Source organism: Simochromis diagramma, unplaced genomic scaffold, assembly GCF_900408965.1.
Source record: "Simochromis diagramma unplaced genomic scaffold, fSimDia1.1 OVJJ01000466.1, whole genome shotgun sequence".
Classification (NCBI taxonomy): domain Eukaryota; kingdom Metazoa; phylum Chordata; class Actinopteri; order Cichliformes; family Cichlidae; genus Simochromis; species Simochromis diagramma.
This window is the reverse complement of record NW_024387287.1, coordinates 1,353,301-1,423,316: the sequence shown is the minus strand read 5'-3', so window position 1 is coordinate 1,423,316 and position 70,016 is coordinate 1,353,301. Positions and strand designations below refer to the sequence as shown.

At 40.8% G+C, this 70,016-nt stretch overlaps 4 protein-coding genes across 5 annotated transcripts in view; 1 reads left to right on the top strand and 3 right to left on the bottom strand.

Annotated features, from left to right (window-relative positions):
* Positions 1–9,735: 9,735 nt before the first annotated feature.
* Positions 9,736–12,472, bottom strand: LOC120716311 (E3 SUMO-protein ligase ZBED1-like). Its single transcript, XM_040003791.1, has 3 exons — positions 11,120–12,472; positions 10,691–10,943; positions 9,736–10,512 (listed from the first exon to the last, which is right to left on the bottom strand). Exons 1-3 carry the CDS (start codon positions 12,235–12,237, stop codon positions 10,096–10,098), a joined length of 1,788 nt encoding a protein of 595 aa, XP_039859725.1. The 5' UTR covers positions 12,238–12,472; the 3' UTR covers positions 9,736–10,095.
* Positions 12,473–19,666: 7,194 nt separating this feature from the next.
* ccdc22 (coiled-coil domain containing 22) lies at positions 19,667–46,207 on the bottom strand. Its single transcript, XM_040003693.1, has 16 exons — positions 45,735–46,207; positions 45,320–45,497; positions 42,486–42,618; positions 32,526–32,632; positions 32,158–32,242; positions 31,831–32,000; positions 31,228–31,443; positions 28,573–28,743; positions 26,321–26,440; positions 26,126–26,242; positions 25,947–26,048; positions 25,474–25,581; positions 21,951–22,046; positions 21,601–21,660; positions 21,435–21,509; positions 19,667–20,299 (listed from the first exon to the last, which is right to left on the bottom strand). Exons 1-16 carry the CDS (start codon positions 45,782–45,784, stop codon positions 20,186–20,188), a joined length of 1,902 nt encoding a protein of 633 aa, XP_039859627.1. The 5' UTR covers positions 45,785–46,207; the 3' UTR covers positions 19,667–20,185.
* A 1,849-nt stretch (positions 46,208–48,056) lies between these two features.
* Positions 48,057–58,831, top strand: dedd (death effector domain containing). Of its 2 annotated transcripts, none has more exons than XM_040003695.1 (5): positions 48,057–48,203; positions 51,573–52,204; positions 54,703–54,807; positions 54,911–55,048; positions 56,187–58,831. In XM_040003695.1, exons 2-5 carry the CDS (start codon positions 51,640–51,642, stop codon positions 56,591–56,593), a joined length of 1,215 nt encoding a protein of 404 aa, XP_039859629.1. In that variant the 5' UTR covers positions 48,057–48,203; positions 51,573–51,639; the 3' UTR covers positions 56,594–58,831. The 2 variants fall into 2 exon arrangements, with proteins under 2 accessions (XP_039859629.1, XP_039859628.1); XM_040003694.1 differs by lacking the exon at positions 48,057–48,203 and adding an exon at positions 48,625–48,986.
* An 11,135-nt stretch (positions 58,832–69,966) lies between these two features.
* efhd2 (EF-hand domain family, member D2) overlaps positions 69,967–70,016 on the bottom strand; it is a 10,004-nt gene continuing 9,954 nt past the window's right edge. Inside the window, exon 4 of the mRNA XM_040003747.1 lies at positions 69,967–70,016. This exon is cut by the window's right edge and continues 2,758 nt beyond it. The gene's annotated coding sequence lies outside the window, so the exon portion shown is untranslated.

Here is a 70,016-nt window from a genome sequence, read left to right as displayed (position 1 = left end):
CGAACCGGCAACCTCCCAATTACAAGGCGAACTCCCAACTCTTGAGCCACGATCGCCCCGCCCTGATCGCCACGATGTCCTCAAAAGTCATCCATACCTGGACACAACATACTGTCAAGGTTATAAAAGAGAGCAAACAACTGACGTGTTTTTCTCTCTCTATTCTTCTTCTTAAATTCATATTGTTAACTTTGTTTTGGACTTGACCGATCAACCGTTAAACCTGTTATGTGGGGTCTATCACCAAATCTGACTTTTTTTAACTTGAAAATATTGCTAAAGATGCCTTTTCTCTCTTTGAGCAACACAAAGAACTTAATGTATGTTTTTATATCTAGCAGTCTTGATCAGTGTAATAATCTGCTCTCTAATATACAAATATAACAATAAAATAAAATAAAAAATAAAATATTTATTACATCAGCTACAACTGATGCAGAACCCTGCCAGACTGCTTACTGGGATCAGAAGGGGAGAATATATTGCACCATTTCTCTAGTCTGTAGGCTCCAGTAAATACATTTTGCTCACATCTGAACCTGTTTGGCTCTAGCACAAATCTGCTCCACATTCCAACATAAAGAAGAAAAAGCCTTAGAGGCAGCTTTAAGCTTTTATCCTGAGCTTCTAGAACTGTCTGCTGGAGGCCCTGAGAGCAGCCAGAAGTGCTGAAATGTTTAAACAAACTTAAAACTTACTGCCTCAGCTTGGCTTTTGACTGATTATGTGCATATACTAAAAATATATTCAATTCAATTCAATTTTACTTATACAGTGCCAAATTACAACAACAGTCGCCTCAAGGCGCTTTATATTGTAAGGAAGATCCTACTATAATACATTCTGAGAAAAAACCCAACAACCATATGACCCCCTATGAGCAAGCACTTTGGCAACAGTGGGAAGGAAAAACTCCCTTTTAACAGGAAGAAACCTCCAGCAGAACCAGGCTCAGGGAGGGGCGGGGCCATCTGCTGCGACCAGTTGGGGTGAGAGAAGGAAAACAGGATAAAGACATGCTGTGGAAGAGAGACAGAGGTTAATAACAAGTACGATTCAATGCAGACACATGTTAATGTTTTACTACAATCTGTGAAATATTAACTGATTTTCTTTTCTTCTACATACAAAAACAAATATTAAATAACTTTCCTTAAATGGACTGGTTCTTATTTAGCGCATTTGTACTCTGAGCACTCTACACAACTTGCCTAATTCACACATTTAAAGCACTTTTCTCTAGGTTGTTACTAAGTGCTTTCTGTCTAACACTCACACACATTCATTCTGTTACCAAAGGATATTTGACATGCAGACTGGGATCAAACCACCAACCTTCTGGTTAGTAGGTGACCTGCTCCACCACCTGAGCTACAGCCACCCACTAACATTTGTTGGATGTAGTTGTGCTCTCATCAGCTGCTTGTTATGTCTGTGGGGTCCCAAAAACCTGTTGTAGAGTTGGAAAGTATGGATGTCTGCTGGGAGGTTGCAGAGAGCCATCTAGTGGACAAACTGCTGAACAACACACCATGGTTGGAGTTCTCCTTCATTTCTGTTCAATTCTATATTATCCATATAGCTCCAAATCACAACAACTGCCACCTCAAGACCCTTTATGTTATAAGGTAAAGACTCCACTATAATACAGAGAAAACACCAACAATCAGATGAAGGAGAAAAAGGAAAAACTCTGTTTTAACAGGAAGAAATCTCTGGCAGAACAAGCCTCAGGGAGGTACTGGTTGGAAGTGATGGGAGGAAGACAGGACAAAAGACACAGTGGAAGAGAGACAGAGACTAATAATAACTAATGATTAAATGCAGCATGGTATCTAAACACATAGCGAGTAAAATGGGTTAGTGAAAAAAAAAACACTCAGTGCATCATGGAAGCCCCCAGCAGCCTAATGCAGCATAAGTAAAGGAGGATTCCCGGAAAGCTGATCCAGCTCTAACTATTTTAAGACCAATTGTAAAAGTAGAGGGGTGTCTGAAAGCTGAAGGCTCTCCCTCCCATTCTACTTCTAAATACCCTATCACCACAAGTAATCCAGCAGTGTGAGAGCAAAGTTCTCTGTTGGGCTGATGCAGTACTAATAGGTCTTTATTATAAAATGGGGCCTGATCATTTGAGCACTCACATGTAATAAGTAGGATATGCTCTCTCTTTCTAGTCCCTGTCAGTACTCTTGCTGCAGCATTTTGGATTAACTGAAGGCTTTTCAGGGAGTTTTCAGGACATCCTGATAATAATGAATTACAGTAGTCCAGCCTGGAAGTAATAAATGCATGAACTAGTTTTTCAGCGTCACTCTGAGACAGGATATTTCTAACTTTAGAGATGTTGCGCAAATGGAAGAACGCAGTCTTACATATTTGTTTAATATGTGCGTTGAAGGACATATTCTGGTCAAAAATGACTCCAAGGTTCCTCACAGCATTACTGGAGGCCAAGGTAATGCCATCCAGAGTAAGAATCTGGTTAGATACCATATTTCTAAGCTTTTCAGGGCCGAGTACAATAACCTCAGTTTTATCTGAATTAAGAAGCAGAAAGTTAGCGGCCATCCAGGTCTTTATGTCTTTAAGACATTCCTGCAGCTTAACTAATTGGTGTGTGTTATCTGGCTTAATAGATAGAGCTGGGTGTCATCTGCATACCAGTGAAAATTTATGCTGTGTCTTCTAATGATGCTGCATAGGGGAAGCATGTATAGTGTAAACAGAATTGGTCCTAGCACTGAACCCTGTGGAACTCCATAATTAACCTCAGTTCACTGTGTGTTATACTTGTATAACTATGCATGTGACAAATAAAGAACCTTGAACCTTGAACCTTGAAATTGGAGTCTATTAGATAGATATGATACAAACCACTGCAGCACGGTACCTGTAATACCTACAGCATGTTTGGCTCTCGGCGAAGGCGGTCGCACTTTTTCTCCTCTCCTCCTTCCGCTTATCTTCCCTGCTTAGCCTCTTGTGTCCTTGTCCTGTCTCGTGTGTATTACTTTCCCTCAAACAGTCTCTCACTGTCGTTCTCTAAAACCTAAAAGAGAATTATGGATTTGATCAACTGGTCTCTGAATGCTATTGACACCCTTTTCTCAACGAGAAGTCTGGGCTCGGGAGAGCCCGAGTGCCCTGGAGGGACTTTCCCTGCCGGATACACGATGGACGGGTGGCAGAAATGGAGGATCATGTGCCTGGCGGGACTGTCGATCAAAGACGCTGAAGATATCTACCTATTCGGAACCATGATAACAGGGTTCTTGCTGATCAGAGCTGTCGTGGCCCTGGCTTATCGGAGAATTAAGAGAGCGGAACCGGCTGTTCAAACCCCCCAAGGCTGCCCGCTGGGATTGAAACGATGGGACGAGGCGCGACTTCTCACAACGAAAGCAGCATGGCTAACACATTGGAGACGCTTACAGCTGCCGTGAAGACTCAAAATAACACCATTGAGCGTATATTGGGATACATCAAAGAGAGGCCTGCTCAAAATGACACCCTTGAGCGAAAGTTGGATCACATCGCAGAACGGCTCACTGCAGTTGTGGGGTCTCAGAATTAAAAGAATGACAACATCACGGAACGGAAGTTTGATACCATCATGGGGAGGCTCACGGTTCTCCAACGGGAGATTCAGAGACCAGTGTCGGAGTGTTAAAGAACAGCTTGAAATTCTCCTGAGCTGCTCGCATAAAAGAAAAATCAACAACATCAACACGCGGATACCTAGGCGCCAGCTGCAGGCCCAAGGCTGGAGCCGAACAAAAACTCCCAGATAACGACTGTGTGTTGACTATTCTTCCCATCCCATGCAAGGCCACCTGGGTTGGCTGGCAGACTGTTTACTTAGCCTGATAGGGCGGAGGACACTGTCTCAGCTGAACTCTGGACACGCACACACATACACTTACACTGATAAGCACGCACTCATCCCCCTCCCTTTCCAAACGCCTTCGATGCTTGTTTCCTGCGGGGGAACATGGTGGGTCTGTGTGCCGCGCTGGAATGGTAGCGCTGTGCAGGGCGGCTGCTGTGTTCGCTTCGTATTACTCCTCACCCCCCACCCAATCCTGTGGCTTGTCATGTCTTTCACAAAGTTGTGCTGTGGACATTTATGTGCTTTTTGTGCAGAGGAGTTTTTTTGTTTCCTGTTCTCATGCTGTCCTACCATGGAAGCACAGCATGAGTAGAGGTCTCTTTTTTTCCTCCTGTACTTTCCCATTGTTGTGTATATTTCAGTGTTTTTCTGTAACGCTACCGATCTCCGACTTGTATCCCCATGTAATGTCTGTAAGGTCGGGGGGGGGGGGTCCCATTTCACTGCAGGGCAACCTGCATGTGGCGAATAAAGCTTTGATTGATTGATTGATTGAGCATGTTCTAATCGCTCTAATAGGATATTATGGTCAACAGTATCAGGACAAGCACAGAGATGAGTCCACTGTCAGAGGCCATAAGAAGATCATTTGTAACCTTCACTAATGTGATTGTTGTACTGTGATGAGTTTGGAAATTTGACTGAAAGTCTTCAAATAAACCATTCCTCTGCAGATGATCTGTTAGCTGTTTGACAACTACTCTTTCAAGGATTTTTGATATGAAAGGAAGGTTGGAGATTGGCCTATAATTAGCTAACACTGCTGGGTCTAGAGATGGCTTTTTGAGTAAAGGTTTAACTACAACCACCTTGAAGGCCTGTGGTACATAGCCGATTATTAGAGATAGGTTGATCATATTTAAGATCGAAGAATTAATTAATGGCAGGACTTCTTTGAGCAGTTTTGTAGGAATGGGGTCTAAAAGACACGTTGATGGTTTGGAGGAAGTAATTATTGAAGTTAACTCAGAAAGATCAATTAGAGAAAAAGAGTCTAACTTAACATCAATGGTACTAACAGTAGCTGTAGATAATAATACATCTGTGGGATGATTATTGGTAATTTTTTCTCTAATGATAAAATTTTTATTTTTGAAGAAGTTCATGAAGTCATTACTAGTTAACGTTAAAGGGATTGTTGGCTCAACAGAGCTCTGACTTTTTGTCAGCCTGGCTACAGTGCTGAAGAGAAACCTGGGGTTGTTCTTATTTTCTTCAATCAGTGATGAATAGTAAGATGTTTTGGCTTTACGGAGGGCTTTCTTATAAAGCAGCAAACTATTTCTCCAGGCTAAATGATGATCCTCTAAATTTGTGACACGCCATTTCCTCTCCAGCTTAAGAGTCATCTGCTTTAGGGTACGTGTTTGAGAATTATACCACAGAGTCAGGTACTTCTGATTTGAGACCTTAGTTTTCACCGGAGCTACAGTATCCAGAGTCGTACATAGTGAGGAGGTAAAATTATTAACAATATAATCGACCTCTGTTGGAGTAGTATTCAGATAGCTGCTCTGCTCTATGTTGGTACAGGGCATTGAAGATGATAACAGTGGGTGGATTATATTCTTAAACTTAGTTACAACACTTTCAGAAAGACATCTACTTTGATAAAGTCTACTCTCCACTGCTGTGTAAACAATTATTGTAAATGTAAATGTTATCAGGAATGTTATAAATGGAAAATCTTATATTGCATTCTAAGCACAACAAATGTGAAATGGCAGGAAAGATCAATGCTCTGTTGCAGTATGCAGAGTACACGTGTAAATTTTTCAGAGTACCAAAAACACATTGCCTTTGCAGACTGATGATCAAACACAGAGATAGAGGTCACAGAAACATTACAAATACCTGAACGTTGCTGTCTTATGTCATTCAGTCACCTAAAGGTAGTAAGTTTGACCTTTGGAGGGTCATCACGACTAGGTCTGCATGCCTACTGTAAATGCATCGATTTCCAGTCATGTGACTGGCTGATTAGCTATTTGTCTTAATGAGCAGTTGAGAGAGTGTACCTAAGTTACCTGATTTTAGTCATTAGGGCTTTTAAAAAGTATTACTGCCATTTGTGTCTTAATATTTCTAGTAACACTACTTTAACTGCAGTGAGCACATGAGACATCCCTTTTTATGGAAAAGGAAGGAAAAGTCAAATTTATTATTATTCACATATTACACAGACTGTTTGTGCTGACTGAACAGGCTCAGACTGAAGCAGTGCAGTTCCTGGCCTATTTTCAAGTATCATTAAAATTATTGTCAGGATTATATTGTTGATTGTCATTTATGCTTAGAAATATTTACTCATATATGCTTAGAGTTTATAATCAATGGCATATTGATAGGGGTTTGATCCTTAGTAGTCTGCAAAGAATTTGTGTGCATTCCAGAGTGTTCTGGCATGCACACACACAGCTTAAGGTCATGAGAGAGGTTATATCTTCTCTTAGTGATATATGGTATAGCAAACACATCTATATCTGTTTTAGTATAAGTGCCTTTTGTTTAGATGAACTGCTGGACTTCCAGACCAGCAGGTTTAGGGAAGTCGTTTATGGGTTCACATTCTGACCCCACACACAAACACACACACACATACTTATACAATGCACAGACAAGGTACTCTTTGTTTGTATGTATACGTCATATGTTAATGAACCTATGCATACTCATGTAACCTCAATAAAGAGTAGTGTTGCGGTGGGAGCGGACGAGAGCAACTGGGGTCAAGCGAAGGAACAGCGTTTGTCCAGTTCTCTCCCATGCACGAGAAACATAAAGAACTTTGCCTACTCATGTCTTGCTTTGCTGTGTAGTTAAATTGTCTTGAACGTTCCAACGAATAGGTTTATGCTACAAACCTATCAGTTATCACGTGTATAAATCTCACCATTAGATGTCAGTAGATTGCAGTCAATTCAGTCACTTTTCTTATCCCTCCTAATTCAAGTGCATAAACCGATCTACGTTAGCTCTGGTAATTCTGATGATCGTTCAATAAATCTTAATCTTTTTGTTTGCTTTTTGGAGGAGTGAAGTTACAAAAACCTCTTCAATCAAATTTGCTTTGGTGGACAGAAACCAACCGTTGTAGACTGTTTGGGGTTACCTTTTATAATGTGGGACTAGTATTGATTTTTCAAAACTGAAGTCAGTTCTTCTGACCAGTTTCAGACCAGGATGAACATAAGTACAATATTGAACCTGAAGTATGATCCTCCCACCCACTAGGGAACCGCTCCCAGCTGTGGGTTCACCTCCTCCTGCTGAACTCATAGAGCAGCAAACAACCAGCCCAGGGACAGACTTTAATGTAGCATCACTTTCATCGGTCACTCCCGAACTCCTGTGAAACATGACGAATGTGGCCTTTGTAAATATGAGTAACTAAGAAAACATGTCCACTGTTTTGTAAGCCATTGTTTTACTGCATAAGTTCCCATCTACAGTAATGGAGTTAAGCAGGCACATAATATGAAAAGGCTGTAGGTTGACTTTGTCTTTTCTGATTCATCAGTTTGTGTGGCTCTTTTCACAGGAGTGACCTAACCCACACTTTATTTACTTATATGATAAATTAAGTTTAGTGCAATGTAGTGCAAAATACACTTCTTTTAATTTAATAACATGAAGCTGCATCAAGTTTCCATGGTGACTGTTCAAGAAATTCTGCATTCATAAATAAATATCAGACTGTCAAAAGAGCTCATCTGTGCGAGACCACCGAGCTGAGAGCATTTTCAGGTCGAGATCTCCCCGTACGCCATCGTTGGAGAGCATTTAAAAGTTTTTCTTCCTGACTGTGATTTGAAAACGTCTAAATGGAATCAAGTCAAGGAATCTATAAACCTATCAGGGTATGTGACTGTTTTTGTTTTTACTGCATTCAATAATTTGAAGAATTTGTTGTAGTTTTAAAAGTTGACAAACTGAGAATCATTTTAAGTAACAATGACTAAATTGCTATTTCTTTGACAGGTGTTGTTCAACACGCCGATTTATGAAACAGCTGTAAAGATCTGCTGGCATCTTCCAGGCTACAGGACTCAGGTTAGACCCAGATTCATGCAAACCAAAGCTGACAGAAAATATCAGGTAATTTCTGAGGACCTGAGAGTGGTGGTGATTAAATGTCTCCTTTTATTTTTAGATTGCGATTATGACAGAGTTTCTCAGACTTCAGCAGGAAGATCGAATTCCACCTAACCTCACTGCTGAAGATCAGAGAGATCTTTTGGAGGAGAAAAGCAGGGAGACACTCAGAGAGCAGTGAGTTGCTGTCACACCTGAAAGTCTGTTTGTGATGACGTGTAAATGCTGAGAGAAAACCTCTGTTTTGCTTTCTTTTGAAGGCTATGGGAGTTTGAATTAGAGGATTTTGAAGAAGAGGAAGCCAAACCTCTTCTAAGGCTGGTAAGACTAGAAAACTCACAAGACTTGTAGTAATTTGGACTACTAATAATTTTTCATTATGTTCACATAACCTTTAAACATAAGTGCACTGTAAATGTGCTTTCTGTTTCAGGTATGGGCAGTGAACGATATCAATAAAATGAGGGACGTTGAATTTCAAGCCAGAATGCTTCTTCAGTTCCCAGAGGCCATACCTCCTAAATTTCAGTGAGTCACGTGTAATATACAGTTATTAACCCTGTAAGACCCAACCCATCAAAAAATAGCCAAAAAATTCTGATTTTTTTGGAACTGAGATGTTTATTAACCCTTTAAACAAAATCCACAAATTTGTTTTTTGACAACAAAACAACATGACAACAAACGTCATGTTGTGTATGATATACTTTTATTATGTATTTATTATATTTTTTTGTATCGCATTTGATACATTGGGTGTTTTGGCAACTTTTTGTTAACAACAATGTTAATTTTAGACAAAAAAAAAGAAGAGTTTTGTCCATAACATTTAGAAATTATGGCAAGTATTGATCATGTTGATGAGATAGAGGTCTCAGAAACTCATGTATGATACAAAGGCGGTTATAGGGTTAACAGTCCAGCTACAGTGTTTCAATATTTAAATGATGCTTTGAATATGTTTAAAAGATAACTCTTATAATGTTTTTCTACAGAGCACAAATGAAGAACGCTCCTCTGACGGTCTTTCAATGGCAAATGTTCCACCAGCCAAAGGATATTTTTCAGAAAAAGTGTTCCAGAGCCTGACGTTCCCTGTAAGGAAGTTCTTTCTGAAAGGGCATCCAGTCTGAGTTCTCAAGACCTTAAGATCGAAGGAGCTCTTTCAGAAAGTGTGCCAGTGGCTGATGTTCCCTGTGAGGAACTTCTTGCTGAAAGTTAATCTAGTCTGAAGGCTGAAGACCTTAAGATTAAAGGAGCTCTTTCAGAATGTGTGCCAGTGGCTGACATTCCCTGCGAGGAACCCTATGCCGAGTCCAAATCCAGTGTTGAAGGCGAAGATCATAAGATCAAAGGATCTCGTTCGGAAATTGGGCCAGTTCCTGATGTTCCCTGTGAGGAACCTTTTCCTGAACCTGAATCCAGTATGAAGTCCAAAGACCTTCAGATCAATAAGAAGAAGAAGAAGAAGGGCTTCTTCAAAAGACTTAAAAGTCTGTTCTGCTGTTGTTGCAGACCAAAAGACATTGACTGACATTGAAACTGAAATTGTCACCTGCGGCCCAGTATTGTCTGCGGCCCAGTATTGGTGTTCCAGTAACTGTAAATATGTAAATATTAGTGCTGTCAAGAGATTAAAAAAAAATAGAGATTAATTAATTATGATTTTTAATTAATTGATCTAATTAATCTCTTTTTTAATCTCACCTAAAAATAGCTGAGGAAAGCCCTCAACTTATTGTGGCAGACCAAAAGACTGATATATAACAAAGAAAGTGACTTTATAAAGTCATTTATTGTTTAACAAACGTTAAACAGATGCAACCATTTACATACTGTTGTATTCTTTTGTAAAATAAGTGGAAAAATAAATACAAATAAAATCAAATAAATTAAGTGCTGCAAGTTAGCACATCAGAGTTGCTCTTTTCTGAGCAATACAGCACTGAAATTCCTCTGCTTCAGATAATGAAAAATAAAACTGACATTGCAGTGCTGCAAGTTAGCACATCAAAGTATTCTTCCATCACAAAAAAAAGTGCTGAACATCAAGCAATCTATTCTAGTAGGCTACAAATGACACAGCAGCTATGCTGACCACATGTGTCTCATTTCTTCTTCCTCAGCCAGTCGCTAAGACACACCAGCCTGGTAACATTTTCTGGAAGCAAGGCTGCCCTTTTCTTTTGCACTATGTGGCCTGCAAGGCTAAAGAGTCTCTCACAGGGTACAGAGGTAGCTGGGGAGGCCAGGTACTTTTGTGCTAGGACTGACAGCTTTTCATAGACTCCTGAGTGAGCATACCACCACTGCAGGGGACAGTCATCAATACTGATGCTGGGTTCTGCTCTGTAGCGCTGCAGCTCTCCAGACTCAATTCCATCTTCTGAGTCAGAGTCAGACCCCAGAAGGAGTTCGCTCCTCCTCTTCTTCTGAGCTGGTCCATCATCCTCTGTGGAGGGCTGGAGACTATCTGCTCTTCTGGGCTCTGCTGCCTGGAGCATATTCTCCAGAATGGTCCACACCTGAATGAATGAATGAATGAATGAATGAATGAATGAATGAATGATTGTGATTAAAACTAAGTGCTTTTTATTTTAGTTTATTTAATCTTGTAAAGAACTTTGTGTTCCATATAATAAATAAAAGTTTGATTTGATAATGAATTGGACTCATTAGTCCAGCTTAACCTTATTGTCCTACCTGTTCCCTCTTTTCTCTTGGAAGACATTTCAAATCCTTAAACCGTGGATCCAATGCTGTGGCCACCTCGAACCATATCTCGTTGCCATTAGCTCGTCGTGCTGCCAGATCCTTCTGGAAGGCATTCTTGAACTTCACCACGTAGGCAGGATCATCATCAGTAATGTCCATGACACGGTACAGATGGCGAAAAGCAGGCAGCACTACAGAGCAAGAGACGTAGGCCTCACCACCCAGCAGCTCTGTCACATACCTGCAGAGGTGGAGAGGTTTGCTAAATAAACCTAGCTGGATTCATTTAAATCAAAGTGTAACTGATTCCCAATTTAATTGTCCTTAAAAGTTCCTTGTTATGTTCATTAATTTTGATTTTACACATGTAACAGTAGTTTATATAATTAAAATGGGAAGGTGTTTATTTGAACTTACTTGCATGGTTCAAGCAGGAGCTCCAGCCTCTGCAGTTTCGCCCACTCAGCTTCGGTTGGCAAGACCAACCTGTGGTTCTGTTGGTCCAACGTAGCCTGGACAGCCTCTCGGTTACATAGGAGGCGTGAGACCATTGCGAGAGTCGAGTTCCACCTGGTGGGTACATCCTGTATAAGTTGATCGCTCTTCTTTCCGAGTGCTACTTGTTGTTGGTTAAGTTCTGTGGTACTCGCAGGGCTTTGTTTAAAATGACCAACAATCTTGCGGCACTTTGCCAGTACACCGACAAAACCACTGCTATCGAGACATACCGTGATGGTCCTCTGGAGAATGTGAGCATTGCAGGCGATGTGCTCATATGGAAGTGCTCTCATAGCAGCCAGCATGTTTGCTGCGCTGTCTGTGCCAATGGTGGATATCTTGTTTTCAATACCCCAGTCATTTGCTACCTTGAGGAACTGTTCGGCGCATTTATCAGCAAAGTGCCTGGTTTCTGTTCTCATGACGGTCAGTGCAAATGAGTTGAGGTTCCACTCACTATCAATAAAGTGTCCAGTCACCCCAAAATAGCTGTGGTTGCCAGCTGAGGTCCAGTGATCTCCGGTTATAGCAACACAGTTGGGAGAATCCTCCGCCAAAATCTCAAGTTTGTTTTTCTTTTCGCCGTCGTACATTTTGCTGATTTTGGTCGTTACTGTAGTCCTGCACGGCGGCTTGTATGACGGGTCATTGGACGCAATTTGCAACACCTCTGTCAATCCTTCGTCCTCTACTATATTTATCGGCCTACAGTTCATCGCTATCCACTTGGCAATAACATTAGTCAGCCTGTCGGTCGCAGACTTGCTCATACGAGGGGTATTCTCTAGTTTTGTTTGGCGAAAAGCTTTGCTCTGGCTTGCTATATTGCTAACGTCTTCACTGCTAGCTGTTGCTGCACTCGCGGCTGGGTGCTTTGCGTTGAGGTGATAGGCCAAACTTGAGCTGCTTCGGTGGTAAGCAAACTCCTTCTTACACTCTAGGCAGACCACTTTACCTTTGTCAATGGTGCCGTCGGGGCGTTTATGAAATACAAATTTCCCGTTCATTGGGCCAACAACTCTCAGATGCGCCTCCATATCCACACTGTAAGCTAATCACCACTTCTCACCTTGACCTCACGACGTGACTCCACCCCCAACAAGTCAAGCACAAGGAGCCCAGCACATAAAAACGGATTTTATAACATAGCAACTCTCATACAAAATCAATGACGTCAAGAGATTAAAAATTAGATTAACGAGATTAAAAAACATAACGCGCTAAATAGCATTGTAATTAATTAATCGCAATTAACGCGATAATTTGACACCCCTAGTAAATATGTTCCTTGATGATTCTTGTTCATGTTTTGGGGGTTTCTTTAGTTTTCAGTGGGCTGGGTGTTTTTTTCCCTTTCGTGTTCTTTACTTAATTCTTGTTCATAGTTCCTGATTTGTTTTCCTAGTTCTTGTTTCTTAGTTTTTAGTTTCATGATTCCAGTTGAGTTTCTATATGAGTTTTTAGTTTTTGGTTTGTTTTTTGTGACGTTTATCCCTAATGAAAATATTTTTCCGCAATAAAAGCTGCCGATTTAAGTTTCATTCCACGTAAGAGTCCTATGTTTGGGTCCGACTACCTACCTGTCACAACACACCATGACAGAAATCAAACTTTATAAACTCATTCATATTTCTACATGAGTCTTCATCTATATTAAAGATTTTTTTTTCTTTCAAACATTTGTAAGAATCTCTTGTGGTTCTCAAAATACTTCCACAAGTCCAGTAGGTGTAGTCGGGTAAACATAACATATTGATGGTATTATTTTTAATACAATTTGAACTTATTCTGTTAACATATGAACAACAGTAACTGAAACTGGTATATAAAATGCATTTTCTGTAGAAAATGCAGTGTGAATGCTAATAGCTGAATAGTTTGAGTTGAATTTTGATAATTGCTGAAATCTTTGGTAAAAAACATGTTTAATGGGCTGAAATACAGCGAAACATTCACCTGACAGCCAAAGCACAGAACTGAAATTCACACAGAAGAACTTGGAAACTAGCTGAACAGCTTGAAAATGTACATAAGAAAAACTGTCTAATGGAAAAAGAAAATTTAGAACTAGAATGCATCTGAATGAATATTAATAGCTCATATTCTTTAAATCACTGGAAGAGTGGAATTATGTATTTTAAATGTCTAAACTCAACAATCTGTGTGTGTGTGTGTGTGTGTGTGTGTGTGTGTGTGTGTGTGTGTGTGTGTGTGTGTGTGAGAGAGAGATTCAATTGTTATTCTTCGGGGGCAGCATTTCATTGGTGGATTCAAATTGAGCATTTTCAGACTGGTTGACTGTAGGGTTGCCAACCGTCCCTTAAAAAACGGAATCGTCCCGTATTTCGAAACAAAAGTACACGTCCCGTATTGAGCTAATAAGGGACGCACTTTGTCCTGTAATACAGTGAGAATCAAAAGTAGTCTATAAATTTTTATGGAATTAACGCTTTGTTTGAAAACATAATTCCCAGCCCCTCTCCTGCTTTGTGACCAATGAGCTGACAGCACACTTATGACAATTCGAGTATGACAATTCAGATTACAGCTCATCTCATTGGTCAAGGAAAGGTCGCTTACGGAGAAAATACCGGAAGACAACAGATGACCACAACAACAAGCATGGCCAACAGGGAAACAAACGCCGACACTGCGGTGCAAGTCTCGGACGACAGTACACCTAAAGCTGGGCAGACACTGCGATTTTTTCAGTCACGTTATTCAGCTCCTGCTCAAACTGCACGATTGACTCGCAGGGGTTAGAAGTTGGTAGGTCACGATGCAGGGTCTCACACTATACCGCCCGATGCTCTGATGCGACCTGAGTGCTCACACTGTGCCTCCATAAAATGAAGGTTATAACAGAAAATCTTTCGCTCTCTCTCTCTCTCTCTGTCTTTCACGCACACAGACACACCACCACCATCAACTTTGCTAAATTGCTAATGAAAAACATTGATCAGGCAGCTGTGATTGAGCAGCAATGTAAATCCAACTATTTTCACGGTTGTTGTGGTCGTGATAATTTTGTGATGCCACATCGAAAAGGCTCGGATGAGCTTTCCAAAGTTCTACAAGTTGTGCCTCCATCGCTTGTGTCCAGATCACACCCTGCACAGCCGTGCTGCTCCATCTTTTTCACCGACGTTTACGTGTTTGCACGTGAGCAGTGTGAGTGGCTGTGGTGACACCCTCACAAGCGATTGATGATCGGGAGCTGGTCGTGAGGTGTTAATCGCTTCTCGTTACCCCACGTATACTACACGATGCACGATGAAGGCCAAAATCGGGCCGATCACCAAATCGGTCGCACGACTCAAAAATCGTCTCAAAATGGGCCAAACAGGAGCAGCTGATTAGCATTAGAAAAGCTGAAATAATACCTCAACTGAAGCCAATTGTACTAAATGCACTATATGTGCACTGTTACAAGAATATTTTTCGTTCTATTGTTTTCTATTAATTTATATAATTTTAAGTTAAGCAGGACAGAGTTCTTTTAAAGAAAGATTTACTTATACTCTCAAAAGTTAAGCTTGACAGGCTTCTGTTTAAGAAAGAGACCTGTTTTACTGTGTTAATGTTGTCATTTTGAGCTAAAAATAAATGGCTAAATGATCATTTGTTTCCCATATGGTCATATCACAAAGAATATGCATCTTCTTAAATCAAATTCAAGTCAAATGGTTAAAAAAATAATTTCACACACAAAAAAAAGAGCTACAAAATTCACCACACTGGGAAGGGTGAACTGGGTTGCCCGGCCCTGGCCACGAGGTGTCCCTTATTTATTTTTCAGGGAGTTGGCAACCCTAGTTGACTGGCATAGACACACGCAGGGACACTCCATGCTCTGTGTGTGTCTCTTTGTGCCCCTGTCTGTGTATGTTTGTATGTCTGTGTTTATGTTTGCATCCATGTTTGTAAACATTGCATTCTGGATGTAGGTTATGTGTCACTGCAAATATGGACACACTGCATGGGTGTGTCCATATTTGTAAACATTGTTAGGCATGTCATTTTTGCCTTACCCTTCTGTATCTGCCATTTGTTCGAGGGGAATCCTCTGCAGAAATACACTGCAGAAAGCTTGTGTCTCTCTTTGTCTGAGTGTGTACGGGCTGCAGCAGGTGCAGCTGTTTGGGCAGGGAAAAGTACACAGCCTCTCTGTTTGGTGGATTCAAAGTGAGTTCAGACTCATTGACTGGTAGGGATGGGTACCGGTATCCGGTGCCATTATAGCACCGGTTCTGACATAAACGGTAGTAACCAGACCGAAAAGTAGCGCACATTTCGGTGCTTTTTTTTCCTGAGATGTCATACACTTTGATTTCTAGTCAATCATTTTACGTTTCCGAGGATAGTAGGCGGGTCCAGGTACGTACGTTCTTTTAGAGCAGAGCTACAGATTAAAAATGCCCAAGGCGAAGCGGTCAAAAGTCTGGCTGTACTTCACAGCAAAATATGCAAACTCAGCAGCCTGCAACAAGTGCTTTAAGGTGATACTTCCTTTGACAGTATCACAGTAACACCTCAAATCCGATGAAACACCTGGCAATGCATAGCGTTTTTTTTAAAAGCCGAAAAATGCGCCGTATTTGATAGCTTGCTGCGAAACCTCACACCGAGCGCATCTACTGCGGGTGTGGTGCCTGTTATCGGACCCGGAGTTTGCAACATCCCCCAAAAACCCGAAGAATAGAGTCCTGGCCCCTAGCCCTGTCAGTGTAGCAGAAATGATGACGGATGATGATGGCAGCAGCTGCTGTTCTTCTCTGCGCAATTTACATTGATAAGGCTAAACACGTTATTAAATTAACGCCTGTAAGGTGAACTAGCAAACACCGTCGTAGTTACATGCGGCTGTCTTCTTGTTTGATGGCAGATACTCCCTTCACCCTGGCCAAAAAGGCTAAAATGACCAAAGAAAAAGTGGAAAACAGCTAAACATGAGAGGTTTTTGGACAAAGTTTGTGTTTTTTCCATTGTTTAAGCACTGCCTCCAGCCAAGAGTGATACCATATATGCCCCATAGCTGCAGAAAAGGCTAACATTTAGGGGTGGGTTTTTATAATCGATTCATCGATTAAAATAGATTCTGGCTTGGATAACGTAAAATCGATTCATTAAAATCCTGAATCGATTTTTTTAATATAAATTTATTTTGCCCGAAATGCCAGAATCTCTGGTGACATCTCACAAAATTTCAAGAACCACCAAACAGTTAAGACAGTAAATGAGAGCAGGTACAGGGATTCTGCACATAGACTTAAACACACAGCCCGACCCGCGGATCAGAATCAGTTAGATGTCGCCTTTCTCATGGTTGGGGCTGAAAGCCGACAGCTCGCTGATTCTGATCTGTTGGCAGGTCCGCGCTTTGTGTTTACGCCCTTTATGAGCCGATTCTAAAGCTGTTAGTTTGATCTCTCTCCAAACAATATTGACCGAACCAGCAGCAAAAGAAGATCCAAACGCTTCACATAAACATCGTCATGAATTCACTCTGACTTTTACTGTTTTGCTTCCACCGCGATGCACAGCTCTCTCTCTCTGTACTTCAAGAACAGTTTCCCTTTCTTCATTATTCGCTTGCTTGTTACGCACCAGTCTACCGTTGTTTACAGCGCTGTCAGCCGCTGTTTTTTTCCCTTTTACATTCTTCCGAAAAGAAAACCTCATTTCTGCTGTTCAATACTGAACAAATTTAAACTTTTTAAAATTATTCAAAATGCAAAACGCTTAACCGTGTCTCTAATAAAACCGCTATAACTTCAGAGGTAATGTTCATATGTTGATTAATGGTTTTCTTTCGTTTTTGATGTACTGCAGAATATTTTTATAAAATCCCAGGCCAGGAAAATCACCTTCATGTTTTTCTGTGTTTTATCTTCAGCTACTTTGACACAAACGCCTCTGCTGTGATGCTCACACCTTTGATAAAGTCTTGCATGTGTCAGCTTCCTTTTTATTGATACAAAAATATGTAAATGTACTGATCTGAATTATAATATTTCTGACTGTCAAAATTTCCCAGATTTAAATCGAATCGAATCGAATTAAATCAAATCATGGATCGAATCGATTCGGGACCTTGTGAATCGGAATTGAATCGATTCTAGAAATCAGTGACGATACCCAGCCCTACTAACATTGCTATCTTTTTACAAAAAAAAACAGCTGAACATGAGAGGTTTTTGGACCAATTTTGTGTTCTCCATTCTTTAAGCACCGGTTTGAGCACCGTTTAAGCACCGGCACAGTTTCAAAAGTACCGGTTTGGTACTGGTATCGGATAAAACCTAAACGATACCCATCCCTATTGACTGGTATAGATTCACACATGCCCCTCTGTGCTCCATATCGGTGTGTTTGTGTAAGTCTCTGTGTGCATATGTGTGTGCATATGCTGGCTGTTCCTTCTTCCTTTTCTAATGTTTCTGCCAATATTTCAGAGTTGAAAAACAATTCGTTTTTGCTTTTCCAATATTTCTGCTTAAGTTATTACTTTTCTCTTAAATGATACTATTTCTGCTACTATGTTACATTTCTACTACGTTATACTATTATACTACTGTATATTAGGTTATACTGTTACACCACTTCTTCCAAGTTGTTATATGTGTGCTAAATATTAACATTTCTGCTTGATTACAATACTTCTGCTATGTTGTACTATTTCTGCCAAGTGATTACATTTTTGCTAAGTTGTTATGCTTAAGAAAAATGATTACAAGTTCAACTACTTTTCAAATACTGACTTCAGCTTCTTCAGCTACTTTCAGCTGTTTTCAGCAGACAGCTTCTGCACAGGAGCTGAAGATAAGTCCAGCCTGTTATTCTTGCAGTATTATAATAAAAGCACAATAATGATTGGTAGTTAGTGAGTAAGCAGCCTGGGGATTTTCTCCATTGTTCATGTTAACCGTTTCACTGCCTCATCTCCAGCTGTGGATCTGAACATCCTTCAGTTCAGTCAGAGCAGCAGAGTTAATGTCTGAACTATAGCACTGACTTTAATGAACATTCAAGCACAGAGTGATTGCTTCAGTCAGGGTATATTCACTCATGTGCACTGATTAGCTACCTATCACACCTTGCACAGACAGCTAACTGCTCATCTTAGTAAGGTGGCCAAGGAGTTACTAATCAGCTTACAAGCACACATTTCACTTACCGAGAAAATGCGGTGCCTCAGGTCCTTCTGTCAGTTATTTCAGTTACTGCAGAGTACCTCACATTGTTAGTTTGAAACATATAGTCCTGGTCTCTCAGCATCCCCGCTGTTCTGGAACAGATCTCTCTCTCTCGGGTTATGGACTGAAAGTATCGGTGACTGAAAATTGTGTTTTACCCTATTTTAGACCATTTAGCAATTTTATTTTATTTAATTCCTAAATCTCCATCTTCTGAGAGGGGAAAATCGCCCCTCGGGTTCTCTCGTCATATTAGCCCTGAAGCATTGCTTTAAATCATGTGTTGGATCACATTTTTACCCATGAATTATGTGTGGAAACTTTGACTGTGAACTTTAATAACGTACTTCTTGAATTATTGGACTCTGTTGCTCCTGTAAAGAAGTTAAGACTTGTCCAAAGTAGAAGCTTGTCTATCTGCATTCCCTGCTTCTTAATGCTGATAAGACAGATTTGACGGCCATTGGACCACAAAAATTATATTACTACTACTACTACTACTACTACTACAACAACAACAACAAGGACTGCCTTTTATCACCTACAGCTAAAATCAGACACGTTTTATCACTTGATGCTGCAGAGGTTCTTGTCCATGCATTTGTGTCTTTGCACTTTGCTTATTGTAACACTCTTCGTTCTGGGTTACCAAAGAAAAGTTTTAGAGGTTTACAGATGGTAGAAAATGCAGCTGCTTGCATTTAAACCAAAAGTGGGAAATGTGAGCATTACTCCAGCACTGAAATCTCTTCACTGGTTGCCTTGTCAGGTTTGAGCCGATTTTAAGGTCCTGTTGCTCACCTACAAGGCCTTAAAATAGTTTTGCACTTTCATATCTCTCTGCCTTTTTGCACCTCTATATTCCATCCTGTGCGCTCTGGTCTCAGGATATTGGCCTTCTAAGGGTTCCTAAAGCGAGAAGAAAAACCATTTTCTTCTCGTGCCCCATCTTTGGGGCAGCCACCCTCAAGATGTTAGGCAGGCATGCTCTGTGGGGGGTTTTCAAAGCTAAGTTAAAGACCCACGTGTTCACCCTATCCTATGTGTCTTAATTGTATGCCTAAAGTTTTTACTGGTTCTTATTGCTATTCCCTTTTGTTTTATCTGTTTTTAAAGTGTAGGTTTTTTTTCGTGTTGTTTTATTTATCTTCAAATAGCTGTTCAGCACTATGTTTGAAAACATATATATATCATTAAGAATCTCTGCTTTGGGGTATTATTGGATCATTGCTACTTGTTTAAAAAATAAATAAATAAAAATCACAGTATCTTCAAGCATGTAAGGCATCTTTATTTAGGCTGGTACCATATATACAACAATTTGCTGATGGACGACAGATTAACTACATTCAAATGCCATTCGCTCAACTTAAGCTCACATGAAATCATGACAACTTATAGACTGAAGGTCTGAAAATGGAAAAGTTACTTGTGTTTTAAAATGTCAAAGGAAAACATTAAATTTCAATCACAACATCTTATGATGTCTCATGTATCGTTATAAATGACAGCACCTGCTGCTGCCCAGTGTCGTGTTTCAGTTGAATGCATAACAATCATCCCCCAGGCACACCAAGTACAAATTCAACATTTTCCATCTACCGACCTATTTGTCCATCCATGGCATGCATTTCAATTACAGAGTTCCTGTGGTCCAAAACACACTTTGTCTTTTTCAAAGAAAAGCGGGTCTCCACGTTAATGGACAAACATCTAAGTGTGACAGCTGAAGTGCTGTTTCAGTCCCATTCATGTTTTCACTTTAGCCTCATAAAGCAGAGCTGTCCTTTCATCCTTCTCTCACTTTGGCAGCGAGTGAAGCGTTCTCCTGTCGAATCGCTTTGTAGTCTTCCAGAATCCTCTCCAGGTTAGCCACAGTTTTGTTTCCGTTTTCTGTCTCAATCTAACAGAGAATAACACAAAATGACCAAAAGACCAAAGATTTTTTAAATGACACATGTTGCCTGTGGTGACTAAAGACAAACATGGATAAAAATATAATTACTGTGTGCCTACTATGGACCTGCTACAGGTATAATGTAGCTTAGCAAATACAACAACAAACAAAAAGACCTCAGCAACCTGTGACTGTTGCTGGTCAACTAATAGCCCTCAAATTTCAAGTCTAATACTTTTTCCTTGTTGGTTTGTTTTCATAAATACAGTATTGAATAAAACTCTCAGCTAAGACTAAATATTTAAACTAAAGAGAAAAATCTGTAAACCTCTTTGACAGCATTGTCTGTGGGGATAGGTGGGTAGAGGTTTGAGGCAATAACCCACAGGAAGAACATCCCCGGGGAAAAGGGTGACCTGAGCAGGTGATTTCTAAGTTTATAAAGGAGAGGCAGCTACTGTGGGTCCAAATCAAGAGCAGACTTTAACCTTGAAGAGGGCAGAGCGGATCCACAAGCACGGAAACAAGAAAGAGAAAGAAGCGGACGAGGTTCTTTCAGGACACTTTTTAATACGTGTAAAAGTCTACTGGAGGAGAAAAATAACAGAAAGCTGCCACCCAGCAGGACCTTGAAGAGCACACCAAGACTCAATTACGTGACCCTGAGAACACCCCACTTGGCACGAGCATGTGCCTCGTCTCACTGAGCCAGTCTTCAGGTTTGATACTGCGCCTCCCAAATGGTCTGAAATTAATCTTGTGGTAAACAAGGCTGCCTTGGCACCAGGACCAAATGGCATGCCTCATAAGGTGTACAAGAACTGTCCCATGGTGCTGAAGCTCCTCTGGAAACTGATGAGAATAGCCTGGAAGTCCCAAGCCATCCCCTCAGAGTACAGCCAAGCAGTCGCCACCTTTACACCTCAAGAGGCCACAACCAGCTGGTATCAGCTTGGAAAAGGCATTGCAATGGGTTGCTCAACCTCACCTATCCTTTCTACCACAGCCTTCAACATCCTGCTCATCGGGTCACAGTTAACTACATCCCGCAGCTCTTTCCAGGCTGGACAACTTTGACTTTTGATTCTATTCTAATGTAACACAGCAATCAACACTGCAGCAGTCGAACTGTAAATCCTACCTGCTCCTCAAGATCTCGAATCTCTCTCAGGATTGTACCGGTGTCTTCAATGGTTTGGATAAGCTGATTACAGTTCTACGGAAGAATCCAAGATGATGAAAGCATTTGTTGTTGATAGTCATCAAGGGTATAGTAATATATGATACACAGACAAACAGTGACATACTTCATGCAAGGCTGCCAGGTACTTGTAGGATTTGCGGACGGTTTCATCTTTTTTGGCATCCTACACAAATCATACATGACAAATATTTATTGACAAAATAAACACAGGAGCAACTGATTTCTCTGGAAAAAAAGAAAACAAGTCAGGGAATGACAAGATTAAAGAGCATCTATCCCATCGCTGGGAAGAACTCAAACCTCTTTTTACTAAACATTTGTTCAATGAAGAAAAAAAATTTGCTGAGAAATGGTAAAATGATAAAAAGAAATCATCCTCATAATTATGCATAACATTTCTGAACAATGAGACAGAAGAGTTCTAATCCTGTGAAAATAAAAATTCTCTACTACCTTAAAGACCAGCTCATCAGTCACAGCAAATGTCCTGTCTAGTTTTCCAGTCAGATTATTGATCTCTTTCTGGAGCTCCTTAGTGTCTGATAAAATCTGAAAGGAAAGTGAACAGTGTTAAATCTGAATTTTTAAGGTGCAAGATTTTCAAATCACCAGGAATTGAACTTGTCTGAGATTTTAGCAGATGCACACATGGTACGAATGTGAAAGTCCTACATGACTTCCCTTCTTGAGATCTTGCATTCAGAAGATTTTCAGAAAACCTGACCTCTGACCTCGACTGAAATTCAAACGTATGAGATTTTTAGTAGATGCACATATGGTCTGTCTAAGGAGCTTGGAAAGAAAAGAGTCTGGACTTCTTTAAGTTTCTTGAAGATGTTTCACCTCTCATCCGAGAAGCTTCTTCAGTTCTAAGAGCAACTGGTGGAGAGTCTCAGATTTTTAAGCCCTATGGGAGTGTCCCTACTGATCCTCTGCCTAGTCACACGAGCCAGGGTGTATACCCACGCCCGTTTTTAAACCTTGGCTCGTGTGTGATTGCTCTTTCCACCAACTGCTCTTAGAAATGAAGAAGTTTCTCGGATAAGAGGTGAAACGTCTTCAAGAAACTTAAAGTCCAGACGCTTCGCTTTCCAAACTCCTTAGACTGCGATGACCTGGATGACTGAAAACCTTCACTCTAGGATTTTGGTACACGTCGCCAAAATTCCTACGTCGCCTCGTTCTTGAGTTATCGCATTCACAAACTTGAGTGTTCACGCCACCTGCCCGCCTGTACACCAGACCTCATCAGCCTTTTATGGCTGAGGGGTAAAAACAGGGAGAAAACCCAAACAATCAAAAGCCTCATATGAGGACACGGTGACTCCTACAAACCGGGCTCAGAGAGGAGCAAACATTTGCCATTACTTGTTGTGGGTGAGGGGAAAAGAAGAGAGCAGAGGACAAAAAGTACACTATGGAAGCAAGACAGAATTTAACTAGAAAAAGTTGCATTTCCTGCGAAAATGCAGTGTGAATGTCTTGTAGTAGAAACTGCTGAAAACAGAGGAAGCAGAACTTTCTGCTGAAAAGAGTTGTAAAAGCTGAACTGCTTGCTAAAGATGGCTGTATTTCAAAGGGTACAGTGAAGAGTGTCGAGAAAGCTGAGTGCATGCAAACGGGCGAACATGTGTGGCAATCGCCACAGGTAGGATTCGAACCTTTGCCACTGGGTCTCACGGCGGCTGCTCATACCACTGAGCCAAACCAGTTCTGATGCCAACCAAAGATATAATGAGAAAAACAATTTGCACTGATAAGAGCAGAAGAAAGAAAAAATTGTGCTGAAAAGAGGTGAAAAAACTGAAAATTGTGCTGAAAAGAGCAGAAGAGATTAAGATTTGTACTGAAAAGAGCTGAAAATTGTGCTGAAAAGAGCAGAAGAGGCTGAGATTTGTACTGAAAAGAGGTAAAAATTCTGCTGAAAAGAGGTTAACTTTTGAACTTTGTGCTGAAAACAGCAGAAGAAACAGAAAATTGTGCTGAAAATAGTGAAAAAGCTCAACTTTCTGCTGGAAAGAGTTGAAAAACTGAATATTCTGCTGAAGAGGGGTGAAGAAGCTGAAATTTATGTTGAAAAGAGTTTTAAAAAAAAAAGTTGAACTGTTTACTGAAATTTTTTTTGTTCTAAGCGGGATTTGAACCCGGGCCTCCCGCTCTGAGAATGGCTGCTCATCTTACTGAGCTAAAACAAGGCTCAGCTCGGCGAGCTAAGCTGGTGATCACACTGATAATGTGGTCCCATTCGGCAAAATGGGCCAAAAAAATGGCATAAAAAGCTTAATATCTCAAAAAGTATAAAAGTTATGAGCACCAAAAGATATAGCTGGCATTAGCAGAAAGCAGAACAGTTGAAAATTTGAATGGTGAAAATCGGCTGAAAACTAAGGGAGTAGTTAACCAGCAAAGGTCGGAGCAACTAGAACTAGAAAAAGTTGCATTTCCTGCAAAAATGCAGTGTGAATGCCTTGTACTGGAATATAAGAGTACACTAAGCAGTGTCAATAAAGCAGAGTACATGCAAGCAGGGAAGATGTGCAGCAAATGTCACATGTAGGATTCGAACCTGCGCCACTAGATCTCACAGTGGCTGCTCTTCCTATTGAGCCAAACCAGCTCTGATCTCAAACAAAGATATGATGAGAGAAAAAAATGTTCACTGTGCAGAAGAAGCTAAATGGTGCTGAAAAGAGGTGAAAATGCTAAAGGTTCAGCAAAAAAAAAAAAAAAAGATAAGGAACCTGAAAATTGCGCTGAAAAGGGGTGAAAAAGCTGAAAATTGTGCTGAAAAGAGCAGAAGAGGCTAAAAATTGTGCTGAAAAGAGGTGAAAAAGCTGAAAATTGTACTCAAAAGAGGTGAATCAGCAAAATTATTTTGCTGAAAAGAGGTTAAGAAGCAGAACTTTGCGCTGAAAACAGGTGAATTAGCAGAATTTCTGCTGAAAAGAGGTAAAGAAACTGAAGTTTGTGCTAAAATCAGCTGAAGAAGCTGGAATTTGTGCTGAAAAGTAGTGAAAAACTGAAAATTCTGCTAAAAAGAGGTGAAAAGCTGAAATTTGCATGGAAAAAGAGTTAAAACTGTTGAAATGTTAACTGATGAAAATGTTGCCATAAGCAGGATTTGAACCCGGCCCGCCTGCTCTGAGAGCGGCTGCTCATCTCACTGAGCTAAAACATGGCTCAGCTCGGCAAGCTAAACTGGTGATCACACTGATAATGTGGTCCCATTCAGCAAAATGGGCCAAAAAATGGCATAAAAAGCTTAATATCTGAAAAAGTATAAAAGGTATGAGCACCAAAAGATATAGCACGCTTCAGCAGAAAGAGCTGAACAGTTTAAAGTTTGAATGGTGAAAATCGGCTGAAAACTAAGGGAGTAGTTAACCAGCAAAGGTCTGAGCAACTAGAATAGTAAGGTAGAAGAATAAAGTATAAAGAGAAACAGGAACTCAATAGTGTGAATGCCTGTGAAGCATTCACACAATAAGGTAGAAGAACAAAGTTTAAAGAGAAACAGGATCTCAATAGTGTGAATGCCTTGAGGCATTCACACTATTATAACTAGATGAGTGAAGAAGAAATAGTGAGTGAGCCTGCAGCAGCCCAGGCGTACTGCTTCAGGGTTATCTGATCCAGCCCTAACAAGTACTCTGCTAGGGTGATAAGATATGGGGTGATATCTGAAGACATTAAGTTAAGACTGGGCCTGTTTATTCAAGATCTTGTATTATGTGCAAAGAAGGACTTTAAATCCTAGATTTACCAGGGAGCCAATAAACAGAAGCTGGGAGAAATGCACTATATTGCCAAAATTATTCACGCACCATCCAAATAATCGAATTCATGCAGCTCCAATAATTTCTATGGCTACAGGTGTATAAAAATCAAGAACCTAGGTATGCAGACTGCTGGTCTGGTCATAGGACATGTAAAAATCACTAATTAAGATTACTTCAGTTCTTGGTTTTAAACATACCTTTGTAATTTCCTCCTTCTGTTTCTTGATGTTGCTGACAATCTCTAGAATTCTCTGAGTGTACGCTGAGCGAGACACATCTTGAGGCAGATTTTCTAACTCTGTTACCTACGTTAGAAGCAAACGGGGACAAAAGACCAGCACATTTATTACATTCAGCAGCCAAAACATATTTTGCAAACTAATCCTTCCAACTACTTGCCATAACCATTATAAACCTTATATTACGAAACAAGCTTCAAAGAATGAATGACCTAATTTGATGTATTGGAGATGCACTACTTTAGAAAAGGAATCTGTGGAGCAAATTTCCTTGCCTTTTCTCATGACATTTTTTTCAGGCTTAGAAAATACAATTTTCACGGTATTTAAAGGTATATCAACCACTCAACGTTACAAATTAAAATTATTTTTAATGTTTTTAAATTTGTCTATGTCAACCCCAATAAAAATGGAATTAGTATCTTCGATACCAGCTGTTTGTATGCATCTTCCTTCTTCTTGGCCTCCTCTGTAGAAACACGGATCTTTTCATGCAAAGACTTGATTTCGGACAGCTTCTTGGATGATTCCACCTGCGGAAAATACACAAAAATGATCAAACTGTACATTTATTGTTAAAGAAAAGCAAAAGGCCTGTTACATGACATACATCTTTGCTGCTGCAGATGTCTTTGAGTCTGCGATATTCATCAACGAGTGGAGCACGGTGTTTCTCCCACTGAGATGCCAGGTTCACTACTCGCTTGGCACTGGCCTCTACCAGAGCCTGCAGAGAGGAAGGCACATATATATAGTGGATCTGTGAGACCTGCTTGGCTGGGTGACATCAAGCATCAGCTCCTACCTGAAGTTTCAGCAGGTTATTATCTGCATCTGGCAGAAGATCAATTGTTTTCTTCTTCACTTGGATTTTCTCTTCTTTTTCAGAGTTTCTCAGTTCTCTCTGTTTCAGCTCATCCAACACCTGCACCATACCACAAATAAATAAAAATGATATTATTATATGCATCTACAGGTTATTCTGTTACAACATTAGCCACGTCGCCGTGCACATTTGTGAATCTTGAATCAGGAAACAATCATTTGTGCTCATTTTGCTCTTTTCAGAGATTGTGACAATACATATCCTCCACAGGTTCTTACATTTCTGTCAGCACCTTTCAGTATACTGTCTCTTCTCTCTGTGAGATGAACAGACTGACAGTGTCAGGAGTAAAGAAAAGGAAGCAGAACAAGAAGTGGTAACGAAGAATTTACCACTCCTACGCATGTTGCAACCCATAACTCTCACCATGTTATGGATTACAGACCTCAAACCGCCAAGACAGATCTGTTTAACTCCTCTGACCTATAGACTGGTGTAGACTTCCCATTGAGATGTTGCTGGGAACAAAGGAAATATGAAATATCCTATTTAGCCTTCTGCTACTGCAACCTGACTCCAGATAAGCAAAAGATTATAGAGAGAACGACAGATGGATTTTGTCATCCTTGTTGATCTTCGTCTTACTTTTTAAATCTAGAGCAAACCTGGGCATTGTACGGCCACATTCAGCCCTTTGGTTATGTCTGACTGAACCAGTTGAGATCAATGGGAAAGTATAGCTCATGCAGTTTGTCCAGCTTTTCAGCCACCAAACAGTCTGATGCATGTTACATCTCATAATGACCATTCAAATTGTAATCCTTAAATACAGGAATCATCTCTCTACAAGCTTTACTTCTGACGTTGTGTTAAAAAAAAAAAAAAACCCTCTACACTCTCTCTCTCTTTTTAATGTAAGATGACATCATTTGGCCCTTGCAACTCGCAGGACTCAACGTTTTGTTCTTGGAGGTAACTGAATGTTTGGATATGCTCGAGCTGAAACAAGACAAACTGGGAAGTGTCATATTTTTCAAATTCTTCATTCCATACTTAGTGTTGAGTTGAACAAAAGTCCACTGCCAAAAATTTTGGTGATTGTTAAGTTACGTACAGGCGACTTGCCATATGAAACAAATGCAAATGGAGAATGTGAAGTTGCTTTTACATGCACAGTGCCAGAGCAGCGCTCTCTGCCTGCCCATCTGTGTTGCATTACTTGCTGGGTGTTGCAACATCCATCAATTAATGAATTCACGTTACGTTTTGATTTTGCATTTTATATAAGAACATTAGCAGTGCAGGTAAATAACTGTTCTATGCTTTCATGTTCAGAAATATAAATCAGCAACAATCACAGAGTGCAAGCGTCACTTCCTGTCTTCTGTCTTGCTCGTTCGGTGTGGACAACCTCTATTTTAATTGCTGCAATCAAATACGTATGTTTTATAGAAAGGCTCAACGTTATGATTCTGTTATAATTATAATATAAAATGTAAATATGATTATATAATTACAGAATCCTTGAACAAATTTAAAAGGTCTAAGCATATGGTGTATCAAGCCTGCAAATGAATCCATGCTGCTCCCCCTGGTGGATACACAAGACATTACCGTCGGCTTTCCTAGATGCTGCTTAGGGGCATTTAGCCCTCGTCATTACATCACCCATGTCACCAGCTTTTAAAGCCTACTGAAGACAATCTGAGAAAAACACTTATTTTATTCCAAAATGCTGGGAAAGCACTGAGGTACATGAAAAACAACTTAGAATAAAGTAAAAAAACAAAAACACAAATAAATTAAAACGCTTAAATGTCTAAGTGGGCATTACATAATTCAAAATAAAGGGTGACAAACGAGCTCTTTGGAGCAACTCTTTAAAAATCACTTACAAGTTTTGCCTTCTGTCCCTCGTTCCTCTAATTGAAACCTTTCACCAAATGTTTTCTATCATTAGTAGCAATACTTTAGTGAAAAAATGAAGTAAGATATGAAAGACACATTTGTGACAGGAACAATTCAATCAACTTAGTCAATAATGACTTCACCATTTCAGATAAGTAGGAAAAACTGCTATACACTCCAGTTTCCTCTCAGAAGAAAGAGACTAGAGTAAATGACATCTTTGCAGTGTATTCAGTTCTTATTTATGAATGAAAATGGGAGAGAGAGAAAAAAGTAACTAATGACTGCCATCAGTCCATCAGGTTCATCTTAGGTAAGCTTACCTGAGCGTTGGTAACACTCATGTGCTTCATGTCTGCTGCTAGATGGTCAACCTCACTGCAAAGCTGCTGGAATTGCTGCTGAAGGTAAGCCAACTCCTCCTGCTGACCCAGCTGTACATCCCCCTCTGACTGATGATTAGTCGGGATGGTTTTTGCTACTGGAGGCAATTCCTGTAGAACACACACACACACACACACACACACCACTTAAACATGCTTTAAGGGGGAAGTAGGTTACACCCTGGGCAGGTTGCCCATGCTAACACAGAGACAAACAACTACTGACAGCTATGGGCAATTTACAATCTCCAGTTAATTAATTAACAACTACTAATTAACAAAAACATGTAGTTGGTGCATGTCTTTAGAAAAAACTGGGGTACCTGGAGACACGGGGAGAACATGTAAACTCTACAGAGCAAAGGCCAAGTCTACAGGGAGTGCAGAATTATTAGGCAAATGAGTATTTTGTCCACATCATCCTCTTCATGCATGTTGTCTTACTCCAAGCTGTATAGGCTCGAAAGCCTACTAGCAATTAAGCATATTAGGTGATGTGCAACTCTGTAATGAGAAGGGGTGTGGTCTAATGACATCAACACCCTATATCAGGTGTGCATAATTATTAGGCAACGTCCTTTCCTTTGGCAAAATGGGTCAAAAGAAGGACTTCACAGGCTCAGAAAAGTCAAAAATAGTGAGATATCTTGCAGAGGGATGCAGCAGTCTCAAAATTGCAAAGCTTCTGAAGCGTGATCATCGAACAATCAAGCGTTTCATTCAAAATAGTCAACAGGGTCGCAAGAAGCGTGTGGAAAAAGCAAGGCGCAAAATAACTGCCCATGAACTGAGAAAAGTCAAGCGTGCAGCTGCCAAGATGCCACTTGCCACCAGTTTGGCCATATTTCAGAGCTGCAACATCACTGGAGTGCCCAAAAGCACAAGGTGTGCAATACTCAGAGACATGGCCAAGGTAAGAAAGGCTGAAAGATGACCACCACTGAACAAGACACACAAGCTGAAACGTCAAGACTGGGCCAAGAAATATCTCAAGACTGATTTTTCTAAGGTTTTATGGACTGATGAAATGAGAGTGAGTCTTGATGGGCCAGATGGATGGGCCCGTGGCTGGATTGGTAAAGGGCAGAGAGCTCCAGTCCGACTCAGACGCCAGCAAGGTGGAGGTGGAGTACTGGTTTGGGCCGGTATCATCAAAGATGAGCTTGTGGGGCCTTTTCAGGTTGAGGATGGAGTCAAGCTCAACTCCCAGTCCTACTGCCAGTTTCTGGAAGACACCTTCTTCAAGCAGTGGTACAGGAAGAAGTCTGCATCCTTCAAGAAAAACGTGATTTTCATGCAGGACAATGCTCCATCACACGCGTCCAAGTACTCCACAGCGTGGCTGGCAAGAAAGGGTATAAAAGAAGAAAAACTAATGACATGGCCACCTTGTTCACCTGATCTGAACCCCATTGAGAACCTGTGGTCCATCATCAAATGTGAGATTTACAAGGAGGGAAAACAGTACACCTCTCTGAACAGTGTCTGGGAGGCTGTGGTTGCTGCTGCACGCAATGTTGATGGTGAACAGATCAAAACACTGACAGAATCCATGGATGGCAGGCTTTTGAGTGTCCTTGCAAAGAAAGGTGGCTATATTGGTCGCTGATTTGTTTTTGTTTTGTTTTTGAATGTCAGAAATGTATATTTGTGAATGTGGAGATGTTATATTGGTTTCACTGGTAAAAATAAATGATTGAAATGGGTATATATTTGTTTTTTGTTAAGTTGCCTAATAATTATGCACAGTAATAGTCACCTGCACACACAGATATCCCCCTAAAATAGCTAAAACTAAAAAAAACCTAAAAACTACTTCCAAAAACATTCAGCTTTGATATTAATGAGTTTTTTGGGTTCATTGAGAACATGGTTGTTGTTCAATAATAAAATTATTCCTCAAAAATACAACTTGCCTAATAATTCTGCACTCCCTGTATTTGTTGTAATAATGCGTACTTTCACAGAACAAACTTTGCATTAAAATTTCTTGTTTGAATCTGTAAACATACGGAGTCACAGACAGGATCCATCAGGAAGTTGCTCAACTCAGGAGCTATTAGAACTACAGTGAAAATCTTTCTTGTTATGAGAAACAAAAGCAATTCTAAAGAGTTTTCAGGCACTTAGTTTGCAGCATTACTGAAATAAAACTTCATTTCAATTTACTGAGCCCAAAGTAATGACGTGTAAAGGTAAGTTTATTGTTATCTGTATCTAATTTAGTAGTGGAAAGCGAGGCTGTGTGGTAGAAGTAAACCACACAATCTTTCAACTTTTAAGTTTCTTTTTTTCAGTGAAATTTCTTACACAGGCTGAAGGATGTGATGTAGGCTTTGTGAGACCTGAGAGATACATTCAGGACCAAACTTACAGATTCAAAGACAGGATGTGTTAAATGCCCCACAATAAAAGAATTCAAACTGTCAAGCAGGTTGTTTTAGGTTTGCTGAGGTGGTCAAACTTCAATCAGAATGCATTCATTTGTTGGACAAAGTGTAAATTAGGCTGAAAAAAATGTTTTCACTGGTTAAGAGTTTTGTGAGGATCAAACTGTATGTATGCAGTTGTTTTAAACAATGCTGAGGTCTCTACCTGTGTGAAGTTGAACTTCTGTGTGTGGGTGAAGTGTGTGCCCTTGGTCAGGATGTGGCCGGGTTGAACGGAGCCTTTGAAGGCATGCAGGAGCTCACACAGGTCAGAGGTGGAGCGAGAAACACCAAAGGCACTATGAGAAGAGGGCAGGGCAGCAGAACGCAGTTGGTCCTCGATCCGTTTATGCAACCGGGTGAATTTCCGTAAGCAATATTCCTGTTACACAACATCCAATAAACATGTTCATACAGAGGTGTACAAGGAGTTAACACTTTCAAATTTGGTGCATTTAGACAGAGCATACTCAACAGGGGTTCAGTTAACACTATATCGACTCGTGTGATTCAAAAGATTAGAAATCTGTGAAAAACCTTCATCGTTTCATTCAAAAAGACATTACTTACTGACTTACTACAAGCCAATAATGAAACAAAAAGGGCATGAATATTTTTAAATGTTGATAAAATATATCAAAGTTAACTTTTTTGATTTAAATTACAAAATAATGAACTTTTGGACATTTTTTTGTACTGGCATTAGTAACATTAGGTTAATAGGAAACAAATAACTCTAAGATTCAAATAGGACTGTGTGAATATTTGCCTGTGGAGTAAAGCGGGACAACAGTCCCTGATTGTTCCACTCGTTGTCCCACTCCTGAGCAGCACTTATTTCAGCTGTGTGCTGCTCCAGTATGGACGCCACCACAGAAGCTTGACTGGAAATCTGGGCGGTGACAGGGGAGAGAACGTCCCGCTGGTAGTCCTTCACTTCTGCAAACAGCACACCTTATATTTCACTCACACTTTCTCTTTTGTAAAAACTTTTCAGAAGTGATTTCACTGCAAGTGTGATGGCAAACTGAACATTTTCATTATTCATAATTAGTAGGAAAAAAAACACACTGTGTGTGTACAGTAAGAGGACTACCTTTTGTGTGCCTCTTGCTTGAGCCTTTAGTGCAGTTTGTTAGGCTGAGGGGCTGGACGTGGAAGCTGTGCATGACTCCTTGTCTCTATACATGTGAAAATAGAAGTAAAACATTTTATAAACAAAACTGATCTTTACCTGGCTGTCTGTTAACTCAGGAAACATAGCTATGTTTAGCTCCACTTTATTATTATTTATAAGAATATTATAAATTATTTCATAGTTTATACGTTGTACTGATACCATGAAGACATAAAAAATGTAATTCAAAAGTCTCGCTCACTGCCAGTCATAATTATACACATACATTCAAAAACAAAATTAAAACTATAGCATATAACAACGAGCAGAATGGGGCATTAGTTAACCTGTGTTTCACAGTTTAGTGGTAGTCTGCATTTTGGAGGCAGCCAAGGTACAGCAAGATGGGCTTTGATCGCAGCAGCTATGGTTCTCTCCAGTACCACTGATTTCCCTAAAGGAAGACAAAAACCAAAGCTTTGGGTGACTTAAATGCATCGTCCTTGATGAATAGTGCCCCGGTCATGTCCACATCATGATCACATCACTTTTTTTAAACAATCCACAGCAGAAAAATGTGTCGTCTTCTACAGCTGTGGTTCCCAAAGTGTGAGCCAGGGCCCTTGTTGGGCCACAAAGTTACTACAGGTGGGTCGCAGAAATTCACTTTAAAATTACTCACTAGTACGTACAGTTATGTATCTATACAAACTAACTGGCATAAAAAAGTGAAATAAAACTGGTAATATGAGGTAGGTAGTTTATGATTTTACTCGTGTTGAACTTTGCCCCGATCCACCTGCCAATCTTCCCTCTCTTCTCACATGAACAAGACAAGTTTACAAGATTAAACACAGTTCTCCACTTAACCTGTCCCCATCCAAGAGTGGGAGGGGCACCCTTTAGGGGCACCCTAAGGGTGTTATTTTAGGTTCTAATTCTCATTACTGCCACTTCCCACTCGACTACGGACCACTCCAGTACGAGCTGGAGGGGACCACCTGATGAAGCCAGCACTTCCACATTATCTGCAAAAAGCAGAGATTCTGAGTGGAAGTCTTCTCCCACTTGGCTACGCCTAAAAATTCTGTCCATAAAATTTATTATAAACAAATCCCTGGCAGAGTGCAACACCCACTGAGAACAACTCCAACTTATGGCTGACAATGCAGACCAAGCTCTGTACCAGGACCAAATGGTCTGTAACAACATGCCAAATACCCCTCAGAGGGTATCTCAGGGGGATTTGGTCCCAGGTTCACAAAACAGGTAGACTGGTTAGATAAACTCCAAAACACATCCTCGAATATCGTCAAGAGAATAAAGAACTGGTCTAGCACTCCAGGACCAGAATGTTCCTTCTAGATCTGGAGTTCAACTAACTGGACAAACTTCCACTCTCACTCCAGGACTCAGCTGCCACCAGTTACCCACAGTTGGCACCTTGGCTCACTCAATAATTAGCCGTCAGACATTATACAGGCCACAGATCCACCTGCAAGCGTTGTTGCTGGTTATCTTTCCTGCTCCTGGTCCTGCTTTAATTTTGTGTGTGTTAAACCAAGTAGAGATATTATCTTTGACACTGAAGCCCGAGGCCTGTCCTGAGTAAAGGGGGCGTGTCCAAATAAAGCCCGTGTCAAGGCCCGAATCATTCTTCAGAATATTATATGATCAAAGATAAACAAGGTCCTGATTCTCTGAAATGACATGACTGCCTTGTTAAGTGATACAAGCTGTTGAAAAGACGCTGACATTGTTTTTTTTGTGTGAACTGGACCTGAGGTTATTCTGAGGATTATTATGAGCTTGCAAGGAGATTGTAAGCACACTATGTAAATCCACCAAAAATATCAGCAGTCAGGGAGCATTTGGACATGATATCTCCAATAACAACTTAAATCAATCTCAGAGAGGATGGTTAGTTAGAGGTGTAATATAAAAAATGTAACAGTATACAGGAACAGATGTTTCAGCTTTGTCCAGCCACTAGCAGGATTTCTGGATGTCAGCCACTTCTTATACCTGCCGCTTGTCGTGCAGGGACCTGTCCTTCCATCATGGCTCCTCTTCTCTCTCTGGTGTCTGCTGCCTGAGGTATTCACTAAGCACAAGGTCATTTGTGACCTTTCTGAACCTTTAATGAATACATTATTGTCCCATCACATAGATCTGCAAACGCCTATTAAACCAGATATCTACGGTGGCCCCTAGAGACAAAGCACGTACAAACTCCAAAACACATGCAAACTCCAAAACACTTGCAAACTCCAAAACACTTGCAAACCCCAAAACACAACTGAAGTGCTCCAGGACGCTAGGGGCAGTGTTGAGCTTTTGTTACCTAGTAACAACCTACTACACAAGCCAGGAAGTACCAATGACCGGATTTGGGGTCTGCAGCCTTAAAGGCCGCATTTTAAGGCCGATTACGTCACAGCGACACGACGAAGGCTGTCCCAATTCAAAGGCTGCTCGAAATGCGGCCCTCAAATGCGTCCTTAATTTCCCTGAATTTTAAGGATGGGTCGGTGTAGCCTTCATGGCCCAACATATCCCAGACTTCATAGCGCGGCGGTGGTGTGGATAATTTTGCCGGAAAAAAAAAACGGCGCAAGCGGAGCGGACGAAGAGTAAACTTTCAGAAGTAAGTTCTGAATATTATGTCACTTATTTATGCGCAAATGTTTTTATAATGAAGAACATTAAAACATTCCTGTTGGCCACATGTCGGGAAAGTTATGTGACATTAGCGATGTTTGTACTAACTTGGTTTTAAAGCCTTTACTTCAAAATATACGCCGTTCAATAGTTGACTTTAATCTTACAGAGAATGTGATGATTTTATGGATAATTAAAGTCAGTCATATATCCACAAACACAAGCTGAAAGTCAATGATGCTGCTCGGTTTGCAGGCCTGAATATCACAGCACAAGCAGGATTCACTGCACTGTTAATGTTAGCTATGTTATATTGCTGCCTCTGTTCGGTGGTGTCGAGCCAAACGGACTTTAACGTGTGTTTGAACGAGCTGACGGTTCACTCGTTAAGCTGAAAGAAAGATGCTTTGATCACAGGAGTCACACATGTGTCCACTGTACCATCTGGGAACTCTTCTTGTTTCGTAATAACACAAACACTAAATCCTCCTTCTTTTGTGCTGTTTTGTAGCAGTGTATATACCTGAGACTGTCACCTGTCTGTCTGTCCTGCACTCTCTCTCTTTTTCTTTCTCTCTGATTGTGTAATAAAAGTATGAACATGTATTTATAAGTTACACTTGTGTTTGAATCCTGCAGCTTATCACACATTTGATTTCCATGTGTGACAACTGCAAGTGTCCAGAGTGAGGACAGACTGAGGGACCCACTGCTGCACATCATCTGTGAGGCTTTGCACCCCTGATGATCCACCAGGACAAACTCAGCAGTGTGTGAGGAAGAGGAGGAGGAAGAGCCAGCAGCAGCTGACAGATGGAGAGAATAGACAGACTGTTCCCTGTTTGTGAAGGACTGCTAGGAAAGTTTAAAATAACTAATTGTCTGTCCTGAATCAGTCTTATTAGGTAATGTTCAAATAATTTTATCATTCCAGTGTTTTCAGTGTGGGAGAAAGTACTCAGGGCCTTCAAGTTACACACTATGAAAGGCAGCAACAAGTTTAATATTCAGAAACCTAAAGTATGTATCAGCAGCAGAATGGACCTAAAAATAAATCTTTGTTTCAGTTCTATGAAGCTTTGAGTATTTTGGATTAGTAGTACTGCTGTGTTTGTTGCATCATATTGCTGTAATTGTTTATATACTTTATATATTCTGAGGTAAGTTGATCTATAGTGTTACATCATATTCTATAAGGATGTTATGTGTTTGTATACTTTCTGCCCAGTTTGACCCATTTAGCAGAAGTCAGCCTGTTTAAGGCTCTGATATCTATTCTGTATGAATTAAAGCAGTTATGACATGGTCTGATTTTCTCACCCAATAAAGGAATATTTCATATATCAGTCTACTCTTCATTCTATCAGAAACAGTTATCACAGCTTGTACATTTTCTTTTTATAAATATATGTAAGCAATGAGCCAAATTTAGTAATGCCAACATACTGAAGGAAAAACATTTGTCTCTTATATATGATTCACCTATATATGCACTGTCAAAGATACTTGTCTTTGAGTGAAGATTTAAGGTGATAAGACATATAAATAACTGCAACTTGAATCTGTACTGAGGCTCAGTATTTGACACAGAGTTCATGTTCACTGCTGTAATAGCTAATAATGATTAATATAATAACTATAATATTGGCCATATTATATTTACACAGGGCTCGCAAAATCGCTAGCCCGACGTCCCGGGGCTAGCGATTTTTCCAGTCGGGCTACCAAAATCTAACTCAGCCCTGCCCGTCGGGCTATCATAGGAAGGAAAATATATGTCTATGCTTTTGCATTCTTTCGCCAATGTAGCTGAGTAATTATGTCATTGGCATCGATGAGCCACTGTCAATATGTGACATATTGAAATCGCGTTTGAATTTGCGCTTGTTCTTTGCTTTCACTTTCATTTTGCAATTGTGCCAACGGTGTGTAGAGAGCAGCAGCACTGATTGGTGAGTGACGATTAATTGCGCACCAATTCCTCTGACATAGTCTTATCACTCATTAGCTTACTATTCAAACGCAACACGTGAAATCTCTCACAGCAAGCTTAAACATGTGAGAGGCTGAGTGTGCAACGAATCGCTGACCTTTATGTAAGTACGTGTGTAAAAGCAGCAGGATTTACGCTGGTATTTTAGTTCTGCTCAGCCAAATAAGACAGGTCAGGGTGAAGAAGGGGCAGCCAAAGAAAAGCCTACCACAAAACGGAAAAGTTATGACAAATCAGACTATGAGGCAAAAAGAAAGCTCAGCTTTTTTGGTTTCATGGACAAAAGAATTTCTGTGGCTGGAGTATGACAAGCTAAATAACATGATGTTCTGCCAGGTGTGTTGTGAGTTTCATTTGATTTCTGAGTCAACAAGCGCCTTTGTTACTGGGACCAGTAATTTTAAGAAAGACCCCATCAGAACCCATGAGAAATGCAAGAAATGCATTATTGCCCAGTCTGCAGTATCTTTCCCAGAACAAACAGCAATTGCAAAAAAACATACTAAAAATAAACCAAGCACAACAAGAACTCCTGAAAAATCTGTTTAGAACAGCGTGCTATATTGCAAAGAGTGAACTACCATTGGCAAAATTTAGCAGTCTTTGCAAACTTCAAAAAGCAAATGGCCTAGATCTAGGTTCCACTTGCCTCTTACCCGTGACTTCAGTGGAAATTTCAGATTCAGGATCTGACACAGACTGGTTCTTACAAGTTCATAGAAATTTCTGTTCAATTTGAACCAAGTATTTGAGTTGATGGTTGTAATTTTTATACAGTTGTTGTGATTTGTATTTTAACAATGTTTTTGATTAATTTTTGTTTCCGTTACAATATTATACATTAAAGTATAATATTGTAACGGAAACAAAACATAAAAAAAATTGCTTTCTTTTTTATTCGGGCTACTTAAATTTATTTTGGGCTACCAAAAACTGAAGAATGCCTGCCCGAAGGGCTACCAGAGATTTTGAAATTTTGCGAGCCTTGTTACATTACCAAAGTGATATGACTTTAGTCTCATGAACAACATCAGCTAATTGTTATTTACTAACTAATCTTAAATGACTGTTCAGTACAGAAATGAAGCCCAAAAATCATGTTTTACTGTCCTGTGGTCTCTCAGTCTCAGATACTTATCAAATCACACAAAGCTCTTGTAGAAACAAACAAACAAATGAACAAAATATGTTCTCCTTCATTTCTGTCAAACCAAGTTGTATGACATGTTTCCAGCGGTTAGTATCAGGGTTGCTAGGCAACCTGGGAAGCGCGACGGAGACTAGACCGTCCCATACAGACAAACTTGCCGTTTATTTTGCAAATCGAGCTCAACACTGCCCCTAGCGTCCTGGAGCACTTCCGTTGTGTTTTGGGATTTGCAAGTGTTTTGGAGTTTGCAAGTGTTTTGGAGTTTGCAAGTTCAATTCAATTCAATTCAATTTTATTTATATAGCGCCAAATCACAACATAAGTCGCCTCAAGGCGCTTCATAGATACAGAGAAAAACCCAACAATCATATGACCCCCTATGAGCAAGCACTTTGGCAACAGTGGGAAGGAAAAACTCCCTTTTAACAGGAAGAAACCTCCGGCAGAACCAGGCTCAGGGAGGGGCGGCCATCTGCTGCGACCGGTTGGGGTGAGAGAAGGAAAACAGGATAAAAGACATGCATCCCAACTCTGGATAGTCATATTTTGGGGGGTTTAATAAATTTGTCCATATTTCTAGAAATGAGAGCTGCTCCATCCAAAATGGGATGGATGCCGTCTCTCCTAACAAGACCAGGTTTCCTCCAGAAGGTTTGCCAATTATCTATGAAGCCCACATCGTTTCTGGGACACCACTCAGACAGCCAGCAATTTAAGGAGAACATGCGGCTAAACATGTCACTCCTGGTCTGATTGGGGAGGGGACCAGAGAAAACTACAGAGTCCGACATTGTTTTGGCAAAGTTGCACACCGATTCAATATTGATTTTAGTGACCTCCGTAACCGGGTGTCATTACTGCCGACGTGAATTATGATTTTACTGAATTTACGTTTACCCTTAGCCAGCAGTTTTAAATTTCCTTCAATGTCGCCTGCTCTGGCCCCTGGAAGACAATTGACTATGGTTGCCGGTGTCTCTAGCTTCACATGTCTGAGAACAGAATCACCAATTACCAGAGTTTGACCCCCGGCGGGTGTGTCGCCGAGTGGGGAAAAACGGTTAGACACATGAACAGGTTGGTGGTGTACCTGGGGCTTCTGTTTAGGACTATGCTTCCTCCTCACCGTCACCCAGCCGCCCTCTTTCCCCAGTTGCTTGGGGTCTGCCGGGGAACAGCTAGCGGGGCCTACGCTATCTTCGGCTGCACCAGCTACAGGGACCTGGCTAGCTATGGGTGAATGAAGGGTGCGAAGCCGAGTCTCCAATTCAGTAATCCTGGCCTCCAGAGCTGCAAATATGCTACATTTGTTACAGATATCATTATTGCTAAAGGAGGCTGAGGAGTAACTAAACATCTGACACAATGAGCAAGAAAGTGCAGGAGGGACAGGTGAAGTAGCCATGGTGCTAATGAGTTGGCTACGAGCTAAGCTAAGCTAGCGAAACAGTACAGAGACAGTGAGTGAATACTTTGGCTATAAATTAGGTAGTGAGTACACAGAAAGTGTGCTTCGAATGAAGCACGTGAAGATTATACTATGAAAAATGTATTTAAAAGTTGTTAATTAAATTGCTAAGCAAATAAGCTACTCAGAAACACCACTGTGTTTGAGCAGGAACAGGAAGTGATACTCTACCGCAGAGCGAGCGAACACCAAGTGACCAAGTGTTTTGGGGTTTGCAAGTGTTTTGGGGTTTGCAAGTGTTTTGGGGTTTGTACGTGCTTTGTCTCTAGGGGCCACCGTAGATATGTCCCTGTGTCTATATTAACCAATTGTTGTTAAAAGAGGAGAGCATGCTACACAGGGGTAAACATGGCCCCGTCCTAGCTTTTGATACATGCTACTGTCATCAATTTCAAATTGATCCAATATTCAAAATAAGAAAATGTAGCATTTCACAAATGAATCATTGAATTCCAGGATGCCGCCTGCACAAATAAATATTCCACAGTCAACTGTTTGTGGTATTTTAATAAAGTGGAAGCGATTAGGAATGACAGCAATCCCACCACAACGTAATAATGCTAGTAATAATCACAAAGGCTCAGGCAACCCCCCTCCCCCCCAAGATTTCAGACAGAGGAGCTAAAACAAGAACCACTGGACAGAAAAACAACGTTTCAAAGACGACAACAGGTGATGCACTCCACCGCCATGACCTGCATGCATGCTCCATCATGCAATACTCCACTGCTGAAGAAAGAGCACGTTGAAGCACATTCAAAGTTTAGACATTTAAACAAGCCTGTGAAATACTGGGAGCATATTCCCTGTTGATGGGACCAAAATAGAACTCTTTGGATGTCATAATATACCATAAAGTCTGGAGGTCAAACGACACTGCATATGACCCCAAAATGCCATACTAACAGTGATATTTGGAGGTGGGAACATCATGAGGGCTGTTTTTCAGCTACAGGATTTCACATAACTAAAGGAATGATGAATGGAAAAATGTACAAAGATGTTCTTGATAAAAATCAGCTGCCATCTACCAGGATGATGGAAATGAAATGAGGTGAACGTTTCAGTAAGATAATGATCCCAAACACAGCCAAAGAAAACTCGGCTAATAGAATGGCCCAGACAATCATCTCATCTGAATCTACTGAAAATTTTAAGAAAGAACTAAAGCTCAGAGTTCATAGAAGACTGGGCCAAAATCACACCTGAGCAATGCTGCAACTAGCCTCTCCAATCAGGAGGCATCTTGAAGCTATCAGCAACAACAAATGCTACTTTATGATGTATTCAATAAGTTTCAGTAAATTCAGTCCCTGTGTTATTTCTCATTATTACAGAACTTAATTGTTGGACATCTAAGGTTTGATTTCCTTGCATGTGGTGATTGGATGGGTTGTTACCAACATCTGGTGAGAATTCCATGTCAAAGTCACCTTTAGAAATATATTTACTTAGAAACTTGGCGACAGGGCAGAGCAACCAACCCTAAATGGTCTTTCTGCATAACCGTTATTCAAAGACCTCTTCTCGCTTCAGGGCATATCTCAGCCTTCTTAGGCTAGCTAGCTTAGCATTCCACAGAGTGTTAGCTATTTAGCTATTTCCTGTCACCGGGCGCTAGCTACCTTTGCTCATCTCTCCTGAACCCAAAACTTCCCCATGGATCGGGCGTCATACCACTTACCCTCCAGTAAGGCGGTCCTATCTGCACCTGTATATACATATATATGTAAATGATTTTTTTTAAAAACCAAGATATGTTTGATCTCAAGAACAACCATTTTTGTTTGTTTGGCTTTTTTCACACATATTTGTTCTTCATTACGGGTGGGAATTGATAAGAATTTGGCAATTCTGATTCCATTATCGATATCATTTATCAATAACTTATCAATTAACAAATCAAAGATGTAAAACCAGAACAAAGACACTTCAAAGTAGGTGATTCTACTGTAGAAACACGAACAGGTAGAAACGGAGGCTGCAATCTGTCTGCTCATCAAAAGCTGAAGTTGTGTTGCCACTATTTTTCTCCTCTGACACACAGACTGAAATCAGCTGACTGTAAGAACCAATAAGTGGGATTGATATGCAGGCATATTAACAATTACAAGGAATTGGACTACTGGGAATCTGTTTTTGTAGAGAACCAGCTCTCAATTTCCATCCCTAGTCCTCACAGGATCGCCACTACAAGCGTGGTTTATAGATATAACAGCAAGGAAAATACCGGTGGCAGCCAGCAGTACCCCTCAGCCTTCTAGAAGATGCACCTATGGTATCAATTTGAAACTCCTACGTTACTTAGTTCTCGAGTTATCGCATCCACAAGACTTTCATAAAACGTGACCTCTGACCCCTGACCTTGAGGTGGAGGTCACTGAGCATCATACTTGTCAAAGTTGTATGTTCTAGCTATTAGTAGACAAAACTACGGCATCAATTTGAAACTCCTACATCGCTTCAATCTTAAGTTATCACAAACTGGGTTGTTTATGTCAGCCACCCGTCTGCCTGCCCGGCAGGATGACAACATTCAACAACTTGGCTGAATTGGCAAATCACTTCTGTTGTGGCTTCCAGCGAAATGTAGAATTAATTTGAAAATGTTATTAATAAGATATAAAGCCTTTTATGGCCTTGCCCTTGTTCATATAGCCTGTAGTGCCAAGACCTTATTCTATCAGTTCTCTTTTTAGCCATTTGATCAGGGCCTTGTGCTTTTCAGGCAGTTAACACAACAACAGCCTTTGTCTGTCCATCAGGTTGCCTGGGTCAGTGGGTTGTTTTAATGTCTGCTGAATGTCAGAGACATTTTCTACTCGAGTGTCTCAAAAAGATTTGCACTGACAGAAAAAAAATTCAAAAAATAAGACCTTTGAATTTACCTGTAGCTGTATCTCATAATACTCTAATTACATCTAACATTAGAGGCTAAAGTAAAACAACAATTACTAGACAATATAGGAACATGTCTTTATCTCCAATATTATATGAAACTATGTGTATGCCAGAGATAAACTGTGTCAGTGCACCTGTCGGCTGGTCTGAAGTCTCAGCACTTTCTCTGGGCAGCTTCTCCACCAGAAACATGAGCAGGGAGCGGATCTCCGGTTCACTGCTGTACAGAAAAGTCTGGTATCCTAGCTCTCCTTTGTATCCAATGTCCTGAAAAATAAGAATTTACTTTGAGACAACAGAAAGCTCATTTTGTACTTTTCTAATAATACGCAATTTTGCTCTTATATCTTCTGTGAACATTATTTGCTTCATCACTCACTGAATTTCTCAGTTGTCATTAACAATTTAGAAATTTCACCTGATGAGAAAGATAAGCCAAAACTCCAGTACAGGCTATAACTTGTTAAGCTGTGCAATAAATCATTTGAAGCCTATATTAAATTTAAAATAGTACAAAGACAATACTGGCAGCAGCCAGCAGTACCCCTCAGCCTCTGAGTAGATTCACCTGTGGTATACCTTTAAAATCTTATGTCACCTCATACTCAAGTTATCGCACTCACAAGATTTTCAGAAACCTTGACCTCTGACCTTGTCCTTGAGGTTGAGGTCACTCAAATTCAAATTCATCTGAGATTTTTAGTAGATACACTGATGTTATCAATTTCAACTCAGACGGCACCTGATTCTCAAGTCATTGCATTGACAAACTTGGATAACCATGTCGCTCATCTGCCCAACAGGGTCACGACAAACATCAGTGTTTTACAGCTGAGGTGAAAAACATCTTCTTTCATCTTTTATTTGGTAAATATTTACATCGCATGTCCTTCCTGATGGAACACTTCCAAGGATTCACGTCTTCATTCATAATGTGTTAACTACCACAGGAGACACTGAGGTACAAGCAACAAGGGAATTAAATTTGTGTAACGCTCAGCCAAAAATAAATAATGCACTCATAACTGGGTGTAAAAAGAGGATCCCAGGAAGGTAGAATCTTTCAAAAGTAAAGACAGAACAGGTTCATCACTCAGAAAGAAATAATTTCACAATTTAAGAAAAATATTTATTGATACAAATTTTAGTAATGAGAAGAATGAAAAATAGAAATATCTGTATACAACAGACAATGTTGACAAAACCAAACTCAGTGGGTTTAAGTGAGAAAAGATCATGTAACTTGGAAACTGTAAAATTAATCATTTATTTTATTAAGGATCCATTCATGAAAGGAAGGTCAAATTCAACCATGCAAGAAAAACCCCAAAAAGATCCACACAGTAACTAATTCTAATTCTTCAAGGACAATCCTTTATGAAAGGGGGAGAGAAAGCTCCATCCCACTGCAAAGGATCATCTGACCATTCATAAAAACATCAACAAAATAAGCATTTTCATTGTTATTCCTTTTTCATTTCCTGCCATAACTGCCTGATATATTTAAAAAAAAACCAAAAAAAAAAACCAGCCTGTTAAACTCACAGCTGAACATCATACAGCTGGATTGTGGAGTTGTTGCTCCATAAAGAGCACAGACCGCCGTATAAGCTCTATAATAATGATCAATATTAACTGATGTAAGTGTGCTCAAGCATTATCAGTGTTCATCAGTACTGTCCCTTGAAGTACTGCAGTCCTTAGGATTCATTCTATATCCTATGAGGCAAAGTGGGCCAAAATTTGCAGGGTGATCTACAAACAATGTGCTGTAGTTTACATACAAAGATGCAGCCAGTTCACTTCAGTAAAAACCAACATTCTCCCAGGAGCAGCGTGAAAAATCTAGAGGGAGCCGCTGCAGGCCTGCTAACCAAAATAATTCAGTGTAAGCTCAGACTTCACACAAATGTTTTTCTCTGAAAACAGTGCGTCAGCTCAGATAAAGGACAATCAATATGCTTCTGATAGAAATCATTCCGCACTGAGCACAGGGTTCAGAGGATTAGGATTCAGGTGTGGTGCAAGATTTATCTAGATTTATCTAAAGGAGGAGATTTTCCCTACAAACCTGACATCTATGTGGAACAGCTGGCTTGTACAATATAAAGAAGAACCCAAAACTGTATTTACCGTCAGATCACTTATTGTGCCACATTTTGTTGTTACAGATTCAGCAGAGAGAAGCCGCTCAGTGTGTGCACAGTGCCAAGAAAAAGCTCATTTCAGTTCATTTCTGCGGTGTTTCATGAAAACTGTGGCATTAAATTGCAGTAAGTGGGGCTCACCTCTAAACTCTCAGCATGAGAAATGAGCGAAGAGTTTTAGGACAGAGCCAACGTTATGGCACTGCGCTCACAGCTTAGACCTGATCACGTTCTCGTTCTGATAACATCTCCCATCCTAAAAATAAACTAGCTCTATAATTGGAGCCAGACTGGACACACTGGGGGAAGTGGTGGAAAGATGCACACTAACGATGTTAGAAGTCATCTTGAATAACTTTGATCAATCCCTTACTCACAGCATCTCTACAGAACAAAAAAAACAAAAACATCACTACTAGAGGATGACTCTTTCTCTCTTGTAAAACAAAGAGACACAGAAAATCATTGGGACCCAGAGCTATCAGACTTTTTAATTCTCATACAAACAGCAGATAAGCTATGGCATTAAAACCATCAGGGTCTATCACTGCGTTTTATTTACATTGAACTGTTTTGGAAAAAACTAGGTTGTCAGCTTTTTTCACATTTTTCTTTCCATGGTGAAAAGAGAAACAACATGTAGGTGGGGTTCCTAATTGTACTTTCTCTACCAGTTAATGATTCCTGTTGCGAAGAACTAGTTGTGCACAAACTCTTTAAGTAGACAACTGCTTACAGTGTTTGTGTCTGAACACTGCCAATTGTCTGACTGGATTCAGCCAGTGATAACAGGGGACAACAGTTCCATTCAGATATCTTACCTGACAGGCCTGTGCCAGGCTCATGCCCACTCTGAAGCGGGCAGACATACCCGGAGGGAGGGAGGTGGCCAGCGTGCTGCTCAGACCAGGATCGATCACCCGAATACATCTGACCACCGCCTCTACTATCAGCTCACTACTGAACTGTTTCACGCTATTAATTTCTTCAGGCACTTCCCTGCGGGACACGAAGACAATAAAAAATTAACTCTTAGCTGCTACAAAGCTGGTCGTATCCACACAAGCTTCAAATAACCCACATACAGCATGATCATATGACTGGGGCTGGTTCAACACAGGACTGAGCGGAAAACTTCCCATTAGCCTGTAAACATGTCAGCTCGGTAACTTATGCTTACTTTTAAGATCACAGTGCACTGCTTGGCATTTATGAAACCCTGTTGTTGATACTTACGTCCCAACCTGTTTTAGGGCGTGAATCAGAATTTTATCAACTTCCTCCATGGCCGGAGCTTCTCTGAAAGAAGCTAAACTAGCTAACCAACTGGATAACAGCAAAGCATCCGGTGACAGTGAGGCGAAATATGAGCATCGACTTCGCTGATATTGGTTAAAGCTAAAGTATTAGCATCATTTCCATGCATAAAACAGAGTTAAGGTACATTCCATCTTCTGCTAGCTTGAAAATAGAAACCAGTTACTTAGCACGACTGCCACTCCTTATATCGGCAAAACGCATTGTAATTATCCGCTGCGTTGGAGACCATTCGCTACAAAACAGCTTCTTTTGTAATTAGTTTTCTTCATTCCCTGCAAACTGAACCTGACCGGGGATTTCTCTATCAAACTAAATAAATCTGACACTTCTGTGTCTCCTACAGTGTGGAAACGAAGTAGCAAGCCAATCGAATAATGTGTGAACGCGGTGTTTCTGGGAGGTTGAGTTTTATTCTAGACTTACTGTCAGCGAGAATGAATGAGAAATGAAAACTCGCCAAAATACAGTTCCCAGAATGCACCATAAAGACAGTCTCATGACTATGATAACGGTTTTTTTCTTCAACTTTATTTAAAATATATATATTGTGGTGGACCACTAGAGGGCTCCAGAACTGAGAGCTGTGTCGTTGATGCTTACCTCCACAATATCATACATAGCCGTGTCCCAATTCAGGGGCTGCAGCCTTCGAAGGGCGCATTCAAAAGCCTCGATGTGTAGCCCAGAAATGCTGCCTCCTTTTTCCTTCGTGGCCCAAACCATCCCAAGATTCACAGCGCGGAGGTGGTGGAATATTTTCTAAATAATGGCGCACGGCTTAAGAGTAAATTTCTAAAATTGATTACTGGGTTTTATCTAGTGAATGGCAAAGCGAGGCTTTGTGACACTCTGAAACAAAGCAGTTGTGTCGAAACTGTATTGAGGCTTCGAAACCCAACCCCATCCCCGCAGACATGCCCTGCACAATTCCAAGCAAAGCTACTTATTATATCAGACTGTCAGTAATTGTGATCAGCAGATGTTTTCATACAAACAAGGGAAGAAAAATAATGAGATTGTTAAAGACAGATCTGTGACTATAGTGATCGATGTGCTTCAGCAAATTTCTCCATCTGTTAATATTCCTGCTGCTCACAATAAATCAATTTATATAGTAAAACAAACAGAGAAAAGTCTGCGGTGTTCACTGTAACGACCACACTGATTTACAGCTGTTTTTGGGCTCAGAGGGCTTCGTTTGTGCTCACAGCCCTGAAACTTTGAATGTGTTTGTTTGACTTTTAGGTTTTCTGGAAGTTCATGTCATCAGGTTGGTTTTACACACTGTCAAGCAAAGTGAGAAGCTGGCATAGCGTTAGCTTTGATTTTAATTAACTTAAAAATATACATTTAAATGAAAAGACTACATGTGTTTTCCTTCTTTATAAAAAAAAAAGTTAACATTTTCATGGGATAATTCTGACCAGTCGTAACAGTCCGTTTCACGCACATCTTCATCCTCTGCTGAGCAGCCTCTGAACTATGCAGAAACTTTCCTGAACTTTATCTTGTGACACTGGCGTGATGGGAGTCTGGAGTTTTGGTCATAGTGAACCTGCATAAGAAAAAAAAAACACATCTGTCATGAAAATTGTTAAGAAATAGATCGCCTGTAATTAATGAATGGGTTTTATTGGCGTCTCTAGTATAAACATATTCTTTATGGCGGCGCATATGTGAGTAACGGATTGTAGTGAGGATGAAGTCACTTAATGCTGTAAATGTCATTTTATGTTGAAAGCAGACAAGACTAAATGTTCTCCTTAAAGCAGGTTTGTTGTTATCATTGAGATCTTTTAATGATTTTACAGCCCAGTGTGCGCTCTCTCTCTGCTTATAGGAGTGAATGGAGCTCACCCACCAGCCTCTGTCTCTCGCTTTCTCTCCAGTAATCATTAAAATAAGCTATTTATATATTATTTATAATCTATACAATGTTTATTTCATTATCCTTTAGATTCCAGTGTTTAAGAGATTGGATAGTCTAGTCTTCACAATCCACAGCAAAAATAATAATGACAGAGACGGTATTATTTTCTTTTACACGCGCATATAGTAAATTGAAGCGGTAGCATCAAAAACATAAAGTCAATAATTACAAGCCTCAGTCCAAAAGACTGGTTAATAGAAAATGGTACGCCACCAGTCGAAACTGGGGTACCAAAACCTGGGTTTGTCGTGGTCACGTGATCTGGGTGTTGTGAACCACGTTTCGGAGCAGTGTTTCGAAACATCTGCGCTTCGGGATGTCGAAATGTCTGCTTGGAGCTTCCCATCTCTAGTTTTATCCTAATTTACTAAACTAGCGGCACAAATATTCCAGTATCGAAGAACATGAAAAAATTACTTTTGGTCACATGTGGGCAACGTTACCTGACATCTCAGGTAAGAAATCTGATCCCAACTTTATTAGAGAACAGTTATTTTGTTCTCTAAAGAACAAAATACTGCCTGCTGTAATTTCAGCGGTTGAATATTAGGTTTTGTTTGTCAACACAACTATATATATATATATATATATATATATATATATATATATATATATATATATATATATATACAATATATGTATATATATATACATACGTATCTTGACAGAAGCAGATTTGGTGATATGAACTAGTATCACCAAATATCACAGGAGAATCCGTATAAGAATAAGGTTAACCAATGACACAGACCGTCCATGTTACATTTTAATAAGCTATCCAGTCATGACAACATGAGGTTGCACAAAAACTCATAGATAATATTATATTGAACTACAGACACAAGCGCGTCTGTGTACTACCAAGGGGTTTTCACAAAGCGAGTGGCTAATTTGAGTACCCCGAACACCGGAACTGAACTGATCATTGAACTGGAAGTTCTTTCATTTTAGCTGAAGACTGAAAATTGTTTCCTTATTTTCCCACGGTGTCAGGCTGAAGACCAAAACCATTAAACGAACTCGTATCTGAAACTCACCCTGAAAGCAGCAGTGCCGCATGTTAATAGGGTGGAAACCTATGTCTTTAACAAATATCGTGCAGTTGACCAAAACATTAAACGTAGCTAAACTTGGTTTCTACCTTCAAAGAAGCGTTGCTATTACATCCCGAGAAGCTAACTTACCGTTAGCTGCCTACTGAAGTTTGATAGCTTCGGACTCATCAGGACACATTAAAGGTAACATAAATGTATCTTTGATAATTATGTATATCTTTTGTTTCGTTGTAATTTTTTTACTGATCTTATTACTGTAGGTAGGTGACGTTACAGCTTACATGAAATCATGACTAAATCGACGAGGAGTCACAACAAATAACGTAATTCATAAAGATCGGTGTAGCATTGTATTGCGTAATCTTTACATATTAGTGGTTATTAAGCTAGAGAACAATAACAGGGATGTGGCAATCATACGAAAAACAAACAAACTGCAGTTTCTTTAAATCTATTTAAATGTAGTTAGCTTTCTAGCTAACTTCCGTTTGGTACGTGGCTAGCTGTTAACCTGTTTTGTGGTTTGCTGCTCAGATGGAAGTGGTTCTTGTTTATTTTATTTTAGAAACTATTCAAGTGAGTTGGGCTCGTGAATTTTTATAAATGCTAACAAGACTTTGAATTACAGTCGCCACAACATAAGCAGACATTTTCGTATTTGACTAGTGATTTATAATCCTTCTTGTTTTCGCAGGCATTGGGACGGTGATGAAACGGGCATTTATATTGATATTTTACTTGCGTTCAGTCTAAATGTTCCCAGAATGCAGTATGGAATGTAATTGTCATTAAAGTGGACATGAAACAGTACATGTATTTTAGGTATTTCTAGGGTATGATATACTCTGTCAGAAACCCTTTTCCTTGTTTTGGTTTAGAAATTCTCATCTCACATTATCTCACCTAGTGGATTGCTTGATTGTATAAGTGAGGAAAAGTGAACATCAGATGTAAATGAAGGCGTCTGTGACATTAAAAATGTATGAAACCTAATAAAGAAAGGGAAGAACAAGCAACCCAACATGTGGCATCTAAATAATTCAACTTTTTGTAAAAGTATAAAAGTTAAACTTTATTATCTTGTCCGCACCCACAAAGAGTTGATGTTTACAGAATATGCCCAATCACAAGGGTTAGCAAAGCACATATTTTGTAAATGAAGAATGAACTGTAGTGTAAAATATTAGGAGAGGAAATAAATGTAGATTAAATGCATTACACAGTTTAAGCGCAAGATATCTGCTGCAGCCCAGGTAGCGGTATGAGACGGCTGCTGTACAGAGTCCATAGTATTAAAAAGTGTTGTCATTAATGTGTGTACATTAAAGGCCCTTTCACATAGGCCATGGCATGTGCTGTGCTGACAGCTAGCTAGAGCGTAGGACCCAAAATCCTCTATGCGAGTTTGTGTTGTAATATGTTCAAATGTTTAATTAAAAAAATGCATTGGTCATTCATAAAGAAGAATGCTTCTATCCCCAGAGCCATTGAAAGGAATGACTTAAAGACTCTGGAGTCAAAACATTTACTGAACTCAGAAACACAAAGAGTTTGTTTTCCTTCCTTGTGTACTTGAACTTAGCGCAGCTGTAGGTGTGAAGGTACTTTGCAGCATGCAGTGGTGAAAGTTCAACTGGTCTGAATTTTGACTGCGGTATGCACAAGTACTTGCACGATAGCGCTGCGCTTTGCTTGGCGCAGTGGGAAAGAAATAACTAGGTTTCAGAGCGCAGCACTGCGTGTACCGCGTCCTGTGGAAAAGGGCCTTTAGTGCGTTGAAACATCAGTAAGGCTGGAAAAGACTGATCAGTCTCTTCATTTGGAAAAAAATCTCACTATAATTACGGGCTTGGGCACGTATCAGTTTTCATTTTCTTGTCCTTATGTTCAGTTTGTGTTGACTGTGTTGTGTTCATTACTTTACTTGAGGCACTCAGTTTCTCCATTTTTAAGTTTCTTTTATGATAGATTTACTCACTGCTGATATTGAGAGTGGAAGAGAGGCAAGGTGCTCAGGAGTGAGCATTTGAGGGAAATATTGTTGTACATGACACAAACTGCTTTTACAAAATAGAACAACTTAGTAAAAAGCTAAAAGTAATTCACATTTATACAACATAAAGCAAATTACTCATATTTTCAGAAAAACCCAACCTTTTATGTGCAACATTGATCTTATTCAGAGTTAATAAACACTTACTTGCTCTGTTCTGTTTCTCTAAATAACGTAGTTCATTGTACTGTTATTAGCACCAGTCATTGCCCAAATGCAGGTTAAGTGGTGTGGAAATTTGAACAGTGCACAAACCTGCTAGTCTTATCTAAATGCCGTTATGTGATTCGAGCAGATACTAACATGTAACGTCGTCATACTACGTGCCACCGATTGGCTGGTCAGTAGCGTCACTCGGTCTCATTCGTGAAAATTAAAACCGCCATTTTTTGAAACCCGGAAACAAGGGAATGGTTATAAAAAAGCAACGCCGTGGTCCGCGAAGCACCAGGCTTCTTTTTTTTTTTTTTTTTTTTTTTTTTTTTACACACAAAAAAGCAAGATAGTGGCAGGTTAAATGCTTGAGTGGCTGATAAATTTTAATTTCCACCTGTGACTGTAATTATGAAATGCCTTCTCAAAAGTAAGATGTGAGTGATCCTATTTGTTTGTTTGTATCATGTTAACGTTTGGTTATTCATGTTTATGTTCACTAACGGTAAGCTTTATCAGAAGTGCTTGAAAATTTATGTCTTTGTTCCTTTCCTTATTTGTAGTTCATCAATTGATTGGAAGGAGGAGTTGCAGGGATTCTCGCATCCCTCGTCACCATTGGCCCCTGAGATGACATCACAACAACCTCAACTCCCTAATGCTCTTATACCTCCCCAGCTTGCTCAGAACTCCAATGCTCATCAGATCCGACCTCACATTCACCCGAATCAGCTGGAGTCGAGTCAGAGCAGTGCAAATGCTGGGCTTCTTGAACATAGGCCTCTGACAGGCAGGCCAGGCTGCCCTGGTGCTTTAGCCACTACTGGGGAGTTGGTCAACAGGAATGTTTCTGTTTCCTCCACCAACTCTAGCTTGACCAGAAGAGATGGGGGCTTTGAACCATGGCCCGAGGAAGCAGTGGATAACTCCCATGGGCTGTACTCACTCCACCGTATGTTTGACATAGTTGGAGCCCAGCTAACACATCGGGATGTAAGGGTATTGTCATTCCTGTTTGTTGATGTAATTGACGAGTATGAGCGAGGTGGCATCAGGAGTGGAAGAGATTTTCTGCTGGCGTTAGAGCGCCAGGGTCGCTGTGATGAGACAAACTTCAGACATGTGCTGCAGCTTCTAAGGATTATCACCCGCCATGACCTTTTGCCTTATGTCACACTCAGGAAACGGCAGGCCGGTGAGTTAATCTAACCAACTCCATGTTGTCCTATAAATGACTACAAAAATAACTTGCACATTCATGCAGGAATTTACATTAGAGTGGTGTGAAGCAGGAAAAACTCGAAAAATGGATTTTAGTTAGGTTGACGAGGGCCAAATTGTCATAGGTAGACAACTGGATTGGGGCATCTCAGTGCCCCAGTCTGCAGTAGGTAGTATCTATCAAAAGTGATCCAAGGAAGAAACAGTTGTAAACTATTGACCAGGTCATGGGCAGCCAAGGCTCACTGATGCATGTGGAAAATGAAGGCTTGCCCATGTGGTCAGATCCAACAGACAAGGTACTGTAGCTAAACAAAAAAAAAAGGTTGACGCTGGTTTTGATAGAAACGTGTCAGAATACACAGTACATCACAGCTTGTTGCATATGGGGCTGCAGGCCAGTCAGGGTGCCCATGCTGGTCTCGTCCACTGCTAAAAGTACCAACAGTGGCCAAGTAAGCGTCAACATTGGACCATGGAGGAATGGAAAGCTGTGCCTAGTCTGATGAATTGCCATTTTGTTTACATCACATGTGCATCTCCATCACTAAACTGGGGACCACCTGGCACCAGGATGCACTATGGTAAGAAGGCAAGCTGGCAGAGGCAGTGTGATGTTTGGGTAATGTTCTGCTGGGAAACTTTAGGTCTTCTGGATGTTACTTTGACATATAACTCAAGCATTGTTGCAGACCAGTTCACTTCAGTAAGTTATATAGCACCAAGTCACAACAATAGTTGCCTCACAGTGTTTGTATTGTAAGGTAAAGACCATACAATTAAACAGAGAAACCACAACAATTAGATGAGCTCCCATGAGCAAGCACTTTGTGATGGTGATAAGGAAAAACTCCCCCTAAACAGGAAGTAACCGCTAGCAGAACCAGGCTCAGGTAGGGGCAGCCATCTGCAACTCACCCCGTGTTAGCTTAACGGTGCACTTAATCCAAGACTGACACTGCAGTCGATGTTTGGAGACAGGATGTTTGCCTGACGACCACACAGGAGCAGTAATGACAGCCGGAGGCCTCAGGGAAGCGCTTGTGTGACTGTGTGCGTCATCTAGTTGGTTTTACTGTGGGATAATGCTACTTAAGGCCCAGTCTTACTTCATTTTGATTGTTTAATATAAGTGTAAAAAATAAATGGCATTTTTGATGTGGTGATTAAATAAGCTGTTCGCTGAATTTACAGAAAATGCACAGAATTTTGTTATAATACATCATTATCGGGATAAGAAATTACTTTTGGTAATATTGCACAGCCCTAGCTCTGTGTAGTTTATCAAAAAGGAAATTTTTAAGTCTAATCTTAAAAGTAGAAGAGGGTGTCTGTTTCACAAATCCAAACCACAGAAGAGGGCCCTGAAAGCTGAAGGCACCGCCTCCCATTCTACTTTTAAATACCCCGGTGACACAAGTAAACCAGCAGTCTGAGAACGCGTCCTGTTGGGGTGATATGGTACTATGAGGTATACCATATCATCCTAAGATAAAATGGGATGTGAACTAACTAATAATGCTAGTTTCTGATTATTTTTTTTCTTTTTTCTGTTGCAAATATCATCTTTCTCTTTGCTTTCCTCTGCCAGCACAATAGACACCATGGGGAGAAGAAGTTAAGGAGACAATATACAGTAAATGCAGTAATGTTAAACAGTAATACCCAATGCTGTAATTTAAGCTCTAGCTTTAAAAAACAAAACAAAACAATCCAGCAGTCAGAAATATCATCCAGTGTCACCGGCTCACTAACATGAATTTCAAGCCTTTTTACTTTTTACATTTTTTTAACATGATTTTTTTTTTTTTAAATTTAATTCTGTTCCATTTTCATTCAAAGCCTTTGTTTATAACCATGTTGCTTGGAGTAAAGACATCATTCTAGAACCGTCACCTTATTTGTGTATTAATAATAATAATAATAATAATGGATTGGATTTATATAGCGCTTTTCAAGGCACCCAAAGCGCTTTACAATACCACTATTCATTCACTCTCACATTCACACACTGGTGGAGGCAAGCTACAGTTGTAGCCACAGCTGCCCTGGGGCAGACTGACAGAAGCGAGGCTGCCATATCGCGCCATCGGCCCCTCTGGCCAACACCAGTAGGCAAGTAGGGTAAAGTGTCTTGCCCAGGGACACAACGACCAGGACAGAGAGCCCAGGGATCGAACCGGCGACCTTCCGGTTACAGATGCGATTGTCTTAATGCAAACATTAAAATGATATATATAAAGCTAATTTAATCCGTTCTTTACGTAAATGTTGATTGCTGCATGTCATCTTTGCATTATGTGTGACTGATTCCTGTAGTTTGAAGAGGATTAAATGGTAAATGGCCTGTATTTGTATAGCGCTTTACTAGTCCCTAAGGACCCCAAAGCGCTTTACACAACCAGTCACACACACATTCACACACACATTAGCTTTTGAAATAAAATAATATCAGAAATCATTTCTTTTCAGTGTGCCCAGACCCTGTTGATAAATACCTGGAAGAGACATCAGTGCGATATATATTACCAAGAGGAAGAGTACAGAACAAAGACACTGTACCGTACAGAAGAACAGGTGGGTGTTGACATCTGAGTGCACGCTTATGTCTTCCTATTCACATTTTACAGTATGATTCAGATGACTAAAAAAACATAATAAAAATAATGTTGTTTTCTAGGTCCCCAGCCAGTCATTTGTTGTTCCCCATCAGCACCACACGTGGGTCCTGCACAAACAAAGCCAACTCCTCCTGTACCAAACCGCAAACGGAAGAGAATTCACTCTTCGGCTGACTGCAGAGAGAAGCAAACATGCGGTAAGAAGAAACTGCATATACTGCGTTATCTGATTTGATTTGATATACCTTTATTAGTCCCACAAAGTGAAATATCAGTGTTTCTATTCTATCTTATGTGTGTGTATGTGCACACATACACCAAACATATCCAATCACAGCCCTGCATCATTTTGTTTTGTTATTTTTACAAATATATATATATATATATATATATATATATATATATATATATTTTCCAAAGTTGAAAGAGCTGTCAATAGTCCCACTCAAGTTTTTATCAGATTCATGGATGTGTGAGCCCAAGTAGCCAAAAGAGGCAGCACAGTCCATCAGCTGGTTAGCACACCAAATATAACAATTTCTGTTTTGCTTTCATTAATGAAAATGACGAAAAGTATTGCTTTAACCAATTCATTAGGTTTTTAAGGCAGTTTAACAAGAACCGCAGTGAATATCATATGATTATAAATCTGGATCTCATCAGCAAAACGATGAAAAGACAGATTATGTTTCCTCAAAGCAAACCTAATGGGCCCAAAGGTACGCAAAATAGAGGACCCTTGAGGTACACTGCAAGAGGGCAAAGGCAAATTTTAACAGAGAAACTTCTGTTAGTTTGACTTTAAATCAATCCAAAGATTCACCTTTAATGTCCACACGCAGTTCAAAGAGATAAAAGAGTAGAAATAAAGCAGTCTTTTGTATTAACTAAAGCAGTGCAATTAGTTTTGCAATGAAAGTCATGGTCTCGAACTACCTTTTGTTTTTTTAATCTAGCCTTGTTGCTTATTATTGCCTTTCAGAACTTAACATTTTGGGTGGGATATATTTAAATAAACTACACATGTGGTTTATGAGCTCTGTAGCTCTCAATTTACTACAAATTGCACTGAACAGAAAAAAGCATGTGGTAATTTGTAGTTGATATGACTGCTGCTTTTAGGAGTGTTGCTTTATTTGGAATATCAGGAAGGGTATAGTATAGAAGCGATGTGTGAGTTTGAAGCATATCTTCTGTTGTTTGTTTGTTTTAACACTGTAATGATTGAAATAATCATTATCTTGTACAACATTTACAAGACAATTAATGACAAAGAAGTTGTCCAGAATACTTTGACAGTCTCTTGTTTTTTGTGTTTTTGTTCAATCCTTTCAGATATTCGTCTACGAGTTCGTGCTGAGTACTGCCAGCATGAATCTGCACTTCAGGGCAACGTCTTCTCCAACAAGCAAGAGGCAGTGGAGCGGCAATTTGAGCGCTTCAACCAGGCCAACACTATCCTAAAATCGCGAGACTTGGGCTCCATCATCTGTGACATCAAATTTTCTGAGCTCACCTACTTGGATGCCTTTTGGAGGGACTACATCAATGGATCATTGTTAGAGGCCCTCAAAGGGGTCTTTATCACAGATTCCCTAAAACAGGCTGTAGGCCACGAGGCTATAAAACTGTTAGTCAATGTTGATGAGGAGGACTACCAAGCTGGTCGACGCAAACTGCTCCGTAATTTGGTCACAAGTGGAGGGAGCTCAGCAGTGGGTAACAAAGACTCTGTATCTTAGAAACATTCTCCAGGTGGTAGGGAGTAGAGTGAGATGTGATTGTTGTTTAAGGTGCCTGAAAGGAACTGAAGAACTTCCAGCCAACCCCATTAAATATTTGAGAACTAAGTTCATATGTTATCTACTTGGCATCCCTTTCCATAGCATGTACAGAGAAATGGAACTGTGTTGGCAAAAACAAAGGGGTGATGCAAACAAGTTGGTATTATTGTTCATTTTCTTCAAGGATGGAATCAAACAAGTGCATTGAATTTAACCAATTTCTTGTTTGTGGTATGTTAGCTCAGCTCATTTAAAACTTTTAACCTAAAGATACTGTTCAATCCTGTTTTAAGGTGAAGTTATTTTGAATGCAGGAAACACTTAATTCTCACAAGTTACTCCCAGTGGGAGATGTACTTATTTTTAGACTTGTTTTGTGGTTTTTTTCCAGGTAGATTACAAATTGTTTGGCATACCCAACGAGAGAATGTTCTGTGAACACTTTTGCAAGGATCAAGCTTCTCTTTCCCTGTCACCTTTACTGTGCCTGGCATTCTTTAACACATTCTGTCTGCCAACAGCTGTGAATTCAAATTCAATTGTAAAGTCACTGCCAGTTTATGGAAACAATGTAAGAGAATAATTCTAATGTGTTCAATTATTTCCAGTGAGAAATGGACTTTTGTGGTGTTCTTAATATGTATGGATTTGAAAGTGTGTCAGTTCCTTTGTCACCCTGTACCTACTTGCTGTGTTAATTATGAAGCAAGACTGATGTTGAATAAATTTTATAATGACACTAAACACAAATCTGTAAAACAGCAGGGAAATTCACACCAGTATGTGCAGTCACGTCAGTAGGTGCAGGAAGCAAGATGCCAGACCAAAGTGATGTGGGTGACAGAGAGTCAGTGATTGTCTGTGATTGGTTACAAATCTCTCATCTAGCTTTAGCTTTAGAATTGGTATAAAGAGCAATCTCTTCTATGGATACAACATGAGCATGTAGTTAAACTTGTCTCCTCTAATAGTGCTACAGGAGGTGTTGAAATAACATCACATCTCATTTCATCCCATCCCTTAAAAAGCAGTTGTCACAGGTATGGTAACTTTCAAACAGAAAATAAAGCGTAAAAAAATAGCACTGTAGAAGCCAAAATAATATAATAGCAAGATGTAAAGCATGTTGATCCTCCACAATTTAAGTTGCACAATTATATGCTTCTAGTAGGAGGCTTTCACAGTGTAACATGAAACTAATAATGGATGGGTGCCTGTGAAAACCACATGTGGCCCCCCGCCCCTAAAATTATAACCACTTGTTATGTTTAATAAATCCAAGTGTAAGACAGGACTAAGAATGTATCAATGTCTGACATATACATGCCCTTTCATCACGCCAAACTATACTTTACTACTTTGCAAAGTAGGCCCTATTTCTTGCAATGACATGTAATGTTAATGTTAGTGTTCACCATCAAATGTTGATATGCAGAATCATCTTTTTGGATGCAATTCATCAGGATAAATGACTAATTGACATTGATGTCAGGCCAATGCAAGCTCAGTTAGAAAATGTGTAATAGCAGTATATCGAGGATGAAGTAGATCGGAGACTGAATATCATTTCAGTGCGTACTGTTACCTGGAACACCAATCTGTAATTCTGCTATTTTACATTTTCCTTTGTTTTTCTGTATGCCTACCCTAAAATCTCCTACGACATGAACAGGCCAGTACTCAAGAGAAGCAAATGTGACCTGTGTAATCAGCAAACTATGTTTTTAATGCAGTTGTTCACTTTCCAGCTTAATATTTTCTCTTAATGCATTACAGATATGCATTTTTTTTTTGTCAAATGTTGTAATGAAATTTTACTTGTGTTAAAAATGTAACTGAATCTTGTCTAGCTTCTCATCAGTTAGTTAAATGGTGACCTGAATTTAGCATTTGGTTTTATGTAACCTTATAAAAATTCCATGTGTTTTTATTATGATTTTTGATCCTAGGAAAGAAAGAAATAAAAGCCCCGTATTGTGTTGGCCATAATGGCATCTTTTGGGACATATCAGAACATGCAAGTTTGACAGGCCACTGTGAATGATATAGAAGAGGCATACATTTTATATTTTTATCCAGTGGAATTTCATGTTAAGGTTAAAAGTTCGTATCTAAGAAATAGGTAGGTGTATGTTGACTGTATGTTATGGTAGTTGTTAAATCCAGCTTTTACATTAAATTGCATGCAACCTGTTATGGTGTCAGTGTCTCAAGTCACAATGTAACCATTTTGTAAATATTTTTGTGGGTCACATTTTCTTACTTCAGTTTTGCATTTCTTTCAGAAAATAGGCCTGTAGAAAGTTTTGATTTTACGTGGCACTGCAAATATTACAAAAAAAAAAAAAAAGAATAATCCAAACTCACCCCTGAAGGCGCTCTTTATCCTTCGATCATGGGTCCTGTATTAGAGGCCTGGGAGTTTGAGGGTCTTGTGCAATAATTTTGCTGTTCATAGGACTGCATTCTTCTGGACAGAGATCTCGGATGTCGTTCCCTGAATCTGCTTGAACCACTCACCCAGTTTGGCGGTCACTACCCCAAGTAATCTGATTACCACAGGGACTACTGTTGCCTTCACCCTCCGCATCTTCTCAAGCTCCTGTCTCAGCCCTTGGTTATTCTTGAGCTACAGCCATCTTCCTCTGCCTGTCCACTTCTACCACTATTCCTCATGGTTCATGGCTCCTGTTTGCTCGTGGGATTCCAAGGTACATGTAGCTACCTTCAATGTCTGCCTTCTGTTACTAAATGGCAAATTGTTCTGGTTCTTATATAGTACTTTTCTACTCTTCATGCTTGAGAGTTTTGAACATTGTTGTTATCTGTTGTGTCCTTCAGCCCATTATGCTCTTCCAGTATTTCTGCATCTCCAGCCTTGGTGGGGCTGTTCTCATATTGTCTCCTGCCACTGAGAGTACACCTGGGATGGTTCATTGGAGAACATGTGGTTTATTGACCTGGCTTCTATCGCTCTGGTATCACAACCAGTCCAGCGTTTGGACACACTTTCTGATTTAAAGGGTTTTCTTTATTTTGACTAATTTCTACATTGTAGATACTGAAGACATCAAATATATGAAGCAAGATATATGGAATTATGTAGCAAAGAAAAAAATTATAAATAATTCTTAATATGTCATATTTTATACAGAGCTCCAGTAGCAGACACATCTCTACATGTTCAGAGGAGACTGTGTGAATCAGGCTTTTATGGTCAAATAGCTGCTAAGAAACCACGAGTGAGGAAAAGCAACAAGCAGAAGAGATTTGTTTGGGCCAAGAAACACAAGGAATGGACATTAGACCAGTGGACATCTGTGCTTTAGTCTGATAAGTCTTTGTCTTTGTGTGACGCAGAAAAGGTGAATGATGGTCTCTACATTCATGGTTCTCACTGTGAAGCATGGAGGAGGTGTGAGGGTGTCAGGGGGCTTTGCTGGTGACACTGTTGGAGATGTATTCAAAATTGAAGGCACACTGAGCCAGCATGGCTACCACAGCATCCTGCAGCAACATGCCATCCCATCATTGATTTTTCAACAGCACAATGACCCCAAACGCACCTCCAGGCTGTGTCATGGCTATTTGACCAAGAAGGAGAGTGATGGAGTGCTGACCAGATGGCCTGGCCTCCAACGTCACCTGACCTAAACCCAGTGGAGATGGTTTGGGATGAGATGGAGCGCAGAGTGAAGGCAAAAGGACCAACAAGTGCTCAGCATCTCTGGGAACTCCTTCAAGACTGTTGGAAACCATTTCAGGAGACGACCTCATGAAGCTCATGGAGAGAATGCCAAGAGTGTGCAAAGCAAGAATCAAAGCAAAGGATCTGAAATATCAAACATGTTTTGAGTTATTTCACACTTATGTGTTCGTTCATAGTTTTGATGCCTTTATTGAGAATCTACAATGTAAACAGTCATGAAAATAAAGGAAAACTATTAAATGAGAAGCTGTGTCCAAACGTTTGACTTGTAGTGTACCTCTTTAAGGTGGCTGCCCAAGGCTGTGAGTCTTCGCTTGGCAGTTTCTACGGCCTCAGGTAAAGGCAGCTTGTTATACTTCTTTATCACACCTTTTTGCAGTTTTGACGGTTGGTTAACTTGCCTCTGTTCTAGCTTGATCCTGGCCTGTAGTCTCCTTCTCCATGGAAGGTCATACTCTCTGTGACTGTTCATTTTGTAACCAAGCATCTCAGTGATCACTGTTGCTGTGGCGTAGATCAGCTGGTGTGTTTTAGCGATGGTCGCAGTAGGGATTATCAATAATAATAATAATAATGATGATACATTTTATTTAAAAGTGCTTTTCAAGACACCCAAGGACACTTAACAATAGAATAAAACAGATAAAACAAGACAAAACAGAGAGCAATTTTAAAAAAGATAAAATAAAGAAACAGTTAGTTCACAGTGAACATGCAGATTTGAACAGATGAGTTGTGATTGAAACTGGGGGAGAGAACCAATGTTTCTTATATCTGTGGGTAGAGAGTTCCTCAGCCTGGGAGCAGAGCAACTGAAAGCTCTGCTTCCCATGGTGCTGAGGCGGAAAGAAGGCACAGCAAGTGGGATAGAAGAAGAAAATCCAAGCGAGTGGGCAGAAGAGGTAGTGCTTAACAGGTCCGAAAGGTAAGGAGGAGCAAGGCTATGAGGGGCCTTAAAGGTGAGCAGAAGAAGCTTGTATACTATTTGGAATTTCACAGGGAGCCAGTGAAGTTCCTGAAGTACAGGGGTGATGTGCTGGTAGGAGGGGTTCTGGTGATAATGCGGGCAGCAGAGCTTTGAACCAGTTGAAACTTGTGGAGGGATTTTTTGGGGGAGACCATGCATGAGAGAATTACAGTAGTCAGTAAGCGAGGATTCAGGGTCACCTGATCCAGCCCTAATAACATGCTTTGTCAAAAGGAAAAGTTTTAAGTTTAATCTTGAAAGTGGAGAGTGTCTGTCTCCCAAATCCAAACTGGACAGCTGGTTTCACATAAGAGGGGCCTGGAAGCTGAAGGCTCTGCCTCCCATCCTACTTTTAAATATCCTGGAAACCACAAACTGTGCTATGAGGTTGTTAAGATAAGATGGGGCCAGATTATTCAATTAATTATTTAATAAATGAATGAACAATTTTTTTCAGCATCACTCTGAGACAGGATGTTTCAAATTTTAGAGATGTTGCACAAATGAAAGAAGGCAGTCCTGCATATTATTTTAATATGCTCAATAAAGGACATATCCTGGTCAAAAACTATTCCAAAAATCCTCACAGTGAAGCTGGAGGCCAAGGTAATGCCGTCCAAAGTAAGCATCTGGTTAGATACCATATCTAAGATTTGTAGGACTGATTAACCTCAGTTTGATCTGAATTTAGAGGCATAAAAATTAGGGAGAGAAACCTAGGGTAGTTCTTATTTTCTTCACTCAATCATCAAAAGCAAGATGTTCTAGCTTTACCAATGGCTTTTTTTTTATAGAGCAGCGAACTCTTTTTCCAGGCTAAATGGTAACTTCTAGTGAGATGCCATTTCCTCTACAGCTTACAAGTGATCTGCTTTAACGTGCATGTTTGAGAGTTACACTGGAGAGGCAAGAACTTCTGATTTGAGGCTTTCATTTTCAGAGGAGCAAGAGTATCCAGAGTTGTGTTAATAATTCTAAAATTATTAACAATATAATCAACATCTGTAGGAGTGGAGTTAAGTGAGCTGCTCTGCTCTGTTGGCACTGAAATTGATAACAGTAGATGAATTATGTCCTTAAACCTGTTGCAGCACTTTCAGAAAGACATGTACTGCGATTAAATCTACTCCCCACTGCTGTGTAATCCATTATTGTAAATTTAAATGTCATTAGGGATCGATCAGACAAAAGAGGGTTTTCAGACAACTGTTTGCAGGCTTAATTTATCTGACGGACAGTTTCTTTCCATCATCACAATATAACTCAATTGTGCAGTGTGTGTGTTCATAAGGGAATGGTGTTGTTGCAATGTAATTTTTAAATTAATTATATTGCCTAAGATATTAAAACTGCATTCTATATTACAGGACAAGTCAGGCTCATTCATTTGTGACTCATGTTTTTATCACACAGGATACAGACATGGAGGCTGAAAAACAGGGAATGGGGCTGCATGTGAGAGAGGAGATGTGCAGCCAGAAGACGTTCAGTTGGAAAAAAGTGTCTTCATTTAAGCTGTGGTGGTCCTCACTGGCTCGGCTAGCATTGCACGGCTGTGGTGGTCTGCTGTTTGGACTTAAGTTACCCACCAGAGCTCAAATACATGTTTTGATTTTTTTTTCTGATGGACACAAACTGTCATCTAATGCACAAACTCTCAAAAACAAGTTTGTGTGACAAGTAGAACAAGAGTGGCGGCAGCCAGCACCCTTTAATGTTAAGTTTAAGATAGTTATAATTAAGCTAGCATGGAATTTTTAAAAACATGTTTAGTCTTGGAAACTGTTGTGCAAAAGTCTTGAACCATCTGTTTATTTGCTTTTGCTAGGGAAATGGGTGCACATTTTAATACACATGGTATAGTAAGGTATATAGTGTATATTAAAATTATATGGTATACAAGACAAAAACAGTTTTTCACAATTCTAATGACCTTGAAAGTCAATATTTGGTATGAGCAGCTTTACTCTTCAACACAGCCAACTTTCTGAGGCAGCTTTCTGCTAGTACCAAAGTGCCTACATATGAAGTTACATGTACAAATGAGTTCTTTGCTAAGTTGACTGTTATGTATAGATTGGTTGATCCTTTGGACTCAAATAGACTGAAAAAGCAGCCAATATAAAACACTAAAGATACAAACACACAACTTTGCAAGAGCTTGAGAAAGCCTGTAAAACTACTGCTCAAGATCACTTTTAAAAAATTGCCTTTGGCCCACGCCGAAGGTGGGAGCCTTTGGGAAACAGAAGCAGTTAAATTCACCCCTCCACAGAGAGCGATAATGGAAACAGCCAGCTGTACAGATTCTCAGCACAAAATCACCTGTAACTACACCGTAGAAAAACAGAAAATGTGCTGGTAATTTTCTGCCAGGACGTTTTCTGTTTTTTTCCAGACGTTCACAGACTTTTCCATAAATGGTAAAACAAAAAATCCTGTAGATATAGAGTACACTCTCTGTTCTATTTAGGGAACAGTTCCTTCAACTCTAAAATGGAAAATTCATTTTTTTTCACAGCATGTTTCCTGTATTATTAACAGATATTTTGCATATATAGACTGAGGCGCCCAGACTGAGGAAGATCTTAGTCTGGGCGTCTATTGTCTTGTGTAGTCTGGAAGATGAGTGGATGACGGGGTGGGTGCAGTTTTCTCTGTGGTGGGGTCGGGTGGGCTGTCCCGGGCTCTGTGGGGCCGGGCGGCGCTGCTGTTCTGGGCCCCGGTCCGGATGGGCCTGGGCCCCCTTTCCCTGGCGGGTTGCAGAGTATGGGGGGTGCCTACTGAGGTCAGCGGGGGAGCTGGCCCCAGGGAGGGGTCACTTGCCCCTCCCTTCCTTCCCTCCCCATCTCCAGCTGCCTCCCTCTTCCCGCTCCACCACAATCACCCACACATGCAGGGCCTTGGGGTAAAGGTGTGTCACCAGGGTGCAGGGGAGGCCACCCCCCGTCCCCTTCTGGCTGCCTGTGCCTCAATTTTATCTCACAACTTAGACATTCACATTACTCACACTCTCATAACACATACATATAGGACCTTGGGGGTGGGCACGCTACACGGAATACAAAAGACCATCAGGGTGTACACCTCACCCCTGGCGTCGTTGCCCACCTCTCAATTTTAAATACATGTAGACATTGAGGGCTAGCAGGAGGGTCTATGCGCTTACCTGCTGCTCTCTGGCAGGTAGCTCCATGCCCTCCTGGGTTTTAAAGGCACCTTAGAACACACATGCATCAACACTACAATGAGCGGGTGGAGGGAGGTTTGGAGTCTTCTCACACCTTTGTCCTCTGCGGCCTTTTGGAGTGGGGGGGCTAGGAGGAGGAGTTGGCCGTCCGACTGGGGTCTGGAGTGTGGGGCCTCCCTGCTGCTGTGGAGTCGGGGTGGTCTGCTTCTCCCCACCGCAGGGAAAAGGGTAACACCACCTGGGTCTGGGTGCAGTTTTCCCCTCCAGGGGCAAGGGTACCTAGACCTGGGGCTTAGAGTACGCTTGGGGAGTGTGATTGTGTGTACAGCGTCTCTTTATGTCTGTCTCCACGTTGGTTGAGTGTGGAGTAATTGCATATGAGAGCATGAGGGTGGGAATGGATGTTTGTATCTGTGTGTGCCTGTATGTCTGTGTCTATATGTCAGGTTGGGTATCAGACGCCACCTCTCTGGGGACATCTCAGGCCCTCCAAGGTTTGGAGGCCTATCTCCCCCCACCACTACTTCCCCTGCCAGTGGCAGATGCCCTCAGACATCGGTGCGTTGGTGGTTCTTTGTGTCCAGGGATGGGCGTCCAGGTACACACTCCTTGGTGGCTGCTTATCGGGGCCTGGAGCCTGGGGCTCGCTCGGGCCACTTCGAGGGTGGGCTGCCCCCGGCCTCTCGGCCTGGGGCTCGGTCACTCTGGCGCAGCTGGCTGCCGGCGGAGCTCACGAGCACGTCACTGCAACCCCCCCTGGCTTCTGCTCCGCGGCTGCTGAGTGACCCCTCATCTGGGACTCTCCTCAGCTCTTTCTGGGATGGTGGCGCGGCTGCCCCTCTGTTGGTCTTCCTTGGTCTCTTGTGTTCTGGGGGCCTCTGGATGTCTGGAGTTTTGATCTCCTCCATACCTGCTTCATGCCCTGGAGGACGGGGCTGTGGCTCCCCACCTCTAGCAGATCATTACATGAAGGAACCTTTTAAAAACAAGCGCGTTCATGCTCACAGGTGTACACACGGGTGCTCACACACACAAACTACACCCTTTTTGGCTCCTACTTCAAAGCACACTGTGCGCTGTCAATCTTGCATGTTGCACAATAATGTTTAATATTTAGTATTTACTTTTTTCTTTTTTCTTTCTCAACAGGTGATCCTGTTGTACAAGACCAATTTTAGGCACTTCTTTTCACTGTAAATCAATAAATGTACTTTTTTATATCCTAAACCATACATTCTTATAATTGCTACCTAATATATCATTTGCTCAAAACTTCTTAAACTAAAACGTCTTAATTTAATCTGTGCCAAGTACACAACAACATTGGTACAATTAATGTTAGGTATTATTTTATTCTCCTCAACTCAAAAAAACGAAATTTTTATTGACTAAACAGCTAATACATGAACCAAATAACTCACAATCTTTCAAATTTGAGCATTTTAATTTTCCATTAAATAAGTTTGTAGTCATGTAAATGTGTTCATGTATATAAGGAATGGGTATTCACTAACTGATATGATTCTGATTCACAGGTTCCTGATTCAAGTCAATTCAATTTTACTCAGACAGTCAAAAATATTATAATTCTGATCATTTACAGTACATATCCATATTTGTATATCTATGTATAAAAACAAAGCTGACACTGTGAGACTTCATCAGAGGTGTGAGCGTCACAGAAGGATGAAGGATTTTCCTGGCCTGGCTTTTTATAGCAGATAACCTAAAAATATTCTGCAGGAGATCAAAAACTGAAGAAAACCATGAATCAACATCTGAACATTACCTGATGCTGAAGTGAAACAGAGCAGAGCTCTTGTCAGAGGTTATTTTTGAAAAAACAAAACAAAACTGTGGGCAACAATTCTGGACTGCAGGAAACCTCAGACTTTAGAGGGAAAACCAGCACACCGCAGACCACGGCCTCTCTGTGTGAGGATCTAAATGTATTCTACGCTAGATTCGACACAGCGAACACCATGAGACCGGACAGTGTGCGCACCGCGGATGACGTCAGTGCGCACACTGTGTCTGAGGAGGATGTGCGGAAGTGCTTCAGGAAGGTGAACGCACGCAAAGCTACTGGTCCGGACGGGATTCCCGGCCGCGTCCTCAAGTCATGCGCGGCTCAGCTGGCTGGAGTGTTCACGCACATCTTCAACCTTTCCCTCTCTCTGTCTGTAGTCCCAGCCTGCTTCAAAATGGCCACCATCGTCCCTGTACCCAAATCCTCCACCATCTCCTCATTGAACGACTGGCGACCTGTAGCCCTGACCCCCATCGTAAGCAAATGCTTCGAGAAGCTGGTCAGGGACTTCATCTGCTCTGCACTACCCGACTCACTGGACCCTCTACAGTTCGCATACCGCCACAACAGGTCCACTGATGATGCCATAGCCCTGACACTACATACTGCCCTGTCACACCTGGAGAAGAGAGACACGTATGTGAGAATGCTGTTTGTAGATTACAGCTCAGCATTCAATACCATCGTTCCCTCGAAGCTGGACAGGAAACTGCAGGATCTAGGACTGAGCAGCTCCCTCTGCAGCTGGATCCTCAGCTTCCTGTCTGACAGACGCCAAGTGGTCAGACTGGGCAGCATCACCTCATCCCCCATCACACTGAACACTGGTGCTCCACAGGGGTGTGTACTGAGCCCTCTCCTGTACTCACTCTACACCTACGACTGCACAGCCACTAACAACTCCAACATCATTGTGAAGTTTGCGGACGACACTACAGTGGCGGGTCTTATCACCAACAGTGATGAGACAGCTTACAGGGAGGAGGTCAGCACCCTGACCCACTGGTGTCAAGACAACCATCTCACCCTCAACGTCGCAAAGACAAAGGAGTTGATAGTGGACTTCCGGAGGTGCAGAGAAGTACACACCCCCATCACCATCAGCGGCGCTGCTGTGGAGAGAGTGAGCAGCTTCTGGTTCCTTGGCGTACACCTGGCTGAGGATCTTACGTGGTCAGTACACACAAACAAAACAGTGAAGAAGGCGCAGCAGCGCCTCTTCTTTCTCAGGATACTGAAAAGATTCGGCATGAGCCCCCGCATCCTCAGGACCTTCTATCACTGTGCCATTGAGAGCATCCTCACTGGATGCATCACCACCTGGTACGGCAACAGCACCGCCTACAACTGCAAAGCTCTCCAGCGAGTAGTGCGGTGCTCTGAACGGATAATTGGAGGTGAGCTTCCCTCCCTCCAAGACATCTACAGGAAGCGGTGCCTGAGGAAAGCGGGGAGGATCATCAAGGACTCCAGTCACCCCAGCCATAAACTGTTCAGACTACTTCCATCAGGAAGGAGGTTCTGCAGCATCCGGTCCCGTACCAGCAGACTGAGAGACAGCTTCTTCCACCAGGCCATCAGACTGCTGAACACTTCATAGACACCTCAGCTTCACTACTGGAACTTTAACATTATGCACTCCATACTGTACAGTAATGCCACTGTTTTGCACATGTCTCACTCTGTATATTTTATTTTATATATTTTTTTTATTTATTGTTTACTCTATTTAATTTGTAAAATATGTGTACACACACACACACACACGTAGAAAAATATTTAGTATACACATCCAGAAATGCATATACTATTATATATTGTACATATATTTATTAGTTTCAGATGTAGCCATTCTTGTATTTTGCTTGTTTACATTATTGTATTTTGCACAACTCTGTTGCTTGTGAAGCTCGCACACAAGAATTTCACTCACATGTGCAGGTACATTGGTACAGCACATGTGATGTGACAATAAAAGTGATTTGATTTGATTTGATTTGATTTGAACCGATTTTTTATGGTGAGCTGGTTTTGAAGTACACTCAGAGAAATGACCTGCTCAGCATTACATAAATCCTATTTTCAGTATATGCTGGTCAGCTAGCTAAGTCTTTTCTTTACTTTACCTTGGTATTTCTCAAGCTTCTCGTGTTCCTTCTTCCTGATGTTGCTGTCATTGGGAACCGCTACATCTATCACTACAGCCACGTTCTTCTGCTTGTCCACCACTATGTCCGGTTGGTTAGCCATCACCATTTTGTACCTCTGTATCTGGAAGTCCCACAGGATCTTAGCTCAGTCATTCTCCACCACCCTTGGGGGCGTCTCCCATTTTGACCTCGGGACTTCCAGGTTATACTCAGCATAGATGTTTCTGTATACTATGCCGGCCACTTGGTTATGGCGTTCCATGTATGCCTTGCCTGCTAGCATCTTGCACCCTGCTGTTATGTGCTGCATTGTCTCAGGGGCATGTTTACACAGCCTGCACCTGGGGTCTTGCCTGGTGTGATAGACCCCAGCCTCTACGGATCTTGTACTCAGAGCTTGTTCCTGTGCTGCCATGATTAGTGCCTCTGTGCTGTCTTTCAGTCCAGCTTTGTTCAGCCACTGGTAGGATTTCTGGATGTCAGCCACTTCCTCTATCTGCTGGTGGTACATACCGTGCAGGGGCCTGTCCTTCCATGATGGTTCCTCCTCTTTCTTGGGTTTCTGCTGCCTGAGGTATTCACTGAGCACGTGGTCAGTTGGGGCCATCTTCGTGATGTAATCGTGGATGTTTGTTGTCTCATCCTGGACCGTGGTGGTGGTGTGGATCAGTGAATCAATGTCTCGTTCACTCTTGATGTCATCCATGTAGAGAAGGTGACTGACAACTGCTCCGTTCCGTAGTTGGTATCCGTAGCCAGCCTTGTCAATGATCTCACTACGTCATACCCAGCCCAGGGGCTCAATATCTTTCATGTTTGTTGGAGGTGATACTGAGCATTTTTGCCCAACCCATGTCTGAAACCAAATTTTCACCAGACCTGACGCGTGTGCAAAATTTCACGAGTTTTTGAACATGTTTAGGCCCTCAAAAAGCCAATTCATTTGCAGAAATGATAATAATAACAATAATAATAAAAGCTGCAAGCAGCCATGGGTGGGCCCTCGCACACATGAAAATGGCACAAAATGTTAACAAATTCCTGTTGCACATGGCTCCAAGAAACTTTTTTGTACATCTTGATAGCTTACATGTGGGTGCCAAAATTCAGACTCACAGATCAAGCATAGTGCAGGGGCTGTTTTGAAACTGTCTAGGAGGAGCTGTGGATTTATTTTGAAATACTCAGTGAAAATGACCATATAACATGAGAGCCTTCGTCAAGTTGGAGGTCTGTGACAGGTTACATGAATTTTTTAAGCTTAAAGCACAAAGCTGCTGTAACTCAAAGACACATTTGTCCAATCTCCACCAAACTTCACAGGCATGGTGAGAGTCCAGCCCTGAACAGACTGATGTGCAGTTTGTATGCAATACTGAGAGCGCCCCCTACTGGAATCAGGAAATACTCAGACAGGTATAATCCTAATCTAATTGAGACAAATTTGTCCCAGCAGTCAGCTAATATGACAAATTCTCAAATTTAGATAAATATAAGAACACATGTTGACTTAAAATGACATTTTATTGGTATTGGGGTGAGTGTAGTAAACTAA

What these genes read in the sequence shown, in the direction of transcription:
- LOC120716311 (XM_040003791.1), bottom strand. Translation starts at nt 12,237, where the DNA reads ATGGAGGCGCATCTGAGAGTTGTTGGCCCAATGAACGGGAAATTTGTA. An exon ending in CTCCTGCTTGAACCATGCAA is followed by an intron (nt 10,944 to 11,119) that starts GTAAGTTCAAAT and finishes CCACCTCTGCAG; the next exon opens with GTATGTGACAGAGCTGCTGG. An exon ending in CAAGAGAAAAGAGGGAACAG is followed by an intron (nt 10,513 to 10,690) that starts GTAGGACAATAA and finishes TCATTCATTCAG; the next exon opens with GTGTGGACCATTCTGGAGAA.
- dedd (XM_040003695.1), top strand. Translation starts at nt 51,640, where the DNA reads ATGACATCACAACAACCTCAACTCCCTAATGCTCTTATACCTCCCCAG. An exon ending in TGTACCGTACAGAAGAACAG is followed by an intron (nt 54,808 to 54,910) that starts GTGGGTGTTGAC and finishes GTTGTTTTCTAG; the next exon opens with GTCCCCAGCCAGTCATTTGT. An exon ending in CAGAGAGAAGCAAACATGCG is followed by an intron (nt 55,049 to 56,186) that starts GTAAGAAGAAAC and finishes CAATCCTTTCAG; the next exon opens with ATATTCGTCTACGAGTTCGT.
- ccdc22 (XM_040003693.1), bottom strand. Translation starts at nt 45,784, where the DNA reads ATGGAGGAAGTTGATAAAATTCTGATTCACGCCCTAAAACAGGTTGGG. An exon ending in CTGATGAGCTGGTCTTTAAG is followed by an intron (nt 21,661 to 21,950) that starts GTAGTAGAGAAT and finishes TGATTTGTGTAG; the next exon opens with GATGCCAAAAAAGATGAAAC. An exon ending in TTCGAGATCTTGAGGAGCAG is followed by an intron (nt 20,300 to 21,434) that starts GTAGGATTTACA and finishes ATTCTCTGTTAG; the next exon opens with ATTGAGACAGAAAACGGAAA.